The sequence below is a fragment of the Alexandromys fortis genome, unplaced genomic scaffold (genome assembly GCF_014885135.2).
Source record: "Alexandromys fortis isolate MF-2015 unplaced genomic scaffold, M_Fortis_MF-2015_v1.1 scaffold_37, whole genome shotgun sequence".
Taxonomy (NCBI): Eukaryota; Metazoa; Chordata; class Mammalia; order Rodentia; family Cricetidae; genus Alexandromys; species Alexandromys fortis.
In genome coordinates this window covers 6,352,085-6,424,173 of record NW_026067914.1, presented here as the reverse complement: position 1 = coordinate 6,424,173, position 72,089 = coordinate 6,352,085, and the positions used below count along the sequence as shown (strand labels likewise).

General features: G+C 42.8%; 1 protein-coding gene across 1 annotated transcript; it reads left to right on the top strand.

Moving 5' to 3' along the window:
- Window positions 1-34,354: 34,354 nt before the first annotated feature.
- Tars1 (threonyl-tRNA synthetase 1) lies at window positions 34,355-49,603 on the top strand. Its single transcript, XM_050139040.1, has 19 exons — window positions 34,355-34,525; window positions 36,390-36,470; window positions 37,685-37,875; window positions 38,983-39,106; window positions 39,377-39,498; window positions 39,925-40,042; window positions 40,225-40,289; window positions 40,368-40,446; window positions 41,158-41,304; window positions 42,145-42,243; window positions 43,973-44,139; window positions 45,585-45,747; window positions 45,831-45,968; window positions 46,284-46,361; window positions 46,482-46,582; window positions 46,669-46,773; window positions 46,923-46,995; window positions 48,236-48,350; window positions 49,183-49,603. The coding sequence occupies exons 1-19, from the start codon at window positions 34,472-34,474 to the stop codon at window positions 49,329-49,331; spliced, it is 2,169 nt and encodes a 722-aa protein (XP_049994997.1). The 5' UTR covers window positions 34,355-34,471; the 3' UTR covers window positions 49,332-49,603.
- Window positions 49,604-72,089: the final 22,486 nt, after the last annotated feature.

Sequence of the window (72,089 nt, the reverse complement as noted above, 5' to 3'; positions counted from 1 at the left end):
AGAGAAACTCCCTAGAGTACAGGCCCCACCTTCACAGATTGGAGGAAGAGAAACTCCCTAGAGTACAGGCCCCACCTGCTCTTGCTGGAGGAGGAGATGGGCAGACGGCAATGTAAGAACACATTCAACAACATAAAGACCAATATGGCACCACTAGAACCTAGTAATCCTACAATAGGAAGACATGAACATCCTAACCCAACAGAAGCAGAAAAAAATGACATTCAATTTAACTTTATGAAGATAATAGAGATCCTTAAAGAGGAAATAAAAATTCCCTTAAAGAAATCGAGGAAAAAACAAGCAAAAAATTGAAAGAAATCAATAAATCTCTTTTTAAAAACCCAAGGAAAAACAATCAAACAAGTGAAACAAACAGTACAGAGAGTTTGAGGTTTGAAAATTGAAATAGAGGCAATAAAGAAAACACAAAACGAGGGAATTCTGGATATGGAAAATCTGGGTAAAGAAGAGGAACTACAGATGCAAGCATAACCAACAGATTACAAGAGATGGAAGAGAGAATCTCAGGAGTTGAAGATTTGAAGATATGGTAGAAGAATTAGATTCATTAGTCAAAGAAAATGTTAAATTCAACAAAGCCTTAAGACAAAACATCCAGGAATTCTAGGACACCAAGAAAAGAACAAACTTAAAATTAAAAGGGATAGAAGAAGGAGAAGAACTTTAGCTCAAAGTCACAGAAAATATGTTGAAAAAAATCATAGAAGAAAACTTTCCCAAAGAAGAATATGTCTATGAAGGTACAAAGAGCTTACAGAACACCAAATAGACTGAACCAGAAAAGAAAGTTTCCTCACTATATAATAGTCAAAACACTAAACGTACAAAATAAAGAAAAAATATTAAGAACTGCAAGGAAAAAGGCCAAGTAACATATAAAGGCAGACCCATCAGATTACATTCAACTTCTCAAAGGAAACTCTGAAAATCCAAAGGTCCTGGTCAGATATGCAACAGACACTAAGAGATAATGGATGCATGCCTAGACCTATCACAAACCCAGCATTACAATAAGTACTAGAAGGAAAACTCCAACCCAAGGAAGTTAGCTGCACCCACAAAAACACAGGCAACAAGTAACCTCACACCTCACACTAGCAAACCCTAAAGAAGGGAAACACACTAACACTACCACCAAAAAAATAATCATTGGTCATTAATATCTCTTAATATCAATAGACTCAGTTCTCCTATAAAAAGACACAGATTAATAGAATGGATATGAAAACAGGTTCTATTCTTCTGTTGCATACAAGAAACACACCTCAACCTCAAAGACAAGCATTACCTCAGAGTAAAAGGTTGGGAAAAGATTTTCCAATCAAATGAACCTAAGAAACAAACAGGTGTAGTTATTCTAATATCTAACAAAATAGACTTCAAACTAAAGTCAGTCAAAAGAGATGAAGAAGGATGCTTTATATTCAGCACATGAAAAATTAATCAAGACAAAGTTTCAATTCTGAGCATCTATGCTCCAAATACAAGAGTGCCTACATATATAAAAGAAATATTACTAAAGCTTAAATTTCATATCAAACTACACACACTAATAGTAGGAGACTTCAACACCCACTCTCACCAATGGACAGGTCTGTCAGGCAGAAACTTAGAGAAATAAGAGAACTAACAGAAGTCATGACTCAAATGGACTTAACAGACATCTATAGAACATTTTACCCATACACAAAAGAATACATCTTCTTCTCAGTACCTCATGGAATCTCCTCTAAAACTGACCACATGCTTGGTCACAAAAAACCTCAACAGATAAAAAAAATTAGAATAACAACCGGTATCTTATCAGATCACCATGGTTTAAAGTTAGATTCAACAGCAAGACTAATTTCTGAAAGCCTACAAATCCATGGAAATTGAACAATGCTCAACTGAATCACCCTCGAGTCAAGGAAGAAATAAGAAATTAAAGACTTCCTAGAATTCAATGAAAATGAATGCATAACATACCCAAACTTATGGGACACTGTGAAAACAGTGCTAAGAGGAAGTTCATAGCACTAACTGCCTACATAGGTAACCTGCAGAAATCTCACATAAGTGACTTAACAGCACATCTGAAAGCTCTAGAACAAAAAGAAGCAAACTCTCCCAGGAGGAGCAGATAACTGGAAATAGTCAAAATGAGGATGAAATTAAAAAAAAATAGAAACAAAGAAAGCAATATAAATAATCAAAGAGACAAAGAGTTGGTTCTTTGAGAAAATCAACAAGATAGACAACTTTTCATCCAAACTAACCAAAGGACAGAGAGGCAATATTCAAATTAACAAAATCAGAAATGAAAAGGTGGACATAACAATAGATAAAGAGGAAATCCAGAGAATCATTAGGTTATACTTCAAAAACCTGTAATCCACAAATTGGAAAACTTAAAGGAAATAACCAGTTTTCTCTATAGGTACCACTTACCAAAATTAAATCAAGAACAGATAAACAATGTCAATAAGCTTATAATCCCTAAGGATATAGAAGTAGTCATCAAAAGTCTCCCAACCAAAAAGAACCAAGGGCTAGATAGTTTCAACACAGAATTCTACGAGAATTTCAAAGAAGAGTTAATACCAATACTACTCAAATGGTTCAACACAATAGAAACAGAAGGGACATTGCCAAACCTTTTTTATGAGGCAGCAGTTGCTCTGGTACCAAAACCACACAAGAATGCAACTAAGAAAGAGAATTACAGACCAATTTCCCACATGAGTATTGATGCAAAAATGCTCAATAAAATACTGGCAAACCAAATCCAAGAACACACCAAAAAATAAAAAAATCATTCACCATGATAAAGTTAGTTTCATCACAGTGATGCAGGGAGGGTTCAATACATGAAAAAAAATCTATCAATGTAATCTACCATATAAATAAACTGAAAGAGAATTTCTCACTGGAGTGGAGCTAGCCAAGTAGGTGAGGCTGGGTAGCCAGCAAATCTGAGAGATCCTCCTGTCTCTGTCTACCCAGAATGGGATTACAAGTACTTGCCTCTTCATTTGTCTGTTGTTAATAGGTTCTGGGGATCAAGCTTATGACAAGTACTTAAACAACTGATATATATCCATTCTTTAAAACATGTTATCAATAGTTTTTGTTATGGCTTAAGTATGAAAGGCACTCCAGAGAAGCAAACAGTTGATCTTCAGCTGGTGGCACCATTTTGAGCCATTAGGACGTAGAGCTGGCTGGCAGATATCAGCAGGGGATGTCCTCTGAACGCTATACCCAGCCCTGGTTCTGAGATCACACTCAGCTTCTCAGCTTCCTAGTCCACTGCCTTGTCACCTATTCCAACCACTGTGGGTGGAGTGCTCCCCAGACCAACCCATGATTTCCCCGTCATAATAGACTAAACTTCTCAAAGTTTGAGTCAAGAACTGAATTTTCAACTTTAAGTGGTTTCTGACAGGGATTTTTGTCACAGCAACCACAAAAACAACTAAGGGGATTTCATAATGGGGAGAGAAGATCACCTTTGGGGCAAAAACTTAGAAAGTTATCCCTTGATTGTTCGATATAAATGATGTATAAATCAAGAGACAAAAGAGAAAAAAATAATGATAATAGAATGGTGAATATTTTAATGAGAAGGTAAAAAGGGAACCAGAGTTTCCCTCCTGTATTGTAGTCTCTTTTATTTTATTGAGATAAGATTTTGGACGACCTTGTTCTCTTGATCACATTTGGGACTTCAGGCATGTATCACCATGGTTATTTTCTGAATCTAAGATTCTTTAAAAGTGGGTCAAAGATATAATAGTGAGTTGGTTCTTTAACTTACTGCTAGTATCTGCCTCCTTTCATCAAATTGTATCATTCAGGGAAGCCTGTAATGCATCCTACACAAAAAGCTGCTTTACATGTTTATACTACCATGTGTCATGTTAAGGTGCTTCTGGGTTTCGGCATTACAAATATATCTCCCTGAGGAGAATGCTGGGCCCTAAGTAGGCAGCTGCCATGGTAGATCCCCTGGCTCCCAGATGGCGGCCTTCTTTTATCAGTGAGTCTTTTCCTAAAGCAAATAAGCAAAGAAAGAAATCCCACAGAAACTAAGAACAACGTGGGGCCTTAGGGAATCCAGGGACTACTCAACTTTATCCAGACAAACTAAAACACACTCCAAGGAAGAGATAAGGTTTGTGAAAAGGAAACCAACACAATCACTTAAGAGAATTTCAGAACTCAATCACTCAAACCAGGTCACAGGAAGGTAGCCACAACATCCAAGGTCAACCCTAAAGGAAATTCACACGAACTGGTGCCTTGATTTGCCTCTTTTGTTTCTCTGTGGCCTGAGGTCAGTCTCTCTCAGGTCATCATGTGTGGGAAGTGGCAGCAGGTACCGGTCACAGCCCACGGTTCTCCTGGCATTGAGCTCTGCAGTGCCTCGGCAATCTGAGAGGGCGTCCTTACCTTATAAATTAATAAATCTGGGGCTTTAAATATCAGGTAGAGTAGCCAGTTCAACAAAGTCACCAGAGGAAAAGAAACACAGTATCTTTCTTAATTTCAGATAAACCTGCATTTCAGACAAACGACAAATATTTTGAATATAAAGGTATGTTCCAAGTACAAGCATTCGGTATGTTTCTGAAATTAGAATTTAATTGGGCATCCTGTATCTGATTCCTTCAGTCTGGAAGTCCTGCCCTTGGCATTGTGGTCAGCCATACTACTCAGACCAAAACTACTTTTAAAGACTCTCCTTGAGAATGGATTCAAAGGATGAAGAACATTCCTTCCCCTAGTCTCTGCAGGGTTAAGTATTCAAACTTGTCGATTTGATGACATTCCTGGAAAACTGCCAGGAATGTAAAAATAAATGAGGGTGAATGACCGCGCAGAGCATCTTCACTGGAGATCACATGACTTGTGGTTCTGTGTTAATGGGACCAGTTTTCTTGTATCATTCATTTTCCTTGCTCTCTGCCTTTGCCCACAAACTGGATTTTCAGTTTTGAAAATATAATGTACTGCATACAAGACATCCACATAAACTTCTGTGTCTAGCGTTGGGTTTTTATCTTGTTCTGTAGACACCGAAGACTACTTATCAAGGAATCCTTTTGTATGACTCCTTGCATTTTAACCTCTATCTCAAAAGCCCTTTCCAGCCCTACTCACTTGACACAAGGTCTTCCAAAACTCAGCACGCATGCTACATCTTCAAAAGCTACCTCAAGCCCTTTCTGAAATATACGGCTGGAAGACTGAATAATTGATGGATGTGTTGATGAACGTATTATTACTAAATTACTGTATAAAATGTTCTGGTCTCCATTTTTAACTTCCAAGAAGTAACTTTAGAGCATGGGCTTTAGAATAAAGCAGACCCCTCCCACTAAATTAAGTACTAATTCTGTGATTGAGTAGATATGTAGGTGTGACCTTGGGCGAGACGTGTAACGTAAGTGAACGTTGCTAAAACTGAGACAGCATAGCCCATTTCCCAAAGGGGTTAAATGAATGGTTAATTAGAGCACCAAAAGTGAAACTCAGTGAATATCTGATAAACTGGAGCTTTTATCTGCTCAGTATTATTCCTTTCTTTGTGTCCTCTAAGTAACCCTATATTAGAGCAATCAAACCTCTTTGCTGTATGTAATTGCTTATATTCAACCAAGACAAGGATCATAAATTGCTGTATATTATAGAGACTTAACAAAGTATATCAAATTATCTCCATTTAAGGATCTGGGTGTATAGTTCAGCTGTAGGGCACATGGTTAGATTGTGGAGACTCTAGGGTCAATCCTCAGCACATAGATAGATGATAGATGATAGATAGATAGATAGATAGATAGATAGATAGATAGATAGATAGATAGATAGATATAGATGATTGATAGATAGATAGATAGATAGATAGATAGATAGATAGATAGATAGATAGATAGATAGATAGATAGATAGGAGAGAGAGAGAGAGTTGAGATAGATCTGGAAGGAATAGAGAGAGAGATAGGAAGAAAGCTCCACGATTCTTTCACAGTCTAGGCAGCTCATGAAGAAGCCAAGTTCATCTTTAGACCTGTGTGGAAGAAGAACCACACACACCATAGGCTTTCTTTGCTCCATTTCAAGCCCTTGCCAAGGTCAAGGTGATTAACTCCACGTGTGAGGAGAAGTGGCAGGTGAATCGGATACTGTGATAGGAGCAAGGGGACCACGCAAAGAGGTGGCTCTGGAGCAACGGCTCTCAGCCTTCCTAATGCTGTGACCCTTAATACTGGTCCCTTGCCTTGAAGACAACCCTCACTGAAAACTTACAGAAAGGCAAATGACATGGATAGTCCCTACTCTCAGAGCTCTGGAAAAGCCGAGTAAAGAAGGCAATGTGGCTGGTGAAACAAGCCTGGCGTTGAAGTCAGACGTTGTGGATTCAGAATCTAAGGCTTCCTCTCACTAGCGCTGGCAGCTCTTTGCACAGCCTGGCTTTGCTCTCCAGTCCCACGCTAAAGCAAGGCTTCCTTGTCCTCTCAAAATTCAAAGGTGTCACGGGACTGGTTCTTCTCAATGCATCGTAGGAACAGCTGCACGTTGGTGGAATGCCATCAGGGATGTTGTTTGCCCTGGGACGGCCACACTTGTTCCGCAGCCTGGATCCTAATTGCAGCAGCTGGTCCCCTTCCCTGACTCAGCATGAAGGTGTGACACAGCAGGAAACAAACCTGCGATATCATCTGTGTGTGTGTGTGTGTGTGTGTGTGTGTGTGTGTGTATAACCGCTACACAATGCCGCCTATCAAATAGGAAGATTTGCTTTATTGTTTTCAGCAAGTACTTGACCTCTGTGGGTGAGTTTCTCACATTTACAACAGGGATGTACTCTTTCTTTTCCCAGGGTGGTAAGAATTTCCTACAATCTCAGTAAACCACTCCGCCGTTCTTCCGTTCTTCAAGCATATTTGGTCCTCGGGCAATCTCATTAAAACAAGAAAGAAAGGCCGAGGGAAGCAGGATATCCTTAACCAAATAAACAGTGTGCAGACTCCATTCAGCCAGTCACCTAGGCCCACGGGCAGGATGAAAGACGGCCGTATCTACCTTCGGTCACATATCCACTCCCTCTTCCCACAGTCAGAAGCGCACCCCCTGCAGGGCGGACACTATTCGAACACTGGAAATTCACAACAGTCCTCCAGACTCACCTAACACATTTGATTGACAACAGTCTTCGGGTTCTTTAACTGCATCCTCGCAGAGAATAAAGAGGTAACGAGCTTAGACTCTGACACAAGCTGTTTTAGCTCTGGTCACTCCCTGGGAAAGTTTGTACGTACACTAAAACACTTAATTCCTAATGTATTCTTGCAAAAGAGGGATTGTTGTTCCTGTTTATAGTCATAGGTAGGAAACTCAGGACTGGGGGGAAAGTTCTTTTTTTATTTTATTAGCATTCAGCTACTTGGTGGGACTGACAGACCCAGAATCTGAACTCAGACATTCTTTTTTCACGGTACCAGGTTTTCAGACTTTGAGGAGTTTGTTTCCCCTAACCGCCATTTGGCAAAAAAAAAAGACCCTAGTCACCATTTTACCTGGGTAAGTCTGCTGTGGAAACGCAACAGACTCCTGGGAATAAAATCGTGTTGTGAAGGGGATGGGCAGGAAACGAGACAGAGCTTCACCAACACTACTCCAACATCCCTGCTCTGTAATTCTATGTGTGCAGAGACTTGTAATCATGAGTAACGCGGCACCTGATTATCCGGACACAGTATGCGATAGGAAAAGACCAATCAGGTCATAGCTGGCTGTCTAGGATTCTATTGGAGTGAGTCTCTGAGAAAGCTGGGCCATGTCTACCTCTTTGCCAACCAGTCTTACTGTCTAAGCCCACCTCTGAAAGTTGAACAATAAGAACCAGTTCAAAAGTCTTTCTTTTGTGAAAACGTCCTTGGATGTCCTGTTAAAAGTGACCTCTTTCTGTCTCTTGTTTGTCTATTAATTTGCTATATCCCATTACTTGGGATTATTATTATTATTACTCACATAGCATGGAAGCTCCAGCCTGTGAAAAGATAAGAGATGAAAAAGAAATATAGGTAAACCATGGAGAACCCAAAATGTCAGAGCGAAATTTGACTTTTGCTCTGTAGCCAAGTGTGGCCACTGGAAAACTTAAGAGAGCATTTATAGAATAAAATACAGTCACATCACCAGGCGAGTTACCAAAAGAAAAGAAAATGTAGACTAAAAACACGTGCTTGACATGTGAAACGGCAGGTGATCTGATCTGCTATTTTTTCTTTCTGGTAGATGATTTTAGCTTCTCAGTTGACTAGTTAGATTTACTTCAGATTCCCAAATCAAGCTGCACTCTCTCTGCCCACATGAATCAGGAGTCAATGAAATCATCTTTGCAGTATCACTACCTACAAAATTTTTAAGAAATTCTTCTAAGTTGTTATATTCATGGAAGATAAACCCTCTACTCCTGTAAAATAAAAACACTCTGCAATATGTAGTTCTCTTCCCACAGGGAAGTCTATTTGATCAAATACATACTGGAATCTGAGTTCTACTTCAGCTCTCCTTTCCGTAGCCAAGAGACTCATTGGTTAGCAAAGCCAATATTCATTACACCCAACTAACAGCATCCTGTTCCCAAGGAGCATGTGAAATTTGGAGGGGTTCTCAACACAGTCTGCGAGGTGGAGACTGTTCTGTGGGGGCTGAACCACAAGGGTCAGGAATGACTTTAAGTATCTTCAGAATGACATCACAATTCTTTCCTAGAGCAGTCCTGACTCCAACTCACCGACTGAGCGCGGCCACGACTTCCATGTTCCACCTGCCTGGAAATCTGCTGTCCTAAGCCAATGTGATGTCAGTTAATTCAGACAGCTCTCTGTAGACCAGAGTCTTCTAGAGAAATAGCTACCATTTGTTTTCTCTCTGTGCTTGTCCCCGTGAGCCACTTGGCCCCTGTTGGACCCTCCCAGGGTCTCTCTGTCCCTCGGTCGTCAGCTGCCCTCTATGGTCCATGACTATTACTCGTATCTAAGATAATTTCCCCTCTGCTTCCAGGTTCTCCCCAGCCACTCCTTGTACCTGCTCTACACAGAGCACCAAGTGACATTTTGCATGTTCTCTGTCACAGGGATTCTCAAACGTTTTCTTTTACTTATGCTTCAAACATGTGAAAGCTAAGATCCATTACATTGTTAGCCATCCTCTACATTTTTATAAAACAATTCCAAAGAATAAAATTACTTTATATTATAGGTAACACTTAAAACTAAAACTAATTCATCTCTTCATATATTATTGACTAGAACCATGACAGTTTTACACCCATGCATTTGAAAATATGTAAAAATCACTTCCTTAACTTATATAAAACATAGCTTTTTAAAAAAAAATTATCCTCAACAAATGTGCCCAAATTAAATATATCTTCATGGTTTTTGAATCACCCTATTAAAGTTTTCTACAAAAAAATATTTATGATAAGTATTTGTTTCTAAGTTCTTGTATACATAATTATTTTTGTATATAATTTATCTTAGAATAAAAAAGTCATTACAAATGTGAACAGTACATAAATGTGTTAAACAATATATACTGCCATTTAGTAAGTAATTAGTAAATATGTGGGTAAATTTTTATTGAACATACATTTTTGCTTAATTAGTTATCTGACAATTTCATGCATGTATATAATGCAGCCTAGTTACTCTTTCCCCTAATTTTCTCTTTTCTCCCTCCTATTCTTTCAACCTCCCTCCTGTCCATCTGTCTTATCATTCTCCAGGACTATGACTTTTGGGTTATTTTATGACCCATTTAGTTTCACTAGAGTCATCTTTGTGACCAATGAATTGCATTCATTGCAGTTCACTGGAGAGAAGTCTCTCTGATTGAGGCCAAGTGGCTATTGTCTAGTAGGTAAACACGAAGATTTAGAAGGCACTTGGATGTGCTGATTTAGCTAAATGACAGAAAGAAGTTTTCTCCTAGAACCCAAGAACTCTCTCACCACAAACTCTTGATGAAGCTTCAAGTACCAGGCATGAATTCTCTTGTGGGGAGGGGTCCTCCAGTTCAACCAGAGGGCAGTTGCTTACCCCAGTACAGGTATGCTCCTATTGCCCTAGTGGGCACATTGTGCCTGATACTGTAGTTCATGGGGTTCACAGCTGGACTAGATCACCCATGTCTCTTCTCCCCGAGAAGCCTGCATAGCACTTTCTGGAACTATGAAAGCTGGCTGCCCGGGTGGAAGGGTATCATGTAGTGTTAATAAAAGGAGCTTATTAAATAATAGCCATCATTTTAGCAAAATTGGAAATAAATTTTAGTCCTGTATTTTTTCATTTTCATAAATGCAATGATCGAAAAAGCAGCTGTGTAAATATGTATAGAAGAAATTCTATTATACTAATAAAGTCAAATTATCTGAATTTTGGGGGTTATATAACAAAATTTTTATGATCATCAATAATTTATCCACTGACTATTTTTGCTGAAAGGAAGGAACTGGCAACAGACCATCCGAAGTAATGATTTTTTTTAATCTGTCAGATTCATCTACATTCTCAAGTCTGGGCAGCACAACAAGAAAAGTATTATTCAGAGCAAGCAAATGATTGATATTCTCCTCCAAATTTTAGGAAATCTAAAAGGTCTGAGAAAATGAAAATAACGCTGACTCAAAACTATATTTCTATATATCACTTAAGTAGATTTTTATATTCCTTTAGGTTTTAAATGCAGATCCCATTCAGTTAACGATTGGAAACTCTGGCTCTTCATCTGGGTGTAGAGAACTTAATAGTGGTGATAGGATGGTGAAACACGCAGAAAACCAATGTCAGGAGATATCTCCACAGTGAAATAGTGAAAGGTTACGAAAAGTCGCTTACCAATCCCATCCGTGTTTCTCTGTGGAAACAAGGACGACACCTCTGGTTTGAAGACCAAGTGAAAGGATGTAACAGTCACTTGGGAGAGTGAGATTTTGAAGACACTAGGAAAATGTGAACTGTGTGTCAAGAAGTCTAAAGGCAACACTAGAAACTCCGGGCTTGAATTGATAGTGATTCCTCTAAGCAAGAGTGTGTCTTTTCCTACCATGTTAGCCAGTTTGATATAAGCACAGCGTAGAAGGAAAAGCAGAGTTAGCAGCAGTAGAGAGCTTGACTGCTATTTAAAAGTGATAGAAGGAGAGAACCTAGACAAAAGAGAGGATCCCAAGAGAAACATACATGGATCTAAACTACACGAGACGTAGAAAAAGACAAGATCTCCTGAGTAAATTGTAAGCATGGTGATCATGGGAGAGGATAGAACGGGAGGGGAGAGGAAGGGAGGGGAGTAGAGAAAAATATATAGCTCAATAAAAACAAAAAAAGTGATAAAAAAGGAGACAGGATGGGGGAGGAGTTGACAATACAAAATGGAGTAAAATGACTGTGGGCTGCAAAACTTAACTGTGGGTTAAATGGTAATGTGTTCATCAGTTAGATGAATATTTCCTTGTGCCTCCCCCTCAGTGCTTTGCTCTCACTTAATTGTGCCGAGAGAAGAATGGTAAGACTGTTCCTCCCACCCACGTGGCCACATAATTAGAAGCAAATCATTTCAAATGGGTCCAAAAACTCAGCTCTAGCCTCATAGTTTATTGTTCTATTTCACAAAAGTCACAGAAAGAAATAAGGCAAAATCTACAGGAACAGAAATCCAGTCAGTGGTTGGCAGGAATTAAGAGAGAGGCTTGACTGCAAAGGGCAAGAAAGAGAGAGCATTTTGACATAGCAGACACGTTACACACTTTATAGTTGTGGCTGCTCCCCAACAAAGGCATTTTTTTCAAAATTTATTGGGCTGTACACTAAGAGTGATAATATTTATTGAATATGTCATATGTGCACATAGAGCATTTCAGTAACCATGAAATGAAAATAACTCCTAACTCATTAAATAAAGATTTATTGACAGCTGGTCTAAACAAGAGCTTCAAATGGCTTAGTGCATTTCCTGAATGCCATGTACAAGGAAGCAGAGAAAGAGAGAAAAGCAGTTGCTGGAGCCCAGGCTGTGCAGGCATTTGGCTAGGTACGTTCTCATACGCCTGACTTCAGTCCCGACAATAATTCCAAGATGAAGAAGACGCATATAAGAGCTCCTCACAACAAAGACATGCAAATGTTACTGTATGCGTAGGCTTTATTGAAATGAAATTTGTCTTAACCTCACTTCAAATGAATGAAAGTCAGCCACTACTTAATTCCTTCCCCTTCCCAGAGTAATGTCCAACTTTATACACAGTTCTATGTGGTGGCTGTTTATATAGGAACACTAATGTGCAAAGAAATGCAATTCCTGTGTGGACTTGGAGCATAGAATACTAGTGCTGCATAAAGAGAATGAGAGGATGAGTCAGAGAAAGGCAAAGGGTATCACCTTTTAGTCTTACATCTTTCTGTAGTAATAAGAACAATAGTCAAATCTCAAAAAAAAAATTGTGCAGTTGTATAGGCAACTCTTACCTATATTTTAAAGGTTAAAAAAAAAAATCTCAAATTTGGGCCAGATCTGTTGGTATCTTTCTCCCAGGCAAATTTCGGTGAGTTTCAGGACAGTCAGGTCTACATAGTGAGTTCTAGAACAGCCAGACTATGTAGAGAGACTATCTCAAAACAAAACATGCACAAACAAAAAACAAGCCAGGAAGTGGTAGTATACAACTTTAATACCAGCACTCGGGAGGCAAGAGGCAGGTGGATCTCTGTGAGTTCATTGCTAGCCTGGTCTACAGATCTAGCTCCAGGACAGCTAGGGCTGTCTCAAAAAAAGAAAAGAAAACAAAGAAACAAACAAAAACAGCAAAAAGCACAACCAAACTAAAATCCAAAGAGAAGAAGCTATTCCAAGGAGAGGAAGCTGTTTGACCAAAGACACATTGGTTGACTGGTGCATGTTGTATGTGCTCAGAATTAGGTAAAGACTGTGTTTACCCAGGATACAGCTAGAGAAAGTGGAAATGGATAGCTCAGAGCAGGGTCAATGAATGCAAAGATACTAAAGAAGATTTCAGGGAAGATGAGGATTTCAGCTAAAGTGAGCTAACAAGATTTTTACTGAAGATAGACAAGCACACGTATCCTCAAGGGGTAAAAGTGGATGAGGAATCTGATCAGCATTGAAGGAGATCAGTAATCAAAGCTAACAGGTTTTGCTATGCTAAATAATCCATAAGGCTCTTTTGTAAACCTATTACAAAGATGCACATAGATAAGCCTAGTAGGCGGTTCAGAGGTCTCACTAGATTTTGGACAGGCGAGTTTTTGTCATCTCTTCTCCTATTAGTTCCCTTACACCACCCAACGGGATGAAGAAGCAGCTAACGAAACTAGAATACCAAATGAGTAGCTGAACTCAAGTCAGAATTGTGCACCAAACTGCCTTCCAGCTCCACTGTGCAAAGAGATAAGCTGACCATTGTTCAATGCTGCAGCATAGGACTGTGCATACAATCACATGTTGTTGATTTTTGCTGGGCCAACAGAACAACAGACAGCTCTTGGATACCATGACAACCAAGAGTCGGGAATGGCGGCAATTTATATGGCCTTGCTCCAGTTTTTAAAACTACAGGAATTAGGCACGGAAATGAAAGCACGCTTGCTCTGAGTTCTCAACAGCTGTCACACACGAGGTTAGATGGGTAAGGCAGACAGACCCTCTATGTGGAGGCCAGTATCTATGGTCCTTAAAAATAAATACCCCAAGGAGTTGTAGGGGGTGGGAAGGGAGTGCTACACAAAGATGGAGTAGGGGTTCAAGAGACAGGTGCACAATACCAGTGTGCTATGACCCAAGTGGTTGTTTCACCTCCAGAGTTCACGGTGAAATTCAACATTTCTCTTTCCTACTGTGGTATCAAGAAGCGAGGCCACCATGCTGATGAGACCTTATGTGTATAGCTTCTCTGAACAACACCAATGGAAAAGACATGCAAACATGGGAAATGGCCTCAACCCCAGACAAGGAGCTACAGGGAACTTAGGAATGCTGAGAACAGGAGAAATAGTTTTCCCCAGGGAAAAGCCTCACAAGTAGTCAGCCCTGAAATTATATGCATATAAATAGCTTTCTATAGACTGAACAGGTTTATGTATATACTTAGGGAAACACACACACACCAACAGCTAAGAAAAAAAAAAGGAGTCCATGAATTTGAGAGCAAGGCAGGTTACATGGGAAGTCTTGAAGGGAGGAAAGAGAAGGGGTAAAATTTATGTAATTATTTTTTTAAGTTTTAAAAAAGAGACAAAGTCTTTTGATAAAATGATTACACCATAGATTGCTCCTTCATGAACTGACTTTCTCACACCAAGGCAAGAGGGACCAAGATTGGGCTATTTTGTCCTCCTCCATCTCTCATTGCAAGTAGATTTAGGCGTCACAGTGACCACCGGGAGAGGAGCAACATCCTATTCGCAGTACCATTTTGGAGTCAGAGCCTGAAGCCCTCATCAGCTGCTAGCACCTTGATCATGGATTTCCCACCCTCTGTATTTTGCAATTAGCTCAGTCTGTGGACCTTTGTGTGTAGCGACACACACACACACACACACACACACACACACACACACACACAGTGGTGTGCCCACTGGTACAATAGGGGCAAGATTGTTTATGCAGGTAACCAACCTCACTTGATTGTATTTGAGCCCAAACCCACAGGAGGGACTCTGTTGCTGCAAACATGGCCAAATGTGTGACTAGGGAATTATCAGGCCCAAGGTGAGAACCTGTTGGTGGTGTTTTTCTAAATGACCATATTGTCATTATGTCTATATCCACAGAGTTGTGCTGTTTCCAGCCTCATCAGAGAAGGTCCGACGGGGGTGAGTAGTGGCTAATGCAGTGGTGATTGTTATTAATATTCAGGGTGCTGATGTAATCAACCGTGAGGACTCAGTCACAGATAATACGCCTGTATTAATTACTACTGCCACCCCAAGGCTCAGGCAGCATCACGGCAGAGGGGGCAGAAGGAATGTAAGAGCTGGGGAAGGTGGCAAGAAGAGCTCCGAAACTCTGTCCTCTGGCTGTGATGTGACTGTTTCAAACATGAACTCGCAGGATCTGGGGTTTCCGGCACAAAATCAAGCCCGTTAAAAATGCCAGCATGAAGGAGGGTGGGCTTGCTGAGGCTCTATCCCTAGCTGAGGTAGCTGAAGACAGCTGGGAAAAATACAGTCACTTCTCTTTGCCTGTGTGGACACTGGCAGTTTCCCCAGGCCCCAGTGGGTGATCCCACACCCATAAGCATAGGACAGTACTGCTTGGTCTCAGCAGGTTAAATGTATTGAGAGACACGAAGTTGGGAAGGAGATGTGATGGCCGGGTCCCAGGGAATTGGAATGGGGAGTGAAGAGAAGTTATAATCAAGGGCATCATATGCATATCTGGAATTTTCAAAGGATACTTTTTTTTTAAAGTAAAAATTATCAAAACGTGTATTAGCTAAAGAAGGACTCAGTAAAGGCAGTATGGAAGAGAAAGCTGCAAGTGAATAGTAACCTCATTTTAGAATGTGATCCCTTCCATAGCATACTCTCAGACCTACTTAGAGAAAAATCTCATTACCTAGGCCCGGTAGAGTAAGCTGAACAAAAAACCATGTCAGAATATAATACAGTAGCATGTGCCATGCACAATATATACAAGAAAGCAGGAGGCATTGGGAAGGAAAGCCAACATGCAAGAGAAAGCAATCTTCCAGTCTTTTGTCCATTGCATCTTATACCTGCTGTGCCAAATCTCTCTCTCTGCTCTTTCCACTGTTAAAATTCTAGTTTGTGCTGATGCCATTGCATTGCATTTCTGAAGTTCTTTCCATGGTTATCTCCATTAAATTACTGTAGTCATTTATCTTCATAAGAACCATATTTAAGAGAGGGGGAACTTAACCTAGGCCATGACATACAGTACCAGCAGTACCTAGGGCAGGTTGCATAATGCGGGCTCCCCATGATCTCCGACTCCCATTTTACGTTCCACCCCTGCCCACTACACTGATATTTGAAAATTAGTGAAATAATTTTAAGTTTCCCACAGTGATGGATGCATCTAAACCTTGCTTCGTGTCCTTGATTTGGAAGGCTAAGAACAATTTCCATAAGTTCATGGAAATTCAGCAACAGAAAACGGCATCCCAGAGGGAAGAATGCCTTCAAACGCCTGTGTCCTCAGTTCCTCGCATGCCGCAGGTACCCAGTGAAAGCGTGGACTCAAAATGGGTTGGATGGGTCAATTATGGTTGGAATATTCACAGATCAGTTATATCCAGTATTTTCTTGTATCCTTCCATAGGGTTGAGTGAGCTTGGCAAGGAGCAGGTTGATCCAAACACGCCAACTCTTCTTCAATATTATGGATTTTCTAAAACCCCAATGCATTCCTACATGGCAGTCTTTGGACTGTTTGCATTTAGAGACAAAGTCTCAGGCTGACTTCAGACTCATCTATGATCCTCCTGCCTGAGTGTGTGCTGGTGCTACAGGAGTAGGCTACCGTATCTGGCTCCTCCCTCACAGTCTGATCTTTCATTCTTCTTCTTCTTCTTCTTCTTCTTCTTCTTCTTCTTCTTCTTCTTCTTCTTCTTCTTCTTCTTCTTCTTCTTCTTCTTCTTCTTCTTCTTCTTCTTCTTCTTCTTCTTCTTCTTCTTCTTCTTCTTCTTCTTCTTCTTCTTCTTCTTCTTCTTCTTCTTTTTTAATAGCAATGAATAGACAGCAAAGTTGAATTCTTGCTGCAGGTCTGCTGTTATTTCACTTCCTGCAAATGCCAGTTCCATCTAATGTTTGCAAAGGTTTTGTGTAATAAAACCATAGCAGAGAATTCCAATCCACCCTTACTCTAGGTGCAAAACCAGCCTGGACTGAGACTTCATAGATGACAATGTCAGAACAGGAATCCTCATGGATGGCCCAGGAAAATGAATAAGACATTGTAACTCCCACACTCCCGACCCGTCTATCTCTATTTCCTTATTATCTGAGACATGTCACTTCATTTGTCTGGGCTGAGGGACCCTGTTTCTGCTCTAGGTGAGCTGGCTCTTTAATTTGGATCATTAAGTTCCTTTAGACTTCAGCGTTCTGTGGTTTTACAAGTTTCCTTACAGATTCTCAGGCTCTATTCTTTGGCATCCCGCCTCCTCTGTCCCTGCCTTGTCTCATGGCCTGTCAGTTGTACAACAATAAATAACTGGTTGGTTGCAAGAGAAGCATGTGTTGGATCAAGCTGATGTGTCTGCTCTCTGGCCCCCAGAGAGGACAGAGAAGGCTTTGATGTCTGAATGAGTTCCATGTTTTGACCTAGGGACCTCCCAATTCCACGTAGACACCCTTGCCAAGTATATGAAACAATTATTTACAATTAAAGAAGCATTCCATACCTCTTTCAAAACTGCCACGATTGCTTTTTTTTTAAAGGGGGAAGTGTAAGTGCACATATTCCATTTCTAATCCTGAAACATAGAAGGGGGAGAAAGGGGCTGTATTGGGACCTATTCTTCATATACAGATGCTGTTTAAAGACAGGAAAGGAACATGCTGAGTGAGCTGATTTACATGGTAATCTGGAGCTAAATGGACCCTTGTTAGCACGTGGAGGAAGCCGCGATGCCAGACTAAGAACACTCACACAGTACTCTGCAGCCTGCTCAAACCAAGACCCCAGCCATCCCTGGGTAAGAGCTGTATGGTGGCCCATGAGAGTGGATGCCTACAGGACATAAAATACTCTTTGTTCCATGAGATTTATTACTTTTCTTCCCTAATACTTTGTCAATGATTTCCATAGGTCTGCCTTCTCCCACTTCTTCCTTACTTCTTCAGAGAAAACTAGCAGTTTTCAACATGTTTTCTGCAACTCTAATCTTGACAAATACATCATTTCCTTACAGATTCTGAGGCTCTATTCTTTGGCATCAAGCCTCCCTCTATGCTAAAGAATTGATATGCTACAGAATATTTCTTCAGTCAGTTCACTCAGCATAACAAAGGCTTTGCAAGGTCCTGCTCAGGGTAAGGGTTCACACTGCCAGGGCTTAGATGTGATTTATCTTCCAAGGGTTTATGTACTACAAGACCATTGGCATGGTGCTACATACCTATAATCCCAGTACTTTGGAGGCTAGGATAAGAAAACTGCCTTAAGTTCAGGGCCAATCTGAGCAATAGTGTCAGACCCTGAAAAAAAAAAAGCAACAAGAGAAGAACAGAATACGTGAAAATTTCAAAAAGAAAGGTTAAAATGGTAGAACTTCTAAAAGAAGGCTCTTCATAGAAGGAAATTCAACCTGGGTCATCATTCTCAGAAGAAATTAGTATAGTCCTCTTAGAACCCTGATTACTTTCCACAAGAGTTGTTTGGTTAAACAAGATCAGCTGAGTTCCACAAACCCTCTCTTTCCTGTCTCACTATTTGATCTCCCTCTCCCTCTCCCCTCTCTCTTTCTTTCTCTCATGCAACTATAAATGTATCCTCTGTCTGTGATGTAGCCAGCAGGGCCCATCAGAGGCTGAACAGATGGGGCTATTTCATCTAGGACTCCAGCCTCAAAAACTATGAGTTAAGTCAGCCTATTCAGCTGTATGCAGAGTCTGCTATTCTGTTGTAACAACAGAAAATGAATTATTTTTATTTTCTTTTATTATTTTATGTGTGTGTTTTCCCTGCTTGTATGTTAGTGCACATATGTGTCTGCTGCCCACAGAGGCCAGAAGAGGGTGTAGGATTCCATGAAAACAGAATTACAAATGATTGTGAGCCACCATGTGGGTGCTGAGAGTCAAACCTGGGTCCTAAGGAAGAGCAGCCAAATCTGTTGACTGCTGAGCCATTATAGATGAAAGTTTCTGTTCCACCTAGTCCTGCAGGCATTCAGTACCAAAGAAACACACAGAGTCTGATATTAATTATAAACTGTTTGACCTTGCTCAGGCTTATTATTAACTAGCTCTTACAATTTAAATTAACCCATAATTCTTGCCTTTGTTTAGCCATGTGACTTGGTACCTTTTCTCAGTGAGGCATTCTCATCTTGCTTCCGCTGTATCTGGCTGGTGACTGACTCTCTGCCTTTCCTCTTCCCAGAATTCTCTTAGCCTGGTTTCCCTGCCTATACTTTCTGCCTGACTACTTGCCAGTCAGAGTTTTATTAAACCAATATGAGTGAGAAACCTTTGCAGTGTGCAAAAGCATATCCCACAGCAAGCCATCTATAGCACCCAGAAAATAAATTAATACAGCCAGAAGCAGCAAAACTTTTGGAACCCAAGGTTCATCTAAGGCCATCTTCATGCTCCCTAGTCTCAGACATCCTTCCTGATTCCTTTTGCCCTCCGTCACAATCACCAGTGAACCATTAGTTCTCCTCCTCTGAAGAACAATAGCTCTTTATTGCATTCGCTTCTAACTTGCAGTTCCACTTTAATGTTAGAGAAGCATACAGGTGTGTTTTATTCTTATTTTGAACCTTGCCTGTTTTAATTTTATGTATACTGCTATGAACAAAATCCTGGGTCTCAGTCTTCATCTAACACAGACCTGTTACACGAGAGTAACCTATAGGCGTTTGATGTATGATTCAAACAGGTCAGTCATTTTAAGAGCTAGCAGCTTTCAAATGTCTGCACCATCATACGCAAAAGCAACAGAATCTTCGGTCATGTTTTTTCAGTCCGATGCTCGAAGCTAGAGTCTAGAAAATAAAAGCAGGAGATGTGGGCACACCATTTGTCTCCGCACTTGTCTTTGCTAACTAGACAATCCCAGAGAAGCTGCATAGCATCACCCTCTCCTCCACACATCTGGAACTGGGTTTCAGACATTCATGCCATTCATTTACTGCAATTCACTTTGACTTCATTGGAAAATATCAGTTTCAAGGAAGTTGCTATAGTGTGATCATATGGCTACGATGAATAGCATTTGTAGGCCCAGTGTGGTGTTATAGCATCTGATGCTAAAAATTTATTGCCTAAAATGATTATTCTGTTCATTGAATATTCTAATTATGTTTTAAGCTTAAAAAATAAGAGTTATAAACAGATGATTACTTTTCAAAGTATTTTAAGCCCATTAAATGTCACTAATATCAGTTTTCTTCAGGGACAAGTTTCCAGATAGGTTACCCAATCCAACATGGTTATCCCTAAACATATGTACATAATAGCCATGTCAAATGGACCCAGTAGGTGATTTGTGTATATGTGTGTGAGTGTACAACTACAGAAGAAGAGGTCATTTATTTGAGGGGGAATATGGGAGGAGTTGGGGATAAAGAGGGATAGAAATAATGTGAATACAATATTCAGGCGAAATTCTATTTTAAAATGTAAACATAACTAATATTAACATTACAGTGCTGGAGGAAATTAGGTCTGGTTTTGAAAGCCATGACAAACAAGTATAACAATAAATGTTCAATTTTAAGTCCTCTGGGCATAGAAGAAGAAAAAAAATGAAGTATTTGTTATCAGTAAGGATTTGAATCAACCAGTAAATATCCATGTATTGGTCTCTTCTTTGCATCCAGTTCCCGGCCATGAAGAAGATCATATGTCAAGTGGAAGCTTGTGTAAATTACAAATCTAGTTAGCAATAGAGGCAGAGCAGTAAAGTTTAAAGCTACCTTTGTTCTACCCACATCCCCACAGTTTGTTCTACCCACATCCCCACAGTTTGTTCTACCCACATCCCCACAGTTTGTTCTACCCACATCCCCACAGTTTGTTCTACCCACATCCCCACAGTTCCTGCAATAGTTTCTCCCTCTAGTCCAGGCTAACCTTGAACTCACTATGTAGCCCAAGCTAGCCTTCAATTCAAGGTCCTTCTGCTCTGCCCCCTGAAAAACTCGGATTACACGTAGGTACATCACAGCTAATTCCGTATATTTTCCCCATTAGAAACATAAAACCTAGAAAAGTCAGCCAAGTGACAGAATCAAAGGCTTCTACCTTTTAAATAAAGCCTGAGCCAAAGCATGTGACCTGACTCCCAGTCAATAGCTTTGTCCAATATGAAATATTCACTAACTGACAAATACTGTTACTATCCAAAGCGAAAGGGAACATGGAAAAGGAGGAAGTGAAACCACCCATAAAAGAACAGAGCCGGCCTCAGGGAAGGGTCTGGAGGGCCATGCTTCTATCTTTCCTAGGGTCTGGCGCCAGCTGGGAGTTGACATGAGAAGAGACCAATCCGGAGATGTGCCTGATAAAAACCAGCAATGAAATCCCTGCATGGAAAGAATACACATTGGATTTGAGACCATTTTTAAAATCAACCTGAGGAATCCCAGATCTCTTCCATGGGTACCATTCTGACTTTGCTCATCATTCTTAAACTACAGAATTCTCCTCTGACCCAGAGAAGACCCTTGGGAGAGATCTTGCTAGAGACAAAAGACATGCCCAAGTCCTTAGCCACCATGAGACTGTCTAGTCTCAAAAAGAATCATATTTATGATGTAATTATGAACTCCCACATAAAAGTCCTAAGAACAGAAACAATGATTGACAAATGAATGTAATTCAAGTTTTTAACCACCGTGCCTCCCTTTGCCTTTGACCTTAAATATAAAAATGGACCTGGTTCATATCCAGTCATCTAAACATTCTTTTTCTATCAGAGATAAATTTGATATTGGTGATATATTTGTGTGGATATGTCATATGAAACAACAAGTAAGTAAACTTAAAACACTCAAATTTCTTTAAAATCCTGAAAGAAATCCATTGACAGATTTTCTTAGGAAGGAGCAGAGAGCAGGAAGTTCAAAGGCATTGTTAGCTTCTCAGGAAGATTGCCTAGGAGAGAGAGTTTGGGGTGGAAACTGTCCTGGTCTATATATACGTGACTATACCTGGGTTGTGGCATTGCTAGGATTTTTGTGGTAGAGGACAAACATAGATTCTAGTAGAAAATAAATGAAAACTGAAGAAGCTGTTAGATGCTCTGGATGAGGTTTATAAAATTCCCCCCAAATCTACACAGTCGGACTTAACCCACCAGCTACTAGCACTGTCCACAAAATCATTTCCACTGCAAGTCAGACAAACTTGGCGTCTCCCGCTTTCTCAGCCTTTTCCATGATGCCACAATGTTAAATATACCGTGAATAAGTTCTAAAATGTTCTCCAAATACCAACTGTTTATCTTTCCCCACTGTAGCCAAACTTTACTTGTATGAAATTATTTGGAGAGAGAGAAGAGGAAGGTCACAAACCTGGAGGTGATAAGATCTGGTCCCTAACCCTAGGGACCCCAGGCACTCATACCCGAGTCAAGGGAGGAAAGATGGACTCTATGAGACACAGTGACTGACAGTTTAGGAGAAAATATAGCACAAAGCATGGGAGTGGGGCCCTCTCCCCTCTTCATGAGGCACCCCCTCTATCCCTGGGAGAATGTTAGGAAGAGTGCAGGGAGGGGGGCACCCTCTGTAGCCCAACAGAATTCCAGACAAAGAGAACAGATTGATTTTGGTTAGTATTCTGTGACCTCAAAGGTATATGCATAGTGATGCAAATATGTGTGGATGACAGCTGGAAGGAAACCATAAAAGCAGAAACAGTGATTATTTATGGCAGCAAGATGAACTGTGTTTTATGTAATTTCATGGGATGTTATCTATTTTCCAAATTTCGTAGAGTGAATACGTATGAAAACTTTTTTTTTATTCAGAGACAAGGAGTTTGTAGTCACCCTGTCGCCGATTGTTTCTGGACGGTGTGGATCCTCCGTGGAAATGTTGACTCTGTACTCGATCTACAAGTGCACTTGATGATCACCAGGCCGAAATGATACACTGAAACGAAACCTGGTTTTAATTAGCAGCTAAAGGGTCTTGTTTCTTGTTGCCAAGCCTGAGGACCAGAGTTCCATCTCTGGGACCTACAGTGTGGATGAACAAAACTGATCTCGGCTCTTCACTGTGCCATACATACACCCAAGCATGTTCCCGTGGGTGACACACACACACACACATGCAACACACACAATCAACATGCATGCACACACATGTGTGCATACATATCTAAATAACTAAAAATAGAACAAATGAGTTTTACAAGTAGAGGAGAAGATGAGGTGACAAATGGCTCTGTTACCGGTTATATAATTACAACTTTTATCTTTTGTTCTTTCCAAAAAGGTCAGTTTTTCCAGAAATGACGAACAAGACCATAATTATCACTCTCTGGGGCTAATCATTAAAATTGGCGTGGTATTTTCCTAGAATATCAATTCTAACTCAATAAGTAGATAATTGATCGACTCTCCAGACAATTTGGGGGTTTTCCAATATCACATATTTTGCGCTGGTGTCTCTAGAGAGGGATGAAATGGTTTACACGTGTAGCATGCTGTGTATCCTGCTCTCGCTCCTGTGGACTCTCTACTTCATCTGCAAGAGGTTCCCCTTGAGACAGCTGGCCTTCAAAAACTTAATTTAATCCCCACGTAATCCTGTATCTTAATCACATATATTTAATTGACTGTCCTAGAACACTATAACTCAACCTAGCATCTGAAATGTAATATGGTTTCCCATCAGTCGGACCCAATTACGGCAAGAAAAGGATTCATTTTTCTAGAAACAATATAGGAAGATGATATTCAAACCCAAGAGGCATGTGGGCCTCAGTGTTAGACAAATGACTAAGGCGTGGAGACACACAAACTCTGAGGGGCCAGGCTTGGAAGTAGGTAAAAAGAAAAGCATGGTAGAGGGTGTCAGATGCAAGGACTCCTAGAAATAAGAGTCTGCAAATGTGCGATGCTCGGAAGGAAGATGGATGCCTAGGAAAGTGCTGCCCCCAGGGCCTCACTAAGCCGAATATGTCCTGATGAGTGTGATGTAGCAGCAACGGTGCTTTGTATCACTACTCCCACAGAATAAATTACAGATATGGGTTTCGTTGAATCATAACAACAGTTCATTCAAAGGACATTCAGAATTTTGATAAGTTTTCTTATCCACCCAATCTCCTGCCAAAGTGACCCCAATCTAAAACTCAGGGAAGGCTTTAGAAGTCGAATGGTTTCATTATGAAGATGCCATACAAGTCTCCATCATAGGCATTCATATATAGGTGTGCATGGTTTTAACCTGGAAACCCAGTACCTGGCATGTATGTATACCATTCAGATATGATTGATTAAGAGGTGGCCACTGAACTGAAGAAGTTCAAATTTCTTAGGTCAAGTTCACTGGGAATCTCTAAAACTTAAAAAAAAATTAACTACATCCTCGCTTTAGGTCCATGTTTTTCTTTCTGATGCCCTCTGTCCAGGTGGCCGGAGAAATCTAAGAGGAAAATTTTGCAAAAGCCCCTACATCATAGAAAATCTCGACACCGAAAATATGGGCAACTAACTCTCTAGTCAATTGTGTTCCTGGTTGATCTCAGTCTGCCCAGGGAAACAGGCAAAGCCAGCTGGAAGACAGGGAACAGAGCAGCGTGTGTCTCCTCCTTGGTGGAGAAAAACCAACTGAGATTGTGAATATATTTGTCTCATCAAATTAATGGTTCTGCCTGAGTAATGACCCAGAAATCTTGTAAAAATGAATTCACTTTCCCCATTATAAACATTATCCAACCAAAGATAAAGATAAAGATTTTTGTCAAATCTCAAAGGAGGATGGGAATGGCAGTCAAGAATCACTATAACTCTCCATCACTGCTACCTCCCCAGGCTTTCTCACTGTTTCCATTTGCAAAACACTGCTCTTTAATTCCATTGCCTGGAAGGATAGTGGCAACGGAAAGTAAGGGCCTTGAGGTTTTGTTTTGTTTTGTTTTTATCTCAGAAAGAGATAGGGAGGGAGAGAAGGAGAGAAACAGAAAGAGTCAAGTGAGAGTCAGGCAGACAGACAGAGAGAGAGAGAGAGAGAGAGAGAGAGAGAGAGAGAGAGAGAGAACCCTGAAAAGTTTTGCTTTCAATGGAAGTAAATAAAATGAAAAGGTTACTAAATACATTTGGAAAGTAGGGAAATCCAAATCCTACCTATACAGTAAAATGAGTTGAAGTAAAATAATACACTGTTTTCAAAGTGATTTTGACCCATATGATCAAGATAATCCAAGAAACATTTGTAAAACTTGTTCCTTGAGAAAATATTTTCACTTTTAATTTATAGCATTTGCCAGTTAGGGTGATAAAATTATCATCACAGTTCCTAGTCTTCTTCTGGAAGTTCTTAGATAGAAAGCCATGTTTAAAGCACAGAGAACACAGCCTGAGGCAGACAGAATGGACGCCAAAGCACAGCTCTGTGTGTACTGTGTATCTTTAAGTGGGTTAATTCATCTCTCTGAGCTTTGTCTTCATCACCACTAATCAATTCTTTCTAAGGCCACGACCCCTTAAAACATTTCCTTATGCTGTGGTGACCCCCGAGCGCAGAATTATTCTCGTTGCTACTTCATAACTGTAATTTTGCTACTGTTATGGATTGTAATGAATCTGATATGTAGGATATCTGATAAGCTACCTCTGTGAATGGGTCATTCGATCCCCCAAAAAGGCTGAGACAGGATGGTCTACAAACCTGCACATCTGCTGTCTCCACCTTTCCAGAAAAAGTTTGTGAGCACCTCGTACAGTGACACACGGCTACGATTACACACTAGGGAGGCCGAGACAGGAGGGTCGTGGGTTCCAGACTATCGTGGGCTGTACAGTGAAACTCTGTCTCAAAGAAACAAAGAATGAAGTGAGTTTGCCAATTTCCGCAGTAAAGATTTTTTTTTAAAGTATTGATACTATGATTACTCTCGCTTTTATGCGCAGTGACTTAGAATCACCATGGAAACTGGTGAGGGGGGGACTTTCATTCTCCGTCTCAAATTTCTGCCCAAATTCTTAACTATGCTGAGAGAACAAAGAGTAGCAACAACTTTCAGGAAGAATGTTTGCAGGGAGAGTGGGACTCATATATAATATTTTTCACATATGCATTGTCTTTAGGTTCAAAATGAATTTACTAAAAATCATACATTATCACTGGCTCATCACAAAAATAGTATCTCAAAAATTATCCTGAAAACCAAACAAAATCATGGCCCGATTATCCTTGACACGTCTTGTTCTGTCTGAGCTCCTTTGAAGTTATTGAAAATAGAAAGATAGAGGATCTCCCCAGAGGGGTTCTGCACCTGACTCAAAGTTCACCCACAGCCTCTGGGTTCACCCAAGTTATCACTGAAGGAATCTGTTAAAAGTGGAAGAGTGCGGACAGACCGGACTCTAAAAGTTAAAGTTTTCCAGAAAGGCACTTAAAATGGGAAAGCACGTCTCCTCCGCTACGCCCTGACCTGCTTGCTGATAAATTGGAGAAACCTGTACAAGCTGACTTCAAGGTGTCACTGTGTTCTGTTGGCATCTCCTACCAGAACACACTTTATAGTAAAATGAAAAGGTGAAAGCAAACGGTACAGGCACCTGGCTGCTTATTTCTGAGGCGGAAACAAGCAACACGGAAATAAACATCAGACATTTCCTCCAGAGACCTCGGCTGTCCTTTCTTCCCTTTGGCCGAGTCACCTTAGAAATTATTTCACTCAAACAGGAAACTTTTACAAATGTAGAACTTTTCCAGCCGGTCATTGAACTTCAGAGACAGAATGCTAGGTTGTGAGTTAGAGTCGGAACGAGGAGTCAGAAGGTTTAGAGCTCCTTGCTGTTTTGATTCGTTAACATTTCATTTCGTTTCTTTCCTGAATGCCTCTGGGATTGAGCGGAAATGTGAGATTTGAGACACGGTTTTACAACTGCATTAGAGAAGCCTGACAAAACTTACAACGAAAATACATCACCTGAACACAATAAACAGGACCAATGATCCAATAAGGTAATCAAAGTAATTGGGGCGCGAGAATCGTGTTTCCCAGTAATGGGCAGGTGAACATGAAATTCCTACACTCAAAGAATGCACACTTTCTGCTTATTTATTGACTCCAATTCCATTAACTATGTTGCAAAGCACGTGGTTGACTTAAGGGGGATATAGAAATTCAATCAGAGTACACGTGTGCACACACATGATCATGACCTTGCCGTGCTCCCTCCCTGAAACCGACTGGGAGCTTTCTGTACTGAGCAACTTACATCGTGTGAAGAATCTGGTCACAGAGAGGATTAAAGAAAGAGGGAGAAAGTTTCAATGCCAGATGACATAAAATAGGAAAACGGTTGAGCGGGTTGACAATTAAACTGCACCCCAGTGTAGTCTCCCTTCGGGTCCTGGCCTCCCTCGTGCTGCAACTGAGTAGGGCAAGCGGGACGGAGGGGATGGAACACAAAAGCTAGTCCCTCAGACTCATAAAGCCCCACGTAGCTGGAGAGCAGCGTTCTTAGATGCGCTAATGAACAAGCATGGCTGCGTCTCAGTGTTGTTTCAGAGGCGGCTCGCATTTTATCACCTGTGGGAAAACGTCTGATTTCTGTTGTGGGGTATCCACCAGAGAAGACAGCTTGGCCACAGGCCTAAGTCAATAGAAAGCCTTTGCCAGCTGTCTGGCAACTACACTGTGTGTTCAGGACCCCAGAGTTCTCCCAAGTTTTTCTCAGGATGAGCTTTTAAGACTAAAAACCATGTCAAGGGTTGACATACTTTGGTTCACAAGAACGGATAGTCGGAAGCTGAACTACAGAAGCAAAAAAGCAAGGTTAGTACATTTAGAGACTTTCCCAGAATGACTTTGATGGAGATTGTTTCCTTGTGACTGGAGGTGCTATCTGCATCCCGAGTTTTACACCCTGAATGGCACTCCTACCACAGAGTCAGTTGGATGAAGGCCTGGGGGCCTACTAAGGTCTGGGGACTGTTACAGTTTCACCATCCATGAAGAAGCTGACTAGATGGAAACGACCACGTCTGGGGGGGTCATGTCTGTAATCTCAAAACACAGGAAGTGAAGGCAAGAGGATCGTTATGAGAGTTCAAGGTCAGCCTTAGTTATGTAGTAAGTTCCGGGTCAGTCCGGGCCAAAAATTGGGACCATTTCTCAGCCAACAGAAGAAAGGAACGAAGAAAGGAAAAGAGGGAGGGATGGAGGAAGGGGGAGGGAGGAGGAAGGAAGGAAGGAAGGAAGGAAGGAAGGAAGGAAGGAAGGAAGGAAGGAAGGAAGGAGGCCTCATGGATTCCCATGAAGTTCTTGTATTCTCTCACCTCTTCAGCTGTGAGCCCTTTGGTTTTTAGCTCATCTTGACAGGGTGGAATTTCCCGGGAGGATGGGCGCACACCCTTCCTCCACCATCTCCTTGACTGCTTCAATTATACAGCACTTTGCAGTTTCTGCAACTCACTCATCACATAGCATTTGCAAACATCAATGTTCTTCTCTGTCTCCTAAGATAACAAAGCCAGTATTAACTAACACTCATCATTTATATTGCATGATCCATCCTCAGTTCCAATGTGGGAAAATAATTATGGTCAATTTTTACTTGTATGCCTTGTCTAAATGACTCTCTCATATAAGCAGTGCTTCCTGCTTTAGACACCAAAGCTTCATTTTTAACCATTTTGTATAAAATCCTTTTCAATAAGAACTTGCATATCACAAAAGACAGAGAATATAGATGCATGTATTCTTAAACGTGCCTGCACTAACAAGGCTGTAATCTTTAAATGATATAGTATAGTTCTGTTGTTTTGAGTCTAGAAAATCCTCCCCCTGTTCTTACCTGTGGTCACTTCTGTCTCTTGATCCTATTACTACCTCGGATTCTTTCATACCACTGAATTACTATCAACCAAAAAGTTATGCGTTCATATTTATTAAGAAATAGCTGCTAAATAAGGCTGCTGAGAGGACATAAAAACTGTTAAGTAGTTTGATACAGAAATCCTACAAAAGTTATTTCCTTTCTTAAAGAAAGCCCCTTCCAATTTTCTCTCCATGGCCGTGTTCTAGGAAAACTGACAGTGGCCAAAGTTTGGAGCTCAGATTAGCCAGGGGGTCTGTGAATTTCAACGTCTGTCGTCCCATTTCTAACAGCTTCAACTGTAAGGAAAAGCAGTAACCCATGAGTAATATTATTTTTGTAACCAGAATTTTTACTGTTAATATTATTTTATTTCATTCATCCATTATTTCATTCATTCGTTGTTTCATTCATTTGAGTGATGCTTTTGTTTGTGTAAGATTTTGTCATGTATCCCACACCGCTTTCAATCTGGCAATTCTCCTACCTCCTCCTTTGGAGTGTTGGGATTAGAAACGTGAGCCACCATGCCCACCTGTATAGTCTCTTAAGTCACAGATATTTTGAATAATACCTTCCCAAATTACTCAGGGAAAGAAGGTAAAATTTTCACCTTTGGAAACTTACACACAGAAAAATCTTTTCCGAGCATCGTTCCTTTAAAGAGAGATCAACCCAGGGAATACCAAAGTTTGTGTTGACACTAACTAGCTATGGGCACTTAAAGTCACTTGATTTACCTAATCCAACTAGCACATTTTCTAACAATTAATTGATAGCACTGGGGAAAAAGAAAAAAAAAAAAAAACAAACTCATCAGGTATTTTACCCTTTACTGGAAGACAACAATATAATCTGTGACAAGGGTGCCATCTAGTGTTCGCTCTATTTACCAACGGCCTGACCGACGACCATCACTAAATCCATTGTATGGTTAGTTATTGCTACTATAGGCACACACTTAGGGTTTTACACTAAGGTATCTGGGGTAGCTAGTCTAAACTTCTGTATTAGTTTTCTTCCGGTGGCTGTGATAAACCCTAACCAAAGTCAAAAACTTGTGGAAGAAAGGGTTTGATTTGGCTCACAATCACTGGCCATGGATGAGGGAAGTCCGGAAAAAACTCAGGTGGAAGCAGGGACCATGGAGGAATGCCGTTTTCTGGCTTTCTCTCCAAGGCTTGCTTAGTCTGCTGTCTTATACACCCAAGGACCACCTGCCTAGCGGTGATACTGCACATGGTGATCTGGATTCTTCCACATTCATCATTAATCAAGAAAATAGCCCACAAGTTTACTTGCGGGCCAATCGGATTGGTGCAGTGAAGGTTCCCGTCTGGTTTGTGCTTCTGTCCATTTGACCACAAGATAAAACAAACAAACCAGCCAACAAGATCCAGCACACCTTCTTGGATGGCACTTGAGAAAACTGAGAACTGATGTGACAAATACCCTGGCTAATTGTCGTGCGCCTAAAAGTTACTCCGTTGATTGACTCTAAACCAAGCACGTTTGATGTTTATATTTTCTAGCTCCTCATAAAAGACACACACACGCACACGCACAACACACATAATCTTCAAAAACACAAATGCGATACCTGAGTTATTCTTGAATTCTTCAGATAACTTAGAAAATACAGGTCCTGGCTCAGTAACTGAATGTGTTTTGCTACGTTCTGTGTTGTGATATTTTTACTGTAAGTATACTGTGAGCTCCCTTAAAGCAGAAATTACAGAGAAGCCTGGGACAAAGTATTAGCACATGTCTAGTTTAAAGCCACGGCTCTACCTAACTATCCAGAATAAAGACAAGGAATGTCTCGATTAAATGAAACAAGCAACAGGAGGGAGAATCAAACAGCCGGCAGAGTCCCGGCCGTGATCGCTCCCCTTCAGCCAGTAGCTCATAGTTTCCCCCACATTTGATCTACTAAAATGGCAACAATCAGGGAAGTTATGTGACCTCTGGGTAAAGATTATGTTCCTAAGTCCCATTAGCAAACAAAGTTGACAAAGGAGGCACACAGTGACTATAACTATGTGCCACTTCTGAGTCTGGGACTTCAAATGTCTGGGATGTGAAATTCTACTGTGGTTTTCTCTTCCTTTGCAAGACAAAACGCAAAGTGCCAGCTACCGAAGTATAGCCGCTCAGGTAACTACTCTGTTCGTGGGTCGAGAAGGACCCATAACCCCACACTTGGGATGGGGGTCAGAGAAGGCAGACAGAGACCAGCTACTTTTTTTAAATGAAGTTTTATTGGCACACTGTTATATTCATTTCATTTTCCCGGTTATAGCTACCTGTGCCCTACAGCAGCTGAGTACTTATAGTAGTCTGTGTTATCCTGGAACTCTACAATATTTCCAAAAGGACTTGCCAACCCCTTCACCCTGAACTACATAGAAGGTACACAGGAACAAAGAGAAAATCAAGTTGCTAAAGCGATCATTTTTGTTAATGATAAGAAACAAAAGCCTAGGCGTCTACCTTAATATATTTAGAAACTTCTTTCATATGCCAAGTAAGGCTTTGCCAGTTGTATTTTATGAATTGGAGTTCTGTGTGCCTTCTATCTCTTTGCCTAGGCGTTAACTGATGGCGGGCGAGGCGGGGAAGGGGGAGAAAGCAACACTCACTAGCGTTGTTGGGGTCAGGGTAAATCTCACCAGCAGAGGGCTCCACTTGACCTTTAATTTGCCTCCCATTAACAAATTTCACCAACGACTTGCACCCTGGATCAGCATCATTGTCTCCACCATAGTCCCTCTGTCAACTTTGCCAAGATTAGTTCTCAAGGATACAAATAATTAAAGGTAATCCAAAGTCAGCGTCGCTGAGAGGGGTGGGGTGAAGGTTAATTCATGTGTCTGTTTGACTAGGGAAGGGACCCCCGTACTATAGGGGTGCTCCTCTCTGGACCCCAGATTAGGCACAGACCACACCCAAACACAGATTCCAAGCGCAAACTCAATGCAAAAAGATCCTTTGTTAAGTAAGGTGGAGAGACAAGGTGGCTGAATCGGACCCAGGCAGAAACCAAGGACTGGAGAACCCACCCTGCAAAGAAAAGACCAGATATCAACACCAAGAGTTACAATCACTCTAAACCCAGAAGCCTAAACACCAGACATAAATATACACACCAATGTACACCAGATTTTTATAGAGAAATTAGACATACACAATAAAGATAGCATCTTCAACAAATGGTGCTAGTCAAATTGGATGACTATATGTAGAAAAATGCAAATAGATCCATATTTATCACCATGCAAAAACTTGTTCCAAGTGATCAAAGGCCTCAACAAAGGCCAGATACAATACATCTGATAGAAGAGAAAATGGGCAGTAATCTTGAACTTATTGGCACAAGAAAGGACTTTCTTTGGATAACATTGTTGGAACCTGTCTCTAAGTTTGATAATTAGCACTCACAAACCCTAAAAGGAAGCATGTAAACCCTACCAATCCCCTGCCTTGCTGCAGCCTGTCTACCTGGTGATCCCCTGGGCAGCTAGGAATAGAGATTGTTCATGACTTCCTTTGCTTGCCTAACACACATAGGTCCCTGGGCTTGATCCCCAACATGAAATAAAAATAAAATTCATGTAACTTTCCCATGGTAGGACATTTCATTAGGTGTAACTTACACCCACTTTCTCGGGGCATTGTCATTCCTACTTGATGCAAAATGAAGTATCTCATTTCCTTAAAGTAGTTGTTTTAGGTCAACATTAATATCTCACTTATTTGGGGGCTGGAGCAACGGCTCAGCAGATAAGAGCGCTGGCTACTCTTCGAGAGGAACTGGGTTTGAAGCCCAGCACTTACATGGCTCACAACTGTCTGTAACTCCAATTCCCAGGGATCCAAAACTCTCTTTTGGCCCCCACATATACAGGCAAAACAGCAATGAACATAAAATTAAGAAAAAAAAGTAAAGATTTTTTTAAAATCATTCATGTATTTGTATGTGGATTAGGACAACATTTACATTTTCACTGATAACTGAGTGATTCTAAGTACTCAGAATCAGTGCGGGTGCAGGCCGATTTGCTAGGAGAGAAAATGATCTGACCATGAGGAGAAAACTGGGTCCTTCTTTACCAGCAGATACTCAGGGCATTTCTAGTACAGTCTTCCTTTGATGATGCCTGAAGACTGGACATCTGGAAGTTAGTCCTTTACACTATATTCTCAGCTGTGAGTTACTGTTGGCCCAGTGAGACATTAGGTAATGGCTATTGGCATAGTCTGCTGTCACATTGGGACAAAGAAGGTATTGACTCTGAGTGGGTTGGAGCTAGAGGACTATTTCAGCACAGAGGATAGTCTACCACACACATATAGTTACTATCTAAATATCCATAGTGCTGAATTGGGAAAACTCTAACCATAGGCTTTGGGGACTTAGGTGAAACAACATATTTAAGTCTAGTTGTCACTTATTTAGTGAAAATAAAGTCAGAGGCTTTCCTGAACGCTGGTTTTCATAGAGACCAGGAGGTGGAGAAGAATCAGGGCATGCCGGTACCTTCAGAAAAGGCAAAGGTAGCCTTCTGAAAAATGAGAAGAGAGACAAACGTAGGTTACAAATGCAGGTTTGTTGTTACAAATTTACAACAAAGGGAGGATAGTATGGTCCCTGGAAATGAGAAGCTATTCATTGAAAAGTTATTCAGGAAGTATTTGTCACAGGCAAGTGGATCTCTGTGAGTCTGAGGTCAGCCTTGTCTACATAGTTCCAGGACAGCTAGGCTACATAGTGCGACCCTGCCTCACCCTACCCTCCTCCGCCAAATGTAGTGGTGGCGGTTTAGGGTGGACGTGGATGGTGGCAAACGCCTTTAATCCCAGAATTAGGGTGGCTATCGTAGTAGGTTCCCAGACCAGTCAGTTCTACATTGCAAGTTTGAGGCTATCCCTGACTAAGTAGCGAGACAAACAACAAACCAAGTAGTGGTTGCCATTAGGACAAGCGGTCTAACTATAAAGTACAGATGCTTAAATAAGAGGAAGCGAATCTCGAGCCCCCCGAGATACAAATGACTTTCACGTGGATCAGAAGTTATTTCCTGAAATAAAATGCTGACTGTATTTGTGTGCCTTCTTTGGAAAAGCTCCGTGATGCCCTGAGGAATGACTGAGCAACGTTGCTTGTCCCCCAAACCAAATCGGTCCCGTTCCTATGAGGAAGACTTGAGTCACCGCTTCAGAGTGTCCTTGTCACCCAACAGGCCACCAAGAGTGCATCTGAAATAAGTCAAAGTGCCAGAGACCACAACCAGCTTGCCCATTGCTTCCGGGAACTCAGTCCAAGCGGCTCGTATTCACTACGGTGGCCGCTAAGGCCCTACAGGTGACAGAAAGTCAGATGAGCGGGAGGGCGCTTGCGCGCTTCACTGGTAGTCTGGAACTGAGTTAAGGGAGTTCCTAGAAAGGCTCGTCACTCCTCCGGCTATCCTATTGGTTGAGAAAAGGGAGAGCCCGCCTCTATGAGTGTCCCATTGGCCGCGCGCCCAAGGCAGCAGGACGGGGCCTGGCGCCCCATTGCATCAGCTGGTTCCGGCTAGGCCACGTGGCGCACGCGCAGTGTGGAATTGCTCGTTCTGTCCGCCGGCTCAGGCTCTTCTCTGGGGTCTAGCTCTCGGGTTTTGTCTCTCGGCGGTCCTTCCATGTCGGAGGAGAAGGCCAGCAGCCCTTCGGGGAAGATGGACGGCGAGAAGCCGGTGAGCAGGCGCGGTGGCTGGGCGTGTCCTGGGAGCCGACTCTGCCCGGCGGGAAAGTAGCGAGGATCTGCTGGTATTGGGGAGTCCCAGCAGGCAGGAGGGGTCCGGGGGTCATCCTCGTCCCAGAGATCTGTGAACTGAGACTGAGTGACTTGCTCAGAGCTAGACAGTGACCATGCGGGGCTTGGACTCCCACGCTTGTATTTTTGTGCTTTTAAATAGGCGGAAAGAACATGGCAGAACTTTGAAGACCGTAAATCTTTGTGGAGCAGAAAGCTCTAGTTTAGGAAGGAAAAGCCAGTCCCCGAGATCAGATCCAATTTGCCAAAGATTGGGTGCTTTATGATAAGCAAATGGTGAAGGCTGGATGGCTCCATTTGACAGACTGCTTGGAAATTAGTCAGGGGCAGGAAGCGTCCTAGGTAACTTCACACACGTCGTCCGTGTCGCCCCCCCCCCCCTTAAAGCCAACAAATGTTCCGTGTATTTATTTGTTCTGGCACTTAGCCAGACAGCGCAGGTGGCAACAGGAGTAAGGGGGGGTGGTGGTCTCCAAAAGCCTAGAGTACAAGACTGGAAAATCGAAGTTTTGTGTGATCAGCTCAGTTGAGTTACAGGTGAAGCACCATCAGACTGTTTTATTGGTTTTGAAAAAATGAGGTCAGGTAACCCAGGCAGGGCAGGGCTGCCCAGGTACAGAGAGGGTGAGTTGTGTCTCAGCTGTATTGGAAAAGACAGGAAATACAGCAGTTTGAAGACATCAGTGTTCTCCACATGCAGGATTTTAAGCAAGGATTTTATTGTCAAGACTGACCTGGCATTGGGGTTTGAGGAGAGGGGAGGCCATGTAACAGGCTGTTTCAATAGTCCAGGGGAGCAGGGGAGCGAAGGTCCTCATCAAGAGGAGTGTCCATCCTGATTGGACAGATCACTAAAATACTTATGTATACATTCTAAACTATAAATTTAAGGTATTGAGTATTGACTACACATAGATTTTCTTTCTATTTTTGTGTTGTTTCCTTTAAAAAATTGTGTTTTACCGTTTCAGCTTGATTACCTCTTTGCTTCTTTCCCGGCTGGCCTTCCATCCTACTCTTAAACCAACCCCTGTTAGGTCAGGACCTCCGGGGTTCTTACGGCTTATGTAATGCTAGACGTTAGCCGAGATAGTAGCCCCTGAGCAGGTGTCTAGTAAAACATTAGAGATTTGGTGAATGAACGAACGACTTGTAAACTGTGATATTGTTGCCTCTGTAATAATCAGGTATCATAAATTGTGGAAAGCTGACTCAGTGGGATACAGACCTAACCCACAAGTCCTTTTGTCCCCAGCCCCACAGGCTCAAACCTTTATTCCTTTCCCATTTCGTCTTCACAACAAGGTTGTTGTGAAGGGCATAATCACACCCAGTTCTCAAGACAAAAACAGCCTAGAAGAAGTGAACGTAAGTGCGTGGTCACCCAGTCCACTTGGTTTCCTTGGAGGTAGCCTGTGGGCCGTTAGGTAGGTAGCGAGATAATTACACCCCACACACTCACACCAAAGTGACTCTTATTGAATAGGTTGCATTCTTTCTTGTTGCTCTGTGTTTCATACAGGTCCGAGTCTGAAGGGAAAGTTATAGGAGCTTTGAGGAAATGTACATTGATAAATGGCCTTTTACTTTTTTAGGGCTTGTTTTTCTTGCAACTTGTCTAACTTGTCTTTACCAGAGAAGGAATTTCCAATCTTTCAAAATAAGATTGTCCTTTGAAAAAAAAAAAAATTTCTTTTTGGGTATAGCTTTCTTAGCTGCAATTTTGGAAAAGATGTCAAGTAGGGCTGAAAGATGAGAACCTCTCTTCTGTTCTGCTTCTTTAGGTGGATGCCAGTGAGGAGAAGCGAAAGGAAGGAGGCAAGAAGAAGAACAAAGATGGAGGCGGAGATGGGGGTCGAGCAGAGGTAATATAAGTGACCCCGCCATTGCTTTGGTTTCAAAGGCTGATGGGGAACAGGGAACTGTCCCAGACTTACCCTCGATGAGGAGTGTGTGTGTGTGTGTGTGTGTGTGTGTGTGTGTGTGTATAGGTTTCCATAGCGTGTCACACATGTGGAAGCCAGGGAACAACTTGCAGGCATTCCTTCTCCACTGTGCATCCTGGGCATGGAGTTCAGATGTTAGGCCTGGTGGCCCCTATGTAAAGACTCTAATGGTCACTGCAGGTGGTGTGGAAAACCTAGGGAGAAGAGTTAAGAAGGAGCCTGTGGGGGAAGAAGGATTTGCAGGTAGTTGATAGTGCAGTGGATTTACACAGAATCACAAGGATAGAAGTGTAGAGGAAGGGCTGCGGTTGTCACTGGGCTGCCAAGACTGGACACTGACTTCTCTTTCTTTAAACGAGGTGTGAAAGGGTAGGGGCTCTGTGCTGGGTTTCTGTATGCACATAAGGAACCAAACAGAATCCAGTTCTTTGATTTCTTTCTTGTTGCTTGGATCTGCTTCTGGGGTCTGGTTTACTTACATCCAGAGAATTATTCAGATCCCAGGCTCAGTGACATAGAACTGCAGTTCAAAGCCATCCCAGAATGCACTTGGTTCCTGGTGCGTGAGGTGGTTCTGCGTGGTGTTCTGCTGGTTTGGAGTTTGAACTCCTGTAAACTGTGCTTTGCTGTTTTGCATTTAGTCATTGCAGTTTTATTGGAGACCTTGGGAAGCTGCTGGGATGTAGGAACACAAAAGACTAAGCTTTTTTGAAGTAACTCAATAAACAGACTTTAAAGAGCTGGGTATAAAGCTGGAGTAGCGATGAACACACTTCCTTAGTCCTGGCGTTTCGGAGCTAGAGGAGGAGAATTGAGTTCTAGACCAACCTAGGAAAATAGTGAGACCTGTCTTAGAAAAACAAAACACAAACCCTGCTTGTGTAACGCTGATTAAGCTTAGAACCATTTCTGTTCGTAAAGGTTTTGCAGGTGATGTGGGATGGTGTTAGCTGTGCTTATGCAGTCCCTGGTCATTTTATGCCAGTGTCACTGCGGGAGGAATCGCTGAGAGTGAACCTTAGATTTGCAGGGAAAGAGTAATATGCGTGTCTCTTCATTTCCTTGTTATACTTTGGATGAGATTGTGTGGCAAGTATTAGTGATTACTTACCACTTCGTTTGTTTGTTTACAGTTGAATCCTTGGCCGGAATATATCAACACACGCCTTGATATGTACAACAAGCTAAAAGCAGAGCATGATTCTCTCCTGGCTGAGAAGGCAGCAAACGATAGCAAGCCAATTAAAGTCACTCTGCCCGACGGCAAGCAAGTGGACGCAGAGTCCTGGAAAACCACACCGTACCAGATTGCGTGTGGAATTAGGTAAGCAGTACACCTCCTTTGGCCTTCCACGGTTTATAATGTAACTAAGTGTTCATTTGTTGTCTCGCCAGGTGTATCCTGAGAATATTCTTACGTTTCTGCTCAAGGCGTTTAATTTACTTATTGAGATCTTTGAAAATCAAGGGGATGTGAGCTTTGTAGTCAAGACTCAGTGTTAGTTTCTGAAGGCTTAGGAAGCCACATATTTGTTTTTCTGTTAGGATCGTAAAGCTGCAGGGACAGGACAGTGTTCAGCTTTTACTTAAGTGTCTCAGTTTTGAGCTGATTTATGAAGGTAGGTCACATAACAGGGAAAGTTAAAAAAAAAAACTGGTATATCATGTAGGAAAAAATATGTTCTGTGTTTATAAATTCAACAAGAAAACTGTATATAGTTAGTCTTAAAGCCTATTGGAATAAAAGAAATTATGAATAACAATGTATTTACATACTTTGTGGCAGAAAAAGCTTTCTTAATCTTATTATTTTTTAATGATTTATGTATTTACTTTATTTTACTCATGTTTTGCCTGCATGCATGTCTGTGTGAAGGTGTCAGATTCCCTGAAATTGGAGTTACAGGCAGTTATGAGCCGCCATGTGGGTGCTGGGAATTGAACCCCGGTCCTCTGGAAGAGCACTGGCTGCCATCTCTCCAGCCCCAACTTTCTTATTCTTGATCAGATTGATAGGTGGTCACTTTATCTGGACAAGGTAAAATGTCACACACCTTTCTTTGACCAGTTGTCAGCAAACTATGGTGGCAGCCAGAAGCCTTACATTTAAATGGTTGGAATAAAGCAAGACAGCTAGGAAGAATGTATAATATAAAGCTCATGTGCCCTCACCAAATAGGGTTGAAGTCTGTCTTGAATTTGACACAGACTGACTTGAAATATGTAAGAAATACTACTTGCTAATTTTCTGTTTGTAGAGCCATGGGGTGCTGTGCTGTATTTAATACCTACATCACCTGGGTAGCCCGAGAAGCAAGTGTTTAATGTGGATGCCTCTGTTTCTCCATCATTGTTTCATTCTCTCCGAAAACCAGTAGTTTTTAATAGCTAGTCTTGCCAGATAACCACCTGGGTTGTTTTCTGTTTGAAGTCAAGGCCTGGCCTACAACACCGTTGTCGCGAAAGTGAACAAAGTTGTCTGGGACCTGGACCGCCCACTGGAGGCAGACTGCACTCTGGAGCTTCTCAAGTTTGAGGACGAGGAAGCGCAGGCAGTAAGTTTCCGTCTAGCGTTTATCGGATTTACAGTAAAGCCTGACCACAAGCTGTAGAAGGGGGATGTCAGTGTGTCCTTGTGTGGATCAGGGGTTCTCGGGGGTGACCTGGAGGCCACAGCTGGTTATGGACATCTCACTATTACCTTGGGGCCTCGATTCACAATGGGAACCTTGCTTTGGGTGTGCTCCCATTCGTGTCTACCGAACAGTGTCTCATCGTGTGTCTGCCCAGACTAACGCCATCCCCTTTTTCTTTACATTTTTCAGGTATATTGGCACTCCAGTGCCCACATAATGGGTGAAGCCATGGAAAGAGTCTATGGTGGATGCTTATGTTATGGCCCACCAATAGAAAATGGGTTCTATTACGATATGTACCTTGAAGAAGGGTAAGTGAGACCCTGGATGAAGGGGAAATCTGAGTATACACATAGGTGTAACTTTTAAAGCATTGTCAATGAAGGCGACAAATTTATAGCGCAGAGCATAACGCTGTTAGTTCCAGTTACTGACGGAAGTTGAAGTAATGAGAGTTACGTGTAGGGAAATCTCGGATTGGTGGAAGTATGCCCAGAGGCATGTTGGGAGATGAAATGGGCTCTCATTTTCCTTATGATGGAGCTTGGGGAGATGTCACTTGTGAGAAACTTCTCCACAATAGCAGAGTTAGAAGCCCGTGAAACTACAAGTATAATTTATGAAAAATATAAATTAAATTCTAGTATATGATGAAAGGCTCTATTTCACAGTATTAGAGAAAAATCCCTGTATTGATTCAAATGGAATATGGAAAGATGTTTTTTTTTCTCCTGAAGGGGAGTGTCCAGCAATGACTTCTCTTCTCTGGAAGCTTTGTGTAAGAAAATCATCAAAGAGAAGCAAACTTTCGAAAGATTGGAAGTGAAAAAGGAGACGTTACTAGAAATGTTTAAGGTAAACTGAGCCTTAACCACTTCTATTTTGTCAGCCAATCCTTGAAGTAGTGCACCTAAGTTTCCTCTAGAAAAAATTGAAGTGCTGGTGTGCTCTGAAAAGTGTGATTTGACTCACATTCTAGCTACATATTTAGAAATAAACACGAGAGGCCATGGTGACGTCTCATTTCTCATTTTCAGTACAACAAGTTCAAGTGCCGGATATTGAACGAGAAGGTGAATACTCCAACCACAACTGTCTATAGGTGAGAATATTGAATGCTGTTGAACGTAGCTGCTGTGTTACTCTGCCTTTGCTAAACTACCTTTTCCTTCATCTTTAGATGTGGCCCTCTGATAGATCTCTGCCGGGGTCCTCATGTCAGACACACTGGCAAGATCAAGACTTTAAAAATACACAAGGTAAAGCCTGCTGTGGATTGTCGAGGGTACTTACGCCTCCCTTTCCATTGCTGCCTCCTTCCTAACGGCTTGTTTCTCATCAGTATATGGAGGGTCACAGCTTTTGTTTTCAATGCTGTGTACTTCAATGCTGTGTACTCACTGGGGTATTGTATGTGTCATTTGTATCCCAGTACTCATTACCAGGGCTACCATATGGGCACGGGGTTTGAAGGAGTCACAGAATCCAGCAGTCACAGGCCACCATGGCTTCCAAAGCTCTGAGACTCGGTGTTGGGTTTGGCTAGTGATCACCCAAGTGGCTCTTTCTCATACAGCTCATCCTCTCAGTTGTAGGCCGGCTTAAATGCTGGAAAGATTGAGTCCCCGAGTCCTGGGAATAATCATGTCAGTTGCAGGTGCCTTCCATCATTTGCATGGCTTCCTCTCTGCTTTGACAGTGGTTTGTGGGAGGAGCCCTGTGCTGGAGTAGTGTTCATGGGGCTGTGATCCAGGGAAAGAGCCTTCTTAAGAAAAGCAAGCAGAGGACTCTGCTGCGGAGTGAGTCCACCCACCTGGGGTGGAGATGTTACTTGGACTGTCTTGTCTGGAGTCTCCTTGTCAAAGAAATTAGTGTGGATTTACTTTTTAAGGTCATTGTGAGAAATAATACACAATTAATGAGGAATGTTTACAGTTAAGTGTTATGTCATCGTTGCTCCTTGCTTTTAGAATTCCTCCACATACTGGGAAGGCAAGGCAGACATGGAAACCCTGCAGAGGATTTACGGCATTTCATTCCCCGACCCCAAGCTGCTGAAAGAGTGGGAGAAGTTCCAAGAGGAAGCCAAGAACCGAGATCATAGGAAAATTGGAAGGGTACGTTACAGTGCTGTCTGGTAGGAGCTTTCCTACAGTTCATTTGAGTTGTGCCTGCTCAGCACTAAGTTTGGTTTTGAAGACAGTCTTAGATTTCAGGTTCCCTGATTTGGGAGCCAGTCGTGTCCACAGTGTCCTTTGGAAACATTCAGAGTCCGTTACTGTGACTCAGGACAGTGCTGAGGACCCACAGCTTCCTGGAAACAGCACTTTGGAGCTGGCAGAATTAGACTGGGAACCCATCTCATGGGTTCCCTGTGACGCTGTAGAGTCTGAGTCTGAGAGATCAGTCTAGCTGTTTCTCTAGGGATAGGGCAGGTCACCAGTGGATTCTGTGCTGTCTTTTCCTTGCTGCCCAGCTGCTTCTGACTCTCCTCCTGTCGGAGTTACATTTGATTCTTTAAAACTTTTTCCTCTATAAAATGACGTTTACTTGGCTTGGCTGCTAGGTCTGCCCTCTGACTCCTGGAAATAAATGACTTGCAATGAGGAAGCTGGCAGTGATGGGCGGGTTCCTCCCCAAGGGCTTTTAGCCACTTTCCTGGCTTTCATCATCAGGTGTTTTTCTTTTTTCTTTCTTGCTGTTCATATAAAAGCAAAGAGCAAAATCTCAGCGCTCTGGGGACTTCTGTTCCATGTCACTGTTTCCCAGCATTGATTGTCAGGGAGGTGACAGATTGGTGCTAAGCTGTTAATCATATGCAATTCTATACCGTTAAATTGTACCCAAGAAACTTTCATATTGGCATAGTTAAAGCTGGGAACACAGTGGCAGATTTGTGAACTGAGGAACACCAATCATTTATACATTTATAAACAATTTTCTGCTCTTTTATCCAGGACCAAGAACTATATTTCTTCCATGAACTCAGCCCTGGAAGTTGCTTTTTCCTACCCAAAGGAGCCTACATTTACAATACGCTTATGGAATTTATCAGGGTAAGCTTTATTTGTTACTGTCTTCTGAAGAGTTAGGATATAAGATAATTTTAGACATTATACCAGCACCGAGTTCCAGGAACAATTTCGCTCCTTTTGTTTTTAGAGACAAAGTCTCACTATGCAACCCCGGATAGCCTGAAGTTCATTATGTGATCTGGGATTCCCCTCTGTATGCTATTAGTATGTTTTATTACCATTGGTTAATAAAGAAGCTGCTATGACCTATAACAGGGCAAAATATAGTCAGGCTGGAAGAACTATAGAGAGAGAGTGGGTGGAATCAGAGAGATGTCATGTATAGGCCGAAGGAACAAAACACCACCGCCAGAACCTTTCCTGTAAGCCACAGTCTCGTGGCAATGCACACATTAATAGAAGTGGGTTAGTTTAAGATATAAGAGCTAGGTAGGAATACACCTAAGCTATTGGCCAAGCAGTGTTGTAATTAAAAAAAAAAAAGATAATTTTATTAGCTAGGGTCTGCTAAAAGAAAGATAAATCTGTATTGGAGGGGGAAAATCCATTATTTTTTTAAGTTGAAGTCTGACTTCAGAGATGTTTAGTAGTTAGAGTGATTGCTGCCCTTCTAAAGGACCCAAATTCATTTCCCCAGCACCCACATCAAGTGCCTCACTTAAGCTCCAAAGGATCTGATGCCCTCTGCTGGCCTCTGCAGGCACCTGCATACACATAGCATTCACTCAATAAACACAAACACACATATAAACATAATTTTTTAAGAAGTTGGGTCTGGAGAGATATCTTAGTGATAATTACTGCTCTTCAGAAGACCTGAAGACCTGAGTTTGGATGGCAGCTTCCGGTCTTGCAGCTCCCAACCATGTACAGCTCCAGCTCCAGAGGATCTGATGCCCTCTTCTGGTCACCATAGGTACCCACACTCAGGTGGCACACATTCGCATAGACACGCACACATGCACACGGATGTATCTTTTTTCATGTTAACAGTCTCATAAATTATTTAGAGTCATTCTAATGTTTGATTTTGGTCATGGAAACGGCAGATGAGCCCCGCTCAGCACTAAGCAGAGAACAGCTGCTGAACTTGAGGGGTCAGTGGCCTTTCACCGGGGACTGTGTTGTGTCTCTTGGATCATTTGTGTTTTCTTTTTAAATTATGAACCATTTCAAGCATACATTTAAAGAAAAGAGTTAGGTTTGCTTGCCACCAGATTTAACATATTTGCATTGGGCTATATTTGTCCACAGTTTTTGTAAAAAGAGTACATGCTGTTTTATATTTGTCCACAGTTTTTATAAAAAGAGTACATGCTGTTTTATTTTTAAGACCCCTTTAAACTGTTGTGTAGTTGGTGTGGCTCCTCACCCATGTGTTTTACACCTCCATATATATGTATCTGCCGTATTTTGTGCTTGTGTGTCCCTCAGCTCACATGTAGGTCTTGTGTATGTGTATTAGATAACATACTCCCGGCTTGTTTGTGTCCACTTGTCCCATGCTGTAGTCGTCCATGACCGCTGTGGAGAGCTTCTTCCTCCCACAGTAGCTTGTGCACTTACCAATGCCCAGTGACACAGGTTCTGGGCTCCTGTCCTGCTAGCCATGCCAAGGCAGTTGTATTTCTGTGTTTTGGTACAGCACGTCCAGATGGAACTTCTGAGTCACGATATACGTGCCTATGGTTTCACTCTGTAGTTCTTTTCTCCCTCCATTGACTTCCCTGTGTGTGTGTTCTGCTCTAAGAGCGAATACAGGAGAAGAGGATTCCAGGAGGTCGTGACCCCCAACATCTTCAATAGCCGCCTCTGGATGACCTCTGGGCACTGGGAGCACTACAGCGAGAACATGTTCTCCTTTGAGGTGGAGAAGGAGCAGTTCGCCCTGAAGCCCATGAACTGTCCGGGACACTGGTATCGAGCAGCTTTGTATTTTCTTTCTTTTTAGTGAATTTACCTCTGTGTGTCTGCACTGAGTCTATGCCACATGTCTGTGGGTTCCTGAGAGCCTGGGTGAAGGTGTCGGAGCTGCTGGGGTTAGTGGTTGTGAGCTGCCCCCTGTGGGTGCAGGAACTGCACCCGAGTGCTCTGAGGAGCAGCATGGCTCTTAACCCTCGAGCCGTCTCTCCATCCTGCAGCTGTGCATGGCATTGCTGTTTAGAGTTCTTTGTTCCAGATTCCTGTGGCGCCTTTGACAGATGCCAGTGTAGAAAGGAGACTAAGAGAGGAAAGAGGTCTGAGGGGAGCCAGGGGAGAACATACGGGTCATAGCATATCTGTCCCGTGGAAGCAGAGAGGAAAGAGGTCTGAGGGGAGGCGGGTGAGGGCAGAGGGGATGTGACCAAGAACAAAACATGAGGCTCTCCCAGTTTGAAAGTGTCAGAAGAAGCCCAGTGCATCTCTTAACAACAACAGGAAAATCAGTGATCGGAAGAAGACTGGAATACAACGTTTCACGCCGATTAGATCCCACGCTTTATAGACATTCAGGGGTGGTCCTGGGGTTATAGCAGCAAACAGGCAGAGAAGACTGCAGAAGGGGCTGAATGTGGGGTGGAGCGGGAGACCAGTGTTCCTACCTTTTCTTCCTCCTGTGGAAAGAAATGCGTTTTAGCAGAACCCATTGCTGATGAGTTAATATTCTTGGGAAATCCTTCCCTGTGCCTCTGCCTCGAATTGTGAAAGGGCGGTGAAGAGTGACTTCTGGGAGGTCCAAGAGTGACACACATGTAGATAGTCTGTCCATGTGTGCAGCTCCGGAGGAAGGGGATTCAGAAAGAGCTGCTGAGAGGATAACACCTTTCAGAAATGGGGCCTTACACATCAGAGAAACAGTGTTCAGTTTCCGAAGCACTTTGTGTTTGACCAGAGCAGGTCTGGTCATGATTTCCAGTGTAGAAGTAATTTGTATGCAACTAAAAATATTTCTTCATTATGAGCCTTTCATTAAACCTTCGCGTTATTTGAATATAGTGTTCATATTAATGGAAGTGCTGAGCACTAGGATTTGGCCTAAAGCCTTGGGACTACATCGCTTTATTCTCTCTTAGCCACAGTTAATTGCACTGTAAGCCACTTGTCATTTTATATTCACGCGAGTGCCTCTGTTGCCGTGTGAAGCTTGGGCCTTGAAAAAAATGTTGGTCGTGGCAAACTAGAATCAGCGACTTTTTGACAGCCTTTCATGTTACTAAATAATATTTGAGGAAGTTTTTTTCTTGTGAATATTTCAAGTTGTTCTCTTTGTTGTTACTTGATTCTCCCGAGGCCTCACAAGTGCTAGGTAAGCCCTCTGCTGCGGGAGTGTGTCCTTTACCGTGTGCAGTTATCCATGGCTTTTGCTTTGCTTTCTCCTTCAGCCTTATGTTCGATCATCGGCCAAGGTCCTGGCGAGAGCTGCCTCTGCGGTTGGCTGATTTTGGCGTGCTTCATAGGAATGAGCTCTCCGGGGCTCTCACAGGACTCACGCGGGTCCGAAGATTCCAGCAGGATGACGCACACATATTCTGTGCCATGGACCAGGTATAATGCCCTGTGGGGCAAAATCCTCTCGACAAATTTAACAGTGAGAAAAATAACTGCTTTTTTTTTTTTTCTTCCTTAAGATTGAGGATGAAATCAAAGGTTGTTTGGATTTTCTTCGCACAGTATATAATGTCTTTGGATTTTCATTTAAATTGAATCTTTCTACTCGCCCAGAAAAATTCCTTGGAGATATTGAAATATGGAACCAAGCCGAGAAAGTAAGTGATTTTCTTTTTCCCCAGGAAGTCTTAAGTGGCTATAAGCAAAAGAAAATGGCAGTGTTTCTGGTGTTGAAGTGGGCTGATTTTCTGGATGGTCTTCAGGTGCTTCAGAGTTGCTGAGTGTTTTCATACTCGGTCAGTTACTACGGCGTAGCTTTAAAGGGGCCTTTGGTTCAATAGGAGGATGCCCTTAGCCCAACACAGTTACACAGCACAGCAGGGTCAGGAAAGCAGCCTGGAGACTTTTACATCTAAATTAAGTGGAAGGAACATTGTGGATGAATAAAATGTCAAATTGTTTCTGCTTTGTAGCAACTTGAAAACAGTTTGAATGAGTTTGGCGAGAAGTGGGAGCTGAATCCTGGTGACGGAGCTTTCTATGGTCCAAAGGTCAGTCCCCTAGGATATTTGGGTACCGTGAATTTTAGTTGTGGGTAAAGAAGCATCCCTTTAAATGGGAAACAGAGAAAATTAAAAGCCTCTTATTATAACTCAATGTTTGCTTTTCAGATTGACATACAGATCAAAGATGCGATCGGCCGCTACCACCAGTGTGCGACCATCCAGCTGGATTTCCAGTTGCCCATCAGATTTAATCTTACTTACGTAAGGTGAGCTTCTGGTATCTGCTCTGAGCTTCAGGCCGTACAGGGGACAACATTAATAATAAGATAGAGCAAATCCCTCTTTTCCGTAGCCACGACGGTGATGACAAGACAAGGCCCGTGATCGTTCACCGAGCCATCCTGGGGTCGGTGGAAAGGATGATCGCCATCCTCACAGAAAACTACGGGGGCAAATGGTGAGGCCCTTCTGTTTGTTCCCATTAAATTGTGCGGGAGGAAGGTCTGAGGTTCACGGACGAGAGCGCACTAGAGGGAGCCAGACTCTGGCCCCAGGTTTTAGGATGAGCACTCGTTCCTTCTACACTCACTGCTGTTTCTTCCGCAGGCCGTTCTGGCTCTCTCCTCGCCAGGTCATGGTTGTTCCTGTGGGGCCAACATGTGATGAATATGCCCAGAAGGTAATCCTTAAGTAGGGTCTGCTTTACCCCTAAGGCTGTTTTTAAGCTTTTTGCCTTGGGATTCTTATTGTATAGTCCCCGATGGCCTGGGTCCCAGCTTCCTGTCCTAGTCCCTGAGTGGTTGGGTTGCCAGCATGCACCAGCACACCCATCCCGGTGACTGTGGGTTTTTTTTTTAATATTTATTTATTTATTATGCATACAATAGTGTTTTTAAGCTTTCAGGTTGGTGAGCCGTGGATTCTTGTCAGATCAAGGGCTCGCTACATCAGAGATGTTGTCCTTTAGAGCTTTTCCTTAATGGTTCCGTGACCACATGTATTCACGTAGTGTTTCAGCTATATTTTAGTGTGATGTTATAAAGAAATGAATTAGCAAACACAGCCTACCCTGTATTATTACATTAGAATTGCATGTCCCACTGAGGTGCCTGGTATTTGCTGATTTGTTCATTTGCTGATGCAACTTTCCTCAGTGGCTTGAAATTCTTTTCATCTCACAGCGGCAAGGCAGTGTCTGCCCCTCTAGCAAACATGTGAACAGTCCTGTGAACTTTGCACCTGAAAGAACAGTCTGTTCTGTTGTGGTGATTGCTCCATGCTGTAAAGACTGTACATGCTTAGCTGTCAGTCAGGAAAAAGGCCGGGTGTGGTGGTGAGCCTGCATCCCAGTAGCTGGGTGGGTGAAGCAGGAGTGCACAGGTTTGAGGCCAGCCTGGATGATAGAAGGAGACTGTCTTAAACACAGTAGGGGTGGGTAAGCCGTGGCAGGAAGGCTCAGAGGGTTAAAGTGCTTGCTGAACAAGCTTAACAATACGAACTTGTTTTCTAAAATATTTATTTTATAAGAGGAAATGTCGGCCAGGCGGTGGTGGTGCACACCTTTAATCCCAGCACGTGGGAGGCAGAGGCAGGCGGATTTCTGTGAGTTCGAGACCAGCCTGGTCTACAAGGGCTAGTTCCAGGACAGGCTCCAAAGCCACAGAGAAACCCTGTCTCGAAAAACCAAAAAAAAAAAAGAGGAAATGTCCCTTTTTGTTCGAATGCTGGGGATCAAACTCATGCGTGTTGAGCACTACAGCTGTGTTGCACCCCCAGCTCCAAAATGTAAATCAAGTCATCGTTTTGTGTTATCAACTTCAGTATTTATATTAGCATTTCCTTCCATAAATAAATTAATGAAATATGTTAAATTCTGTAACAGAATAAACTGATTCTCATTTGACTCCAATTGTTACTAGGTGCGGCAACAGTTCCATGATGCCAAGTTCATGGCTGACACGGACCTGGATCCAGGCTGCACCTTGAATAAGAAGATCAGAAATGCCCAGCTGGCACAGTATAACTTCATCCTGGGTAAGGAGCGAAGTTCCCAGCGTGCAGGGAAAGCCACTGAGATCTCGAGACTTGAGCTCAGTGGATCTTGGTTATGCATGACCTCACTTCCTGCCGTAGTCACTGTTCTGTTAGTGTGAGGAGGCGCCATGACTGGGGCAACTCAGAAAAGAAAGCCGTTAATTGGAGGCTTACAGTTTGGGAGGGTGGGTCCATGACCGTCATGGCAGGGAGCAGCAGTTAGGCAGGCATGGCTGGGGCGACAGCTCAGAGTCTGCGCCTGACCCACAGGCCCAGGAGAGGGAGGGTGGGAGAAAGACTGGGCCTGGGGTGGACTTTTCAAAGATCAAAGGCAACCCCTGGTGATACAACTCCAAGGCCACATCTCCTAAGCCTTCCTAAAGTTTCACTAACTGGGAAGCATGCATTCAAACACATTCTCATTCAAACCCCACAGTTCCCTCTTTGGTTTTTCTTACTTTTTTGTGGTCCTGGGAATTGGACCCAGCATGTACTAGGCTCCTGTAAGCATGATTCTCAATATTCAGTGTGCTCTCTTCGCTAGCAAGGAAGTTTAAGGATTAGAAAACTTCCAAAGGGTTGTTCACAGAATGTCTGCCTTCATGGAATTGCTGGTATATCCTTTTTTTTTTTTTTTTTTTAATTAAGATCGCTGGATTTAGTGACTCAGGATGAAAGTTTTAGGAACTTAAAAGTTTGTAGGTCCTTTTTTAACTACAAACTTTTATAACCCTAATGGACATGGTCACCTGTCCATCTGAGTGTATCTTCAGTTCCAGGGTGATTTCTGCTGTCCAGGACAAACCCCAGAGTCTTGTGTCTTATGTTCTAGTTGTTGGTGAGAAGGAGAAAGCCAGCGGCACGGTGAACATCCGCACCAGAGACAACAAGGTCCACGGGGAGCGCACTGTCGAGGAGACCGTGGAGCGGCTGCAGCAGCTCAAGCGGTCCCGCAGCAAGCAGGCAGAGGAGGAATTTTAACAGGAACGTGGCCAGTGCTCCATCATGTAACCTTGTACACTGGGAAACGTGGGTTTATCATGAATGTGGAATAGTTCTGCGGTCTGCATGAATCAGTCGTTTTGATCTGGACAAGTCTTAGAGAATGTGTTAGATGGACATCAATAAAAGAATTGTTAAAATTGTTTTATTCATTAAATGTCTCAGCAATGGAAAAATGGGGGGATATGTTTCAATTTAACAGGCTTATTTTGTATGAATTCAATCAATTAAAAATAAAGAATTTAAAAATGTGCTTAAAGAACAGCCAGGATTGAATTATGGTGTTAAAAATTAAAATTTCCTACTACAGATATCAAGACCTGGCAATCCTCGTGTTTCTGTGGAAGCACCTGGGTCAGATTGTGTGTCTCAGTGTCCAGCAGGCAGTGCTGGAGCGGCTCTGAGAGCGTGTGGGAGGGCAGGTCACGGGTCACAGCGTGTGCCGATCCCAGCCGGGATGAGGTGAGCACTTGGTTTGTGATGACACTTATTTCTTTCTGGGTAGAGAGCTTTAACGTAGCTGAGAAATAACTAGAGAGCTGGTGTGCCCAAGAGCACTCTGGAGATAGATCTGACCGGTGAGATAAACGTAGAAGCCCCTATGTAGACATTTTTAAATTTTTATTTCTTATTTTTGTATGCTCTGTTGGTACAGTTTTAGCTCTGCCAAGAGAATACAGGTTTACTAATGGAACCATTGACATTTAATTTCTTCGGTGTTCTCAGGTTTTAAATACATTTACTTGATAGAATTATTCGTAGACCTGAACTCAATCAGAAGCAACCACCAATGTCTAGGATTCTAATATATAGTAAGGACACTTGCATTTATTAGTTTAGATCCACATGTGACTCCATAGCATAATCCCATCCATTCGATCACAGCTTGTGGCTGCTTACCCACTTGTCTAAGTCTGACAGACTGGATGTGTCAAGTCTGCGTGTTTACTACAGGTGTGGGAGATGTGGTGAAGGGAAGGAATTTGTCCTGTCCCTGCCGGTCTTGCTGCCTTACGTTTTGCAGAGAAAGCAGTCTGGCTGACCTCTTGCGGTCTTGAAGTGCTGCGAGAACGAGAAGCGTGTATTGATTAATATAGTGACCAAATAGAGGAGCGGGGGTCAGCTGTGTGCCGTGGCACATGCGCAGGCGTGGTCCCAGATATAGGGAAGGGCAGGAGGACCCCACAAGCTTGAGGCCCATGTGGGCAGCAGTGAGATCCCGAAAACAAGGCACTTAGATCATGCGGTGGACCTGATGAACTTGTCTGGGCTACCTAGCACCTAACTCTGGACGGGGGTAGAAGGGCGTAAGAGAATTCATCATTTGATTAAATTACTATGGCCAGATTTCTGATTGTGGTCCCTAGTTTACTACTCAGTTTCATTAAAGATGACCACTTTTTTTCTGTCTTCTTTTTGAGATTGTTTTGAACTAACAGGATTGAACATCCTCCTATTTTTCTGTGCTGTTGGATCTCACAGAAGTTTAGTCTTTTAATTCCATCTCTGAGCATCTCCTGCCTCTGGCTCGTCTCGCGATATCCAGTGCCAGCCAATCATTCACAGACCTTTCGCCCAACACTCACTTTGCTTGCAAGTCCTGGTTAAACACCTAGCCTCTCCTCCAGACCTAGAGTTAGGAGGCCAGTCCCGTGTGAGAAAAGTACTATATGAAGCAGGAAGAATTAGATCCACTCCCTGCTGGTGAGTTCTACTCCCAGCTGCTCCTAATTTGTCTGCACAGGTGTAGCTCAAGGCCCTCCATAAGGAGTACCTCTTTCAAGTCTGTCTTAGCTTGTGTTTGGGCTTCTGGAGAGCGCAGGACTTAGAGGATTTCCAGCTGCCTCTTCACACTCCACGTGCTCAGCCACCTGACTGTGAGCTCCTTCTCCTTTCTTAAATGTAGCTCACACGGGTGCCACCATTTCATCGTGAACGATGTCTTCCTCTTAAAGCCAACCATTCTAAAGCTCCTGGGCTTATGATATAGGGACTCACAGGTATGATCTGTGGGGTCAGAAAGGTGGATTGATATTCTAACTGCAACTTCCGGTTGAACCACCTTGGGCAAATGTAACTTCTCTGAGCCCCTTGCTGCTTTGTCAGATGTGTGTGCTATATCTTGTGTGCAACTGTTATGGCAAGTCGATTTTGTTTCATATAAGGAAGTATTGATATTCTCATCGGCTCCTGCCCCCAATAGTTCCCCTCACTATGTCAACTCAATGGCCTCGGACCTCCCAAACTAAAGGTGTCGTTGTCTTTTCTCTTGTCCTGTATGTACTCCATGCTCCTCAGTGCTGACTTCGACTTCCGCAGAACCAAAGTGTGGTTTCCAGCGAGCAAAAAGTGCTCTTGGTTGCACTCAGAACTCAAATTTTAATGACAGAATTAGTCTGGGGAGTGAATGGATGGGATGGGATCTTTGCTCATCTGGCAAGAGGAAAAAAAAATTCAAAACACTTGCAGCCTCAAGGCCTAGTTGGCAGAAGGGAGCATTAGGCGTGTTAGGAGCGCGGTGGCAGCAGAACGCTGTAGGAAGGGCTGTGGAGAATGGACTGACAGAAAAGGTATCCTAAGGAGGGGGTCCTGGACCAGTGGAAGAGAAGCAGCAACGGGGTAATGATGGATGCTCAGACTGAGCAAAAGAATGAAGAGTTTAGTAAAAGAAAAGATGCCGTTTAGAGCAGCTTCACAACGGCCTGAATGTGTGTTGTTATGGAAACAGGAAGTGGTTTACCTGAGGCTTCCTTAAAACTTCCCAAGGGATGATTTTCGAAGCTTTCAACTTCTCCAAGTGCGTTATGTATCTGACGTAACACTAAGTTTTAATTTAATTTAAGGCTACTGACATCCATCTGGTGAAGTCTGAACTCTGGGCATAACTAGGTATGAAAAATATAAATAGATAAATAAATGTAAAGTTTACTTCAGACAGCAGAGGGCAGCGTTACCCTCTTTATCCAGATAGAAGCAGGCACAAAACAAGGTTGGAGCCGTCAGTTAAATTACCTTAAGGTTAGCTTGAACTAACGAATGCAATCATTGTCCCCTCCCCAGAGAGGAGTAATGGACTCCAGCAACGTCAGTGAATCATACATATAACTTGAAACGGGGCTTTCCCTGGCCATTTTCAGTAGCCTCTGGGGGAACAGCACTAGAGGAAAGTACACAAGAGGCAACAAAGAGACTGGTAAGGGCATTGGGACCATCCCTGACGCCTCTGATACGGGGAGGATGAAAAAGAAGTGTCGGGTCCGGAGAGAAAATAGAGTGATGCCTGTTTTGTAAACAGAGAAGCAAATGTTTATGCAGAATAAACCCCTGTGCTCAGTGCATCGGAACAAAGCTGCCGCAGAATGTGCAGCTGTAACAGTTAACGGTGACGCCTGCCAAGAGAAAGGATCCCAAGGAGAGGAAGGACTCTCTCATTCCTCTTGGAAATAGTCCAGCAGAGGTGTATTCTCGGAGGTCTGTGGAGTCTAACAGTGTTTTCAGGATCCCGTCCCTCAGATCACTTGCGGGGCAGGCTGCTGTGGGAATGTAGGCGCCTACACTGAACCAGTCTGATGAGAAGCCCAGAGGTCTCTGTTCTCCGCCGGAATAAACAGCCTAGTAATTCTTCTGCCCTTCTCGCGCCATTTGGGAGCAGGATTAGATGGAAGCTAGTGTCTCTTACAAAGTACATGTACACCAGTTGCCACTCTCCAGCCCTCTTTTTACGTTTCACTCTGAGATAGACTTTTATTAATTTGTGGAAGCTGGCCTTGAACTCACTGTATACTCCAGGCAGGTCTTGAACTTGTGATCTTCCTGCCTCAGCCTCCTCCCAAGTAGCTGGGAGTGCATGCTTATGTTTCAGACTAAACTTAAAAAAACAAAAACAAAACAAACAACAAAAAAAAAAAAAACAAACACTGTTTTCAGAATCCCTGTAAGCTGTAGGTGCAGCATTGGAAGGACACTTTGCCCCCACCAAGCCCCCACCACACTGATAATGGACTAACTCGCTGAAACTGTAAGCAAGCCCACAGTTAAATTCTAAGAGTTGCCTTGATCATGTTGTCTCTTGTGACTCAAACAGATGGTCTAATAAATCCATGCCAGACTGCCTTTGTTCCTCTTTCTCACAAACACTAGTAATGGATCATTTCTCAGACAAAAACTACTTTCCCAATCAGGACTAAAAGGTACCAAAAAACAATACAATTATTTTATTAATTTCTCTAATTCTGTGACATAAAACAAACCTGTTGGGTGGTAGAAATGTATACATTACTCTATTCAGAGGTAAAAAAAATCACAATAATTTTGCTTAAAGATTTTAGCTTTGCTTTCAATCTAGAATTGGCAACAGTTCATTAAAAAATGATAACTAAGACAAGGAGAAAAGTTTGAGTAGACAGACAAAAGCTAAAGCAGAAACCACGCTCATTTTGAAGTTCTGTTCCTCATGAGGCCAGCATAGGAGACAGAACAGAAGAAAGCGCTGATGGTTATCCTTTCTGGGAAGGATTCAGATGGCGACGGGAACTCGGTTATTCTGACATCTGTCTCTGGTCTGTTTAGGAAATCTAGCTGCAACCTCATAATCCTGACTTTCTCCATGGTCAGTGTCTTAGTTAGGGTTCTATTGCTGTGAAGAGACACCATGACCATGGCAACTCTTACAAAGGAAAACATTTAATGGGGTGGCTCACATTTTCAGAGGTTTAGTCCCTTATCACGGTTGCACACAGACAGATATGGTGCTGGAGAGGTAGTTGAGAGTTCTACATCTTGCAGGCAACAGTAAATAAACTGAGACGCTGAATGATATCTTGAGCATTTAAGAGACCTCAAAGCCCGCCTCCACAGTGACACATTTACTCCAACAAAGCCACACCTACTCCAACAAAGCCACACTTCCTGATAGAGCCACTCCCTTTAGGAGGAGACATTTTCTTTCAAACCACCACAGTCAGGTAAAAGTTTCAAGAGGCAAATATTTAGCCTAAGTGCCTCTTTTTATTTCAGTCTTATCTGTTGGGGTCTAAGACAGTTTAGTCTAAAACAATAATCCCCTGTTATTTTTTACTCGATTCCAATTGGAAGACAAGAGATGGCAGGAACATGGCAGTTCCTGTAGTCTGATATTTATGATGATGGATTACTGTCAGGGAGGGTGGCAGCAGAGAGTGATGTACATTGTGTCCCCAGTGTCCCTGCCTGGCATATTTTCATCCATTTGCTCTGGGTACCAGGCTCCACCCATTGAAGCTCCCACACCTCATGGGCACACACCTGGAAGAGGAACACTGCCAGCTGATTGCCATTGTGATCAGAAAATATAGCATGTCACAAAATTTTTTGTGATACTTGTATGGCATTACTTGTTCAATAATAACTAATTGGAAATAAACATTGATTTTATTTAAAGTCTTCATTCCCTAAAGAGGAGTCACAAAGCCCTGTTGCTAGGAGAACTTGCAAGGAAATTTTAATGTGTTCACTTTGGTTAAATCAAGTGGCTAATAGGATCAGGGTTTGGGGACAACCTAGATAGAGATGGGACTGCAAAGAAAGTTACATAAAGATACTCTCTTAATTAGGTTTTTATTGCTGTGAAGAGACACCATGACCACAGCAATTCTTATAAAGAACACATTTAACTGGGGTGGCTCACAGTTTCAGAGGTTCAGTTTTTTATCATCATGATGGAAAGCACGCAGTGGGCAGGCAGACATGGTGCTAGAGCTCAGAGTGCTACAGTAACAGGAAGCCGGTTGGCAGTCATACTGAGGGAAGCTTGAGCAAAAGAGACCTCAATGCCCACCCCCACAGTGAAACACTTCCTCTAACAAGCCACACCTCCTTTGAGGGCCATTTTCTTTCAAACCACCACAGATGCAGTGACTCTGATTTAGTAAACCACTTCTGGTTTTTCTCCCTTTCCTAGCTGTGAAACCAGGACACACACACACACACACACACACACACACACACACTCAGCCTTCTGTAGATCCAACCACAGTTCGAATATATTTTCATAAGTTGGTGTGTAATTATAACAGGTGTTCACCTGAAACTACCACCCCTAGCCTTCTAACCCTCCCTAACCCTTTTTACTGAAGAGAAATACCTCTCAATTTTCAGTTCCTGGCAAAGGAAGACATTCTGGTACCTCTTAGCATCTTTTTCAACCCTGCCCATATGTCACTATGTCAGCACCTCCCGTATAAACAAAGCCAGTGCAGTTCTGCCCTCACTTGGTACGAGTTGGTCAAGTCAACAGAGCTATCACCTCATACCCCATGAAGATGGCAGACAATGAGTATGGGCAATAAAATAACACAGGCAGAAACCATACACACCTATTTCATATCTGTAAATGCATAGAAAATGTCCAGAATGATGTGTGTTTAAGGCTGGTAATTTTGGAGGAAGAGAACTGGGATGGGAGGCGATGAATGAGGCCTTTAATTTTTCCTCACCTTCCAAGTTATCCACTCCTCGCCTCCCTCTTCTGGCCTTTTAAAACTCCACCCTTTCACCTCTGGTTTTCTCCTCCTGTTCACATGAATGAGTTTGTATAAAAAGAAAATGAAGATACAGACAGACCCAGAAGGTCAAGATACAGATCAGAGTTGAGGACAAAGCATCTACCACCCTTAAGGATATAACTAATAAACATGCACCCATTTTTAAAATAATGATTTCTTTTATTTTTGAGGTTATGATAGTTACACCATTTGCCCATTCCCTTTCATCCCTCTAATATATATACTATTATATATTATACTAATATACTATTCCTTGCTCTCTTTCAAATTCATCTCTGTTTTATTAATTATTGTTACATGCATAGATAGGCATTTCTATATACTATGCATACACATACACTAAATATATGTGTATGTATGTGTATATACATATATATATTCCTAAATACAACCTGCTCAGCTGTATAATGCTACCTGTATGTATGTTTTCAGGGCTGACCATTTGGCATGGGATAACCAGTTGGTGTGCTCTTCCCTGGGGAGCGCTTCTTCTCCCGCTCCCATCGTTCCTGTTGCCTTTAGCTCTTCATGTAGGTTTGAGATGATTTTAAGGGTGCTTCTGCTGGTGAGGATGCAGCTTACAGGCTCAAAACATCACCTTGGTTATTTGTGATGTACAGATGAAGACTGAATGTTTTCTAGAAGCCAACTATTTCCAGAAGCGTCTCCATTTGAAACTCTAACCACTCACAACTAACTGGCCCTGTCAGCAGAGGCCCAAGGCCTTTTCTTACACAGTCTGGAGTGCATAGATTCACATGTTGACATGCGTTGACACAAACACTTGTATGGTTAAATCTCCACTTAGGCCATAGTCCGTCAATGTCACGTGGACAAGTCATGAAGCTGACGGCTGTTGATATGGTCTCCCGATTCCCACTCTGTCCCAAGTAGAAGCAGTTGGATCCCCTTCCTGCTTGGGCTTCAGTTCCATTTCCTATACAAAATGAAGAATCCAACTGTGGGTGAAGCAGTAGAGAGAAAAAAGAAATTTGGGGGTACATGAAAAGAGAGAAGGCAGACAGCCCCCCGCAACCATGGATCTAACCATAACCTTTGCCATTGACATAACAAGGATTCTGACAAAATTAGCAACAGTTTGAGGACCTTTTCCTTCCTGGTCATGAACCTGCCATTTTCTAAGAACCTCACAGAAACTCCATTTACAAAGAAAAGATTGTCTAACCCCAATAACTTTCAGTTTTACTTCAGTAAATTTTAATTCTATTCAAAATATTTGGAGCTACCTTATGTTTCTCTTATCATGAGGGTCAGGTCTTTGTAACCTGAGAGCCACCAAAAGGGCACATGAGGCCAATGCTAAAGCAACTAGACCTTTATTCTCTTTTGGAAAGGCCTTTTCTAGCTTATTTCCTATTGCTATGAAAAATATTATTGCCAAAAGGAACCTGGGGAGGAAGGGATTTATAAATCCATCCATCACCAAGGGAGCTCACAGTATGAACTTTAGTGCTAGCAAGGCAGGAGCCGTTGAGGAGCATTGCTTACTGGCTGGCTTAGCCTTCTTTTCTATACACCTCAGGATCACCTGCCTAGGGATGGCACCACCCATGGTAGGCCCGGCTTTCCCACATCAGTCATCAATTAACGCTCCACAGGCATGGGTACGGGTCAACCTGGTGAGGCAATTCTTCTGTTGAGGCTCACCTTTCCCAGATGACTAGAGTTTGCGTCAAGTTTGCAAAGCCTGTACTCACACTGGGGTACACCTTACTTTCTCCCACCCACTGGGAAGCCCAAACTCATGTTCTCAGACATCTCTTACCTTCTTCTGAGAGTCTCACTTCCTTGTAACCTTCATGCTTAAACCTACATTAAAATATTGTTAATAAAATTTCCAGTCCTGCTTCCCTATACTAAATAGCCCTACAGTTCATTTCAACTTTGAAGCCACCAATCCTGCTTTGGCAGGATAAATAAATACATAATTTTTCCAAGAGAAGGGGGGAAGATTGCAATCTGTAGGAGGTGTTTGAAGCCAGACAGAGAAGTTATGAAAGCAGCAGCAGCCCCCGAATGGCAGACCCTTGGCCCTGCTAATGCTGCCCGTGGAAGCAGGCACCTCTCCATCAGCACCTCCCTTTCTGTTTGCTGCCTGGGTTCTCGTGGTCTTTCCTCATCCGTGAAAACCTCACCCTATATGTTATGGTTTCAAGGGAAGTTGGGAGAGGGTTACCACCTGATGACATAGTAGCTCCCACTTCTTTTTGTTGAGGTCACTGGTACAGAGGCACTTCCCATTGTAGCACACACTCTTCTGGGTGAAGATGTCAGTGTTAATGAGACCTGCGATGGGAAACCTGTAATAGAGATGCCGGAGAAAGCCCGTGGTACACGTAAATCAGAAAACTCACCTTGCATGATGTAGAAGCCCTCCTCACCTGTCGTGCAGCATGTGCTATTGAGCTGCTAAACAACTCACTTCCTCCCTTGCAAGTGCACCTTTCCCTAGCACAGTCTTTGGCTTCTGTTTCTACCCAAGGTCTTCGTCCAGTTCCTTGTCCAGGGACACAAGAATCTGGACTCCTCCAGAGATGCCCACCAAACCCAGCATCTCCCGAAGTCAATAGTTACTAAGTCCTGATGAATAGTGGGCACAACGCATGCCCACAGCCACTTTTACTCTACTCTTCATCACTCAAACATCTGGCAGATGAAGTTTTGACAAGGTCTTACCATGTTCTCGAAGCTGGCTTTGCACGTGTGATCTTCCCACCTTAGTCTCCCAAGTAGCAGGAACTACAAGCATGTGACCTTTTGCTCAGCTTCCAGGACACTGAAATTCAATGCACCACTGAATGACCTGTGTTCCACAGCATGGGTCAGAGGGCCATCCTAATTAATTTGTCATCAAAGATCTCTTAATGATATCTTTCCAAAAATATAACCTGGAAAGGAAAATTACTGCTTTGGCCATGGCTGTGAGAATGAGCATAGTACCGAACTGGTCGCCGACAATGAACTCAGTTGGGATTTTCTTGGGATGGAAAAAGGGAGATGACTACGAAAAGCTTCTGAAATGTTTTTCAAGTGTTGGCCCTTTAAATCACCATATCCAGATCACCTTGTATTCTTGTTCAAATTCTAGGCTGATCTTTGACATAGCAGATTAACAACTGGAAGAGAATACCGAACAGTTTATTTTAACAAGGTCCTTACGTGATTTCTCCTATCCACTGAAGCGGGGGAAAAAAACCTGTTCCCACTATTGACATTGGAAATACAAATGCCATGGCTCACAAATTCTACACTGAAACATTTTTCTTTGATGAGGACATTTGAATTTCATGCCTAGCATTTCCTCGTAGTCATTTAGGCTCATTTTTTTTTCTAGGCAAATGACTGCAGTTGGAACCCAGCCTCTTCTTTAAGCTATTAAATCAATGTCTTTCTAGAACTGAAAATGGAGATTGCTTCCCAACTTCTGGACTTTAGCCTCTAATTGGCATTTATTCCTTTTTTAATTTTTCTTTTTACTTTTGAAAGTAGCATACTAAACACAATGAGATATAATAATATCTATGATCCTATCCCTTGTTTTCCCCTTCAGTTCTCCCCATATCCCTGTCACACCTCTCCCAACTTCATGTGCTTTCACTCATTTATTTAATAGCCCACCGAGTCAGTGCTGCACAAATGGGCCGGCCAGCGAAGCAGGAAAACCTACCAATGGCCATGCCCTCAATAAGGAATGCTCCTCCCTCCCCCAGAAACTACCTACAGCCAACAGTTCCTCAGTATGGGGTGGAGCCGTAGGGTCACTTATCCTATTATATTTTTTCCTTGAAACTTATAAGTCGCCCTCCTTCAAGAAATTATTTCTTCAACTTTTTTCACTAGGCAGTCTTTAAAAATACCCTTGCTTTAAGTTCTTTGAGCGCGAGGCTCTTGCAAAGGCTGCTAATCTAGAGCTTTGATGTGGGATGGACGTCTTGACTTTGCTTACTTTCCCAGTGGGTAGAGCGGCAGGACCCACCCACCCTTCAAACTCACCTGGACCGTCCTAGCTCTTCAAATTGTGATTATCCTTCTACCATAATCACGGTGAGGATAATTTGATTGAGTAAGAAAGATTGGGTTGAATTAGCCTGGCCATGAAGAATGCAGACTTGTCGGGTAATCAAAATACTGTATCCAGATGGACAGAAATTCCAGGGTGTGCAGCTGCACTGGCTGAGCTGGGGAGACGGTGCAATGACTGCTCTTCTTTCCGAATGCCTACTTGCTCACTGTTAGCAAGGGCTCTCTAAAGTGACAGAGCTTAAGAATGAATTAATTTATATGTTCATAGAAAAGGGGTTTATTAGAATGATTTATAGGCTGTGGTCCTGCTAATCCACCAATGGCTGGCTGTGAGTGACACGTTCAAGAATCCAGGAGTTGCTCAGTCCCTGAGGCTGGATGTCTCAGCTGGTCTTCAGTCTGTGCTGGAATCTCAAAGAAGTAGGCTCTAATGCCAGTGGAAAAAAATGGGCTTGCTAGCAAGGTGAGGGCAAGCTGGCAATGAGCTACTTCTTCCATGTCCTTCTATAGGCTTCCAGCAGAAGGTGTGGCCCAGACTAAAAGTGTGTCTTTCTACCTCAAGGCCCAGATTAAAGGCGTGTACCCCACATGTTTGGAATTTAGTTAATTCCAGACCTAGTAAAGTTGACAACCAAGGACAGCCATTGCACTCACTCGCCACTGAAAAATGCCCTGCTGATTAATAGGAGTAGGAATCTTATAACCTTTAGCCCAGAAGTAGAAGGAAAATTTTCAAAAGATTGCCATTTGTTCTACAAAGACAAGGATGCAGTAACGTATCTGTGATATGGTCAGTTAATTGTAGCTAGCAAAACAATGAGGCTAATTAACAGTAAAACAGTAGAAAAAGGCACTTTCAGCTTCCTGAATTTGTCATTTAGAAGATAGGCTTGGCTTGTAATTAGCCTTTATTTCTAGAAAGTTCCTCCTTAAAGTGATGTGCTCGGTGAGAAGAGAATAACAGGTCCCTTTACTCCTTTAGCTCATTCTTGTGGCTTAAGTAGACAGGACTTAAGGATCGGGATATTGTCTCCCAATGATGAATCAGGTAAAGAGAAAGATGGGTGTACTTCGTTAAGCATCTCAACAAATGGATCCTGGGCTAGAAATAGAAAGTTATCAAAGCTGCTTCTGCAAAAGCAAGGAGACAGATGGGATCCTGGCTAAGCATGCACAGCCCCACTGTGATACACTCCTGGATCTGGATTATGACCTATAGCCTACGGGTTAGATGCTTGTCTCCAGTGTGGTTCAATGTTGGAGCCTTTAAATGATGACATGAAGTAGAAATCTTAGGTCACTAAGGGCATGCCTAAGGAAGAGGTTAGGGAATATCATTAATAGTCTCTTTGGCTCTCTCCTTTTTACTCCTTATCCGTCACTGAAGTAAGCAGCTTACTCCATCACAAACTCCTACCATGAGGTACTTACTGCCAAACTACAGTCTCTAAACCAGAGGGCTAACTGATGCTGGAACCTCCAGAGCGATGAGCCCAAATAGACCATTTTCTTTATTAGCTTAATGATCTCAGATGTTTGTTACAATAACAGAAGACCTACTAGCCCATGAAGGTAGCTCTCTGACCTTCTCACAAACTCTTGGGGTCACCTTGGCTCCATGCTGAGGTAGAGGTGACTGAGAGCTGGCTGAAGGTGGGGAATTGACTCTTGACTCTTGACATGTTGTGTCTAGGTTTTGATAAAAAAAAAAAAAAAAAAAAAAAAGCTCTGAGAACTGAGCTACTGAGCTACAGGCATTGTACCTAGAGCACCCACTTCTCTGTTTTTTAGACAGGATCTTCCTTCAGGAGCTAGTATCAGGGAACTTCCAGCTCAGCTCTGATATTAGCCCCACTGGGCAGTGCTTAGGTCACGCACCAAACTACAGAGGAAAAGTCTACAGTCCTTTGGCATGAAGTACCGCATGCTTACGCCATTCATTTGTCCCGGCTTAAGTAAAGTCTCTTTAAAACAGCGTGGCAAGGGTCTTTGTAACGTCACCTTTATGCTAACCAGAATATTGGCCTCTTACAAGTACATCCGTGATCTAGGACTTACAGCAGCCTGGGAATATGTTAGATTACATAGCCAGCTGTTGAACGGCTGACATTAAGACAAGGGGATGACCCCAGTTTATCCAGGTGAGCTCATTAAAAATGATCGCTCTATTAAAGGTCCAAGAAGGAGGCAAAAGAGAATCAGAATGATGATGTGAGAAGGGGATCCAGAGCCAAGGAATGGAGGCAGTCTCGAAGGGTGCTTTAAAGGGGGTAGAGACTCACTCAGAGCCAAGAGAAACACAGGCCTACTGCTGCACTGATGTTAATCTAGAACAGCCAATAGCGCCATAAGAAAACAAATGTGCTGTTTTACACACACACACACACACACACACACACACACACACACACACACACACACACACAAATGTGCATACACAAAGACAATCTAAGACAAGCTTCCAGAAAGGAAAGCCAGCAAGATTTTTTCTTTTCACTTTTCCTCTTTTTTGTTTTGTAGCTCCAACACCAGCTGTTAGCTTGTGCGGCATTTGGCTGGGTGCCACAATCATTGTGTTGCCTCTCCTTCCTAGTACAGAGTGGGCGAGTTACCATGAGGAATACTCAGGAACTATAAACATAAAGGAACTCATTTCAGCATATCCGCATTGTATCTCAGCACACTCGCAGGCCACGGGGAGTTGCATCCATCTGCACTGACTTACTGTCTTCCTTTGGAATTGTCCAACATGGATGTTGGGTCCTGGGGCTCTTGGCTTGAAATGAAACATCTTGGTTAACTGTCGACTGGTGTTAATTAAGCAAACCAGCGGAAAAATGCTCGGACAAAAGCAGTAAGCATATGTTTTGACAATAGGACTGTGCACAGTCTTTCATCACCAGCAACAGAAATAGGACTTCAACATAATGACAGGGCCAGAGAGTATCAGTGGCAAAGGCTTTTTACCCCCTTCACACTGAAGTCCCAGCAGAGACGAGCCTCCCAATGTCATCAGTCAACATCATGGTTCCAGTTGGCCCCTCAGAGCTTTCTTTCCTTAGATTGCTATGTGGTCACCACTCCTCTGCAGCTACGTCTTCCCTGCTCTGAAGAATGCTGAGAAACGATGACCTCCTCATAGAGAGTCCAGGATCATAGCTATCCTTGGCACTCGGGAAGCAACCGCACAGGGCTGGCTCCTGTTCATCTGAAGTGATGATAACGATCGCTTCATTGAGAAGCCGGTTGCTGCTTTCGCTGCTTCTCTGTTCCCATCAGATCTGACTGATTCAGTACTGACTGAGAGGAAGAGCTCAGGTTCCCACCAGCTGTTCATTCATTAATTAATTGAAGAGATGTTTATTATATGCCAGGAAGCCGTCTATGCCCTGAGGAGTGAGAGAGAGCAGTGTCATTGGCTCTCTTAATCCCCGTTCCAGTGGGGAGAACTGATAAGTAGAAAAGAATACGTGCTATGAAAAAGAAAATAAAAAAAAAACACGACAGAAGGGTTACAGCATCCTTGGGGGAAGGTCAAGCTTACAGTTTTAAGTAAGGTAGTGACAGAGACCTCACTGCAAAGGCGAGATGCCAATAAAATCAGAGGGAATGATAGAGGGAGCCAAGAGGAGATGCTTTGTCCATGTCTAGGGAAAAAGCCTTCCTGGGAGAGGGAACAGAGCTTTCAACAATCCATTTGTCACCAACTAGGGATTGTTTACATCACTTCCTCGCCTGCTCTCTATGCACAGGGCTACTCTTTGAAAGCATCTTTTCTTTTGGAGTTTGGACCACGTAGGCAACCTTTACCTGCCTTGTCCTCCTGCTCCCGAATAACTAGCAGCCGCTTCCCATATACCTGACTCTGAGACTTAGTCTACCATTTCTGCCCCTTAGTTCCTGTTGCAGTTTGAATATTGTTAAAATATGGTCCGCAAGGGTTTATGTGTTGAAATCATCCCTGCTGCGATGTAGGAGGAGGGTGGGAATTTAACCTGCCTGTGGAGTTTAGAAGGGTTTGGATGCTGATAAGGAGTATAGTCATCAGCGTATGTTACCCCCAGTGGACTAAAGAAAGACGATCACTGGAGTCATTCATACAGGGCTCAGCCATTCGCCATGTGCTGTCCCGGGCCATCTGTTTTTGCCAGGTAAAAGGCCGTCACTTGAAGCTCCTAGACATTGGATCTGCAGAACCATAAGCCAAAATAAACATCTTGTCATCAGCTATGTGGCCTCCAGTATTTGAGGGTGGTAATGAAAAACAGTTCAGTGTATGTCCCCAATATCAGATATCCATCCATTTGTTAGTGCCCGGAACATTAGACTCTGCCATATAAAATTATTAATATGCAGCATTTTTTTCTTTTAAAAGTAGCCATTTCATGTGGTTCAAAAAATGGACCTTGTTTGGCACAGCTATAGGACATGACCAAAAAACTGCTTATCATGCCGGTACCATGCATACCTTGGGAAGTATTTGATACATATTAGCTCTCTTCTTTTCCCCTCACTCCTGAGTTTTAGCAGCTGAACCTTTCTCACACGATGTAGGGGACTCGTATTTGACCCTGCTCAGTAAGTGGCCTTTGATGATGGTCAGCTTATGAACTGAAGGGAAAGACACTCTCTGGGGACAAAGAAGGCAGGGAAGTCTTAAGACTTCTCAAAGGGCTGGAGTAAGAAGGGAGGGCAGTCTTGAGACTTCTCAAAGGGCTGGAGTAAGAAGGAAGGGCAGTCTTGAAACTTCTCAAAGGGCTGGAGTGCCTCCAGGTGGAATCGTTTTCTGCTGTTTCCCTAAACGTGGTGTTGGATGCTTTTCCTCCCTTGTGTTGGTGTGTGGGTACTGGGTACACACCTACTGATGGGAGTGGGGTTTTCACTTACAGGTCAACTATCAGTTTAATATAACTGACTCAAAGAGTGGGACCCAAACGGGAGCAGTGATACCGAAGTCACAGGGAAGCTCTATCTAATGTCTCAATTCCGCTGTCTATGTCACTGTGGCGCTACAGCCAAGATCATGCATAGAAACTGTGAATAGCAGTTGCCATCAGATGTTTACCTTGCCAAAGCTGTCGGTTGGACTGCATGTTTGTTTTTGCTGTGTCGGAAACACAAACACATGTATGTGTGTCTTTCCACAATGTCAGAATTTACCAAATAATTAATTCACAATGATAGTAATTTGTCAGATACTCCCCCTTTGCTTCATAATCCAGGCCAAATCATACACAGGTTCTTTTATTCCAATGTGAGTTGATAATAATATCTCTAATACTAACTAATATCGATACACACATATATATATAAAGGTGTATGCGTGTGCCATGGCACATGTGTGGTGGTCAGAGGACAACTGCAGGAATTAGGTTGGTTTTTTTTTTTTTTTTTTCGCCCCTATGGGCTTCAATGATCAAACTCAGCTCAGCAGGCTTGGTGGCAAGTGACCTTACACAGTGAGCCACCTCACCGCCCTCCCCCTTTTGTGAGACAGGATTCCAAATAAACCCAGCTGACCTCAAACTCACCATGTAGCTGAAATTGGCTTAACCCCCTCCCGGCTTAGCCTCCCAGTGATGGGATGCAAATATGGCCAATAGCATTCAGATTTCATTTTCTCAAACTACAAATGCCCTTGTCTTCTTCCAGACCGCTGAGAGGTTCTGGGCCAATTGACTTACTGGGTCAAGGATTTGGGAGTCGAGAGCCTCTCTTCATCCTTAGAGCATGGGTAGAAATATTTCTTACAAAGTTTGAGGTGTTCTCCAGACCTGAGCCAATCACTGGCACTTGGGCAAAAAACACCGCAATTTATGCAAGCCTCCCCATGTAACTTATTCAAATTCAGTGCTGAGAGCCGAGGACTGGAAGTTTGGTTCATTAAACCTCCCCTTAGGAAAATTGCACGTGATAATGAAAAAGAGTCTAAGTAGACAAAAGGGCAATGGCCAGACGCTGTGACTTTGACCTACAGTCTCCAACCTGACCAGAAGACCAAGCCTAGAATAAACAAACAATCCAGAAAATCATCTTCCTGTAAGGCAAGATTGTAGGAAGCCAACATCAAAATAAATAGACTATTCTTTTTCTCTCTCTCTTTCTCATTTAGTTGGTGGTTTCTGTTTATGTCCGTAGAACAAGACTGAATCAGAAACTAAAAGTCTGGATTAACGTGGGAGTAACAACAGAGCGTTTAGCTCTTGTTACTCAAGATGACAGCAATATTTGGCGAGACAGCACAACTCTGGAGGAGCCAGCCTCCTGTGACAGCTGACTGGCAGGACGTGCACTTTGGGCCAAGCATCTTTACCAGACCCTTCCTCATCCATCGGTCTGGATAGGAATAAAGAGGCTCTCCTGGAGGTCAAATACTGTCAGGACCATCTTACCAGCTGAGACATAGATAATAGGTGCCCTTGGCTCCTGGGTCTGCGTACCCTCCTTGGCATCCCATTTCTGGTAACCATTCAGATGGAAAGGAAACGGCAAATTCCCACACACTTGATTTTGTTGATCTTTTGGTCCTCAAATCTGCACATCATGCTTGGTGATTTGATACGGAGATACTGATTGAGTTTGGCTTCCTACGGTGAAATATGAAATATGAAAGGTATTTGTGAGGAAATGATTCCTGATAACCTATAATTGGGATGAGAATGAGCTTCTTTGTTTAAGTACAGAGGAAAGCTAATTGGTACTGTAGTTAGGTTTTTCCCACATATTGCTTGGCCTGCATCCTTTGCTTCTAGGATTTTGATGAGTCACATTTTTGGCAGTGAGCAGAGCTGGAGGCAGGAATGGAGGCTGAGGACCATGAGGTAGGTTGAGAGCATAAGTCAAAGTCTGAGTTGAAGATACCTTTTTTTCTCATTCACTGATCTCATTATAGCCATGCACAGCCATGGTTTTACAGCCTGTTTCTTTGGATGGCCTTTCGAAACCCTGGGCTGAGGTACCAGTTTTCCAGACATTTTTATAGTCCAGTGGTTCCTAAACTGTGGTTCAAACTTTTTTTGGAGGGGTTAAATGACCCTTTCCCCGGGGGTTGCATAGCAGATATCTACATGTCGGATATTTACATTATGATTCATAACAGTGGCTAAATTACGGTTATGGAGTAGCAATGAAAATAATTTTATGGTTGGGGGGGTCACCACAATATGAGGAACTGTATTAAAAGGTCGCAGTGCACAACATGAAGAATTACATGAAAGGGTTGCAGCATTAGGGAGGTTGAGAACCGCTGATCTAGTCTGTATTCAAGGTGAGCCTGGATCCTAGTCGACTACAGGTTTCGACTCCCATAACAGATCTCTGCTCTTGGTTAGAAGTTCTCATGATCTGCACTGGTCCTGAAACCAGAGCGAAGCAACAGAGGCCTCTGTTCTGCACTTATTTTAGAAACATGGAAATACAAACATCTGTGGTTTAGTGAGAGCTTCGTAATCAACGGAATAAACATGAATGATTGAAGTGGGGTATACACACTTGGCTCCTCAGGCTAGAGAAGGGTGTGGCCGGGAGCCTTTAAGTACAGTGCGGAGAATTGGGACCTAAAAAAATAAATCAAAGAAAGTGTTACTTAATGGTCCTTGAGGGGCCTGTCACATCAGATGCCTGGACAACTGTGTGCACCCCTCATTCTGCCCCAGTGTGGTGGATGATTTCCATTGTCTGTTTGACTGGAACTGGAATCAGCCAAGAGATAAAAGTCTGGGCACATCTGCTCTAGGAGGGACTTTTTTGATTAGGTTCATTGAAGTATGAAAACATCATAATGTGAGCTCACATCAAAATGTGAGTGGCACCTAGCATGCTGTGGTCCAGAGGGAAACATTTGCCTTTTCCCTGACTGACTTGGTGTCTCACTGATGAGTTCTAGCCTGTTCATTCATTAGTTCATCTACCCCGCTGCGGTTGCCACCACTCCCGCCGCTGTCATCCTTCACTGACCCCCAAAATTCAGATTTTTCAGGTTTCCAATGTGGAGTGAAGACCTATGGCTCTCTAGGACTCTGCTAAGCCTTCACCATCAGAATGGGATTGCTGAGAGCCTCCTGGACCAAACCGCTACTGGGTCCCAGCCTCCCCAGGTGGAGACAGCATTGCTGTACTCTCCAAACCATCCTGTGTAAGATCATCTAATAAATCCCTTTTTAGTTTATATTAATTCTGTGGTATGATTCCAGTCCTCTACAGAGCCTAACACACCATGTGACATGGTTCTGGAAAGTTTTGAGAACTGTAGTAAATTATGAATTAGAAAGGGGAAGCACAGAGCCAATGAGCTAACTTGTTGAGCTCCATAAGGAGCTCAGCTAGGTGAACTTCCATCATGCATCTGGATCTCGACACTACGCAGGAATCCCGAACCTGTCCACCAGGTTCTCATGGGCAAGGCTGGCTTGTTCAGCCTGTCAATCACAAGGGCTATGCTTTAAGGAAGATGTAGGTGATGCTGGACAGGAACAGGGAGAAGGCCTGGGACCTAGGCTATTTTATGACTGAAATCCTCAGCATATATGGGCCTTCTGTATCCTCTTACCCTTAGCCTCACAACTGCCAGAGCAGTGTGGAGCAAGTATTGTTCAAACATCAGAATAGGCAGAGGAATAGCTGTTGGGGGAGGATGCTTGTTCATTTCCCGGCCGCCCAGACTCCAGAAAAAAAATCACACAGAAACCTGTATTAATTGTAATACTGTTTGGCTAATAGCTTATTTCTAGCTAGCTCTTTTAGCCTAAACTAACCCATCTCCATGAATCTGTGCATTACCACGAGGTCGTGGCCTACTGGCAAAGTTTCACTGGGCTCCATCAGAGGCATCTGTCTCCTACAGGTGGCTACATGGCTTCTCCCTGACTCTGCCTATTCTCTCTCTATATATCTCTTCCAGCCTGGCTATATTCTGTTAAGCCATTGGCCGAAAGCAGCTTCTTTATTAACCAATAAAAACAACACAAATACAGAAGGACCAGATATCAACCTCTTGGAGGCATAGTAAGCACCTTTAGAAAAGGTTGGAACATTCCTTTCTGGACTCCCTAGGCCACAGGAGGCTGGGATTTGCAAAGAGCAGGGTTCAAGCTATTGCAGGCCCAGGGCAGATGAAGCCACTCAGCTGAGAAGCTGTTGTGTCCTCAATCTCTGGTGCTGGTGGCTGTACTCTGGGCCAGTGCTCTTTCGTGTCTCTGGTACTTTGTCCCCCAATCTCAGTCTTAACACATACCCCTACTACCATTCCTATAACCGCATCCTCCATCATAGAAGGGCTGCTCTCTCGTTGCTAAGGATGAATGAACCCCTACTACCATTCCTAAAAATGCATCCTCCATCACAGAAGGGCTGCTCTCTCATTGCTAAGAATGAACCCCTACTACCATGCCTACAACCGCATCCTCCATCACAGATGGGCTGCTCTCTCGTTGCTAAGGACGACCTCTGCATTCTCTCTTTTACCTTTTCCTCTTGTCTGCCCTAGTCCATTATGAACGTTGTCTCTCCCTCCTTCATGTTCCATCTTGGTGTACTTGACTGCAATTAATAACTCCATCTATTTTTGATACATCAGCTGCCCAAGGAATAACCTACCAAACGATCTTCTGGTGAAGGTGGACCTTGGAGTTGTGCTATGAGAATACATAAATATAAGCATAAGACTGCAATTGCATGAATTAATAGCTGGGTTTTAATTTGATATTTGTCTAAGGAAATAAAATCCTCATGAGGGAGGCATACAGTTATAACAGGTTCATTTCAGATTTCTCCCCTCTCAGGAATCTGAGGATTTAGTTTAAAGGTAACCCTTCTTTATTCCAGAGTTAGGTCTCCCTGAAGTAGGAGAGGAGGTGATGGTTGTAGTATAGGACTTAAACATAGAATTGGAATATATGCTTAGAATAAGATCCTATGTTTGATTCTCAGTGCTATTAAAACACACACACAAATTTGGAGAGAGATGTATTAATATGTTTGTCATCTTATTTCAACCAGCCTTCTTTTCAGAGGCTCAGTGCCCACTGAAGCAACCACCAGACACATGCAAGCACAGGTTATGCTCCTCAGTGGTTCTTAAAATATTGCAGTAAAAGAGCTGATTTCTGAGGCTATGCAACACATCTGTTTCCCAATCCACATGGGTTAAGGGAAGCTAATTTAATCTCCTTATTCATTAGTTCACCTATTGTCTGTAATCTAAAACAGATGAGGACAATCAGCAGAGGACAAGCTGCCGTGCTATGCAGCCTCTCTATGGAGCCCCGCGGCTCCATCTATTGCTTTGATTCTTAGCTATCGCCACCAAGCTGGAGAGAGGTGTTCCTGCTCATTAGGTGATCAGCGCTGCCATTGTTCACCACTCTAATTCTTTCTCAGAGGGGCTTCTTTTCCTCTTGAGACTTGACGCTGATTTGAAGTGAGAAATGCCAGCTTTGGTTGGCAGGGGAACAGGTTATCTCTTCAAGGTGGCCACCTGGTTGCAGGCGACACATGATAGTCAGGTTCAAGTTTGCAGCCAAGACTAGGACTATGGTGGGTGCCATGGATCACTAGGTAATTTGCTGAAGGTCTACATGACGCTAAACCGGAAGAGGCCCCATGTAGAAGCCATGGGTGTTTCACTTGCTGGTCCCAGCTCAGGTACCAGTGTATCAGAGGACCTGCAGAGGATTACAGCTGGCAGGAGCTCAAACCACTGGAGCTTACCAAAAAAAAGTCAGACATTATTAAAGACAAGCAAAGTTGGTCCCAAAGAATGTAGAAATGGATTTTCAAGGCTGTTGCAAAAGGCGAGAGACCCCATTGTAATCTGCATTCAGCTGTGCTTTGTGTAGGATTTACTGGATGTTTTAAGGAGGGAAAGTGAGGTATTAGGGAGGGGGGATATGTGAGGACTTGGAAGATTTAAGAAAGCAATAAAAATTATAAGGAGCAGGTGGAGGAAGGGTCCCTATGAACTGCTGTGTGTACTTGCTGGCTGGCGTTTATCAAAGTCTGAATTGTGCTCTCTTACAGGAACTGAAGAACTTGAGCCCTAGCCCCCTAAGTAATTACATTTAAAAGGAATGACTTCCAGGTTCCTGAGACTCCTGGGTTGTAAGAGATATTCTTTCCAAAGACAACATAGAAGAATTTAGAGTTGTAAGTTTCTAGTAAATGCTTTAAGAAAAGGGTCACAAGCCTATGCTAACTGTTCTTTAGAACAAGTAATAAATTCTCTAGCAACCTTGAGCTTTACCAAACAGTAATTTGGGTGCAAAGGGGTGCGTCACTATACAGTCTTTGGCTTCTAGAAACCACTCTGGAGTTTGATTATAATGAGCAGTGTGGAGGTTTGTATGAAGTTATTTGTTTGGTCTTTTCACACTGGTTTGATTGGAACCCTTGGGAATTTTTCTGCCTTAGGCTCCTTAGAGCTGGCACTGCAGATGTGTGCCAACATCCTTAACTTTGGTGGAGTGACCTTCATCAAGACCCTTTACCATTTTCAGTACCATGGAGGAGAAATAAGCTGCCGCTCTGTGCTCTCAAGTCCTGCCTGACTGAATAGACGTCCATATAAAGTAGTAGTGCCTACATTATGTTGGAGGGTAGTTTGTAATGCAGTAGTAGTTGTCACAGATGTTTTCTGAGCACAAATCAGCCTGTTAAGTGGCTGGGATGTTATGTCTCTGGAGCCCTAGCCTGAACAATATTCAGTGACATGGGTTCAAACAGGAAGATTCCTTCTTTTATGCTTGAAACTCTGCTATGGCTTAGACCTAAGATGGTGCTGGGTAGTGATATCAGGGGTCTTCAAGCAGGAAAAGCAAATCATGAGCCATCAAAGCTATATCAACTATACCGGGGAAAACTCAATTAGCTAACAGCTTCCTGAGGGAGTTGTGTTAGGAAACTAGACAGTAGAGAAGGGTTAGCGGCAGTCAGCTGTGGGCTTCTCCCACTGGCTAGACTCTAAGAAGTCATGCCACAGAATGTCAGCTGACCAGACTTCAGAGAACCCTGAATTCAGCCTTAATAATTTCCACCCAAGAAGCCTAAGGCAGAGGAGACACTCACGGTCTTGATGTGGATAGTCTCCATGATTGAGGAAATGCTGTAAAGTTTTGTCTTTTCAAAAGCACGCTCCAAACTCCAATGGCTTAAAACC

What these genes read in the sequence shown, in the direction of transcription:
- Tars1 (XM_050139040.1), top strand. Translation starts at nt 34,472, where the DNA reads ATGTCGGAGGAGAAGGCCAGCAGCCCTTCGGGGAAGATGGACGGCGAG. An exon ending in CAGATTGCGTGTGGAATTAG is followed by an intron (nt 37,876 to 38,982) that starts GTAAGCAGTACA and finishes TTCTGTTTGAAG; the next exon opens with TCAAGGCCTGGCCTACAACA. An exon ending in ATGAACTGTCCGGGACACTG is followed by an intron (nt 44,140 to 45,584) that starts GTATCGAGCAGC and finishes TTTCTCCTTCAG; the next exon opens with CCTTATGTTCGATCATCGGC.